The 70,507-nt window shown below is 41.8% G+C and overlaps 4 protein-coding genes across 6 annotated transcripts; 3 read left to right on the top strand and 1 right to left on the bottom strand.

The window, feature by feature from the left end:
* Positions 1-13,274: 13,274 nt before the first annotated feature.
* On the top strand, positions 13,275-31,061 carry myo1ha (myosin IHa). The gene is made up of 31 exons (XM_017684186.2): positions 13,275-13,451; positions 13,635-13,750; positions 14,246-14,444; positions 15,135-15,215; positions 15,524-15,703; positions 15,912-16,010; positions 16,739-16,852; positions 17,040-17,111; positions 17,539-17,658; positions 17,883-17,950; positions 18,413-18,518; positions 19,625-19,705; positions 20,003-20,094; positions 22,019-22,113; positions 22,611-22,657; positions 22,853-22,933; positions 23,579-23,684; positions 23,807-23,924; positions 24,178-24,291; positions 24,404-24,480; positions 24,720-24,788; positions 24,898-24,982; positions 25,373-25,535; positions 25,816-25,899; positions 27,213-27,306; positions 27,505-27,560; positions 27,734-27,869; positions 28,836-28,906; positions 29,078-29,175; positions 30,374-30,473; positions 30,854-31,061. The coding sequence occupies exons 1-31, from the start codon at positions 13,275-13,277 to the stop codon at positions 30,878-30,880; spliced, it is 3,126 nt and encodes a 1,041-aa protein (XP_017539675.2). The 3' UTR covers positions 30,881-31,061.
* A 1,063-nt stretch (positions 31,062-32,124) lies between these two features.
* kctd10 (potassium channel tetramerization domain containing 10) lies at positions 32,125-37,987 on the bottom strand. Its single transcript, XM_017684204.2, has 7 exons — positions 37,898-37,987; positions 36,395-36,608; positions 35,605-35,774; positions 35,185-35,271; positions 34,957-35,009; positions 34,507-34,702; positions 32,125-34,043 (listed from the first exon to the last, which is right to left on the bottom strand). The coding sequence occupies exons 1-7, from the start codon at positions 37,898-37,900 to the stop codon at positions 33,819-33,821; spliced, it is 948 nt and encodes a 315-aa protein (XP_017539693.1). The 5' UTR covers positions 37,901-37,987; the 3' UTR covers positions 32,125-33,818.
* A 1,010-nt stretch (positions 37,988-38,997) lies between these two features.
* Positions 38,998-59,396, top strand: ube3b (ubiquitin protein ligase E3B). The gene is made up of 27 exons (XM_017684206.2): positions 38,998-39,091; positions 39,742-39,871; positions 40,310-40,512; positions 42,120-42,237; positions 42,748-42,807; positions 42,899-43,003; positions 43,163-43,259; positions 44,064-44,149; positions 44,242-44,324; positions 44,438-44,543; positions 45,738-45,858; positions 46,324-46,501; positions 47,173-47,345; positions 48,232-48,399; positions 49,024-49,195; positions 49,481-49,599; positions 49,958-50,072; positions 50,268-50,367; positions 50,529-50,648; positions 50,897-51,073; positions 51,268-51,516; positions 52,965-53,030; positions 53,119-53,177; positions 53,601-53,783; positions 54,398-54,509; positions 54,761-54,853; positions 55,476-59,396. The coding sequence occupies exons 3-27, from the start codon at positions 40,352-40,354 to the stop codon at positions 55,665-55,667; spliced, it is 3,213 nt and encodes a 1,070-aa protein (XP_017539695.1). The 5' UTR covers positions 38,998-39,091; positions 39,742-39,871; positions 40,310-40,351; the 3' UTR covers positions 55,668-59,396.
* Positions 59,397-60,622: 1,226 nt separating this feature from the next.
* aldh3b2 (aldehyde dehydrogenase 3 family, member B2) lies at positions 60,623-68,317 on the top strand. 3 transcript variants are annotated; one of them, XM_017684190.2, is made up of 10 exons: positions 60,623-60,763; positions 63,124-63,319; positions 63,704-63,814; positions 65,308-65,428; positions 65,628-65,713; positions 65,928-66,009; positions 66,474-66,740; positions 67,076-67,242; positions 67,343-67,442; positions 67,539-68,317. In XM_017684190.2, the coding sequence occupies exons 1-10, from the start codon at positions 60,711-60,713 to the stop codon at positions 67,736-67,738; spliced, it is 1,383 nt and encodes a 460-aa protein (XP_017539679.2). In that variant the 5' UTR covers positions 60,623-60,710; the 3' UTR covers positions 67,739-68,317. The 3 variants fall into 3 exon arrangements, with proteins under 3 accessions (XP_017539679.2, XP_017539678.2, XP_017539680.2); XM_017684189.2 differs by having other exon boundaries at positions 66,474-66,863; XM_017684191.2 differs by lacking the exons at positions 65,628-65,713; positions 65,928-66,009 and having other exon boundaries at positions 66,474-66,863.
* Positions 68,318-70,507: the final 2,190 nt, after the last annotated feature.

Here is a 70,507-nt window from a genome sequence, read left to right as displayed (position 1 = left end):
TAGTCTCACTCCTGTTTAAAGACACGCTGACAGGCTTTCTGAAGCCGACTCCAGGCTGTTACTGCACTTATAGAGAAATGCTCTGCAATACGGCAGAAATGACCCAGAGGGCTAAAGTCCTGTGTTTGAGGACTAATCAGTACACATATGAAAAGATAAGTGAGACAAATTGGGCTTTTAATAGTGTTTTGTGAATAAAAGCACTACAGAAATAGAATATTTAAAAAAAATTGAATTTTAATATTTAACGCTGTGTAAAATTGTGTTTGTACTCTCACTGGGCGAAGAGGTGGGGGGGGGGGGGGGTTGTGGGCACTTTCAGGCCAAATCAAATGGCTCAATGTTGCAAAAGCTCTGTAAGAGTCAACCTACCCTGAATAATCTAGACATTATCAACTTGCACCACATTTTGATCACATTTAGCTTAATTCATATATTATGATATGTCCAAAAGTATCCAAATAGCCCTTCCAGCCAGAGGATTCAGCCACTTTAAAGGGCCCCTACACAGGGGACTGAATTTTCTCTCTTTTTGAAGTAAAACATTTTTGATATCGATATGATTAACATGCTGTACACGCCATATAATTAATTCAATTCATTTCAAATTCACTGTTTTTGTGATGTCGCAATAAAACTACACATTTATTCAGCCTCTAGCAATTTAGCCCCACCCATTCACACTGAACTGAGGAGGTGTGTTTTAGCCTGGACTGCATTTTAAATAGAGCCCAATCGGAACAGAGCTCATTTACATATATTACTCTTAAAGGTACAGTAACGAAAACAGCCTGTTTAATTGTAAAGACTAAAAAGAAGGTGGAATGGATGAAGACGGCTGGTATGTAAAGCCACACAGATGTCATTAGAGGATCTCAGAAGAAAAAAGTAAATTGTAAGAAGAATGTAGGATATGGGCTCTTTAAGGCTGGAGCAGCCACACATTAGCCTAAGGTAAACATGCTTAATGCCAAGTGTGGGCTAGAGGGGTATAAAGCCACCCAGCACTGGGCAGTGGAGCAGTGAGGCTGTGTCCTCTGGAGTGATGGAGCTCCACACAGAACCTTTGGGATGAGTTGGAGTGATCGATCACTGACCATCCAACATCTTTACCTGACCTCACCAGAAGAGTAGAAGCTGTTCCTGCAGCAAAGGGGGACAAACTCACCATTAACGCCCCTCACTTCAGAAGAAACTGGACACAGTGTATTTTACTCTAGCAGCTGTAGTTTGATTAATACTGGACCATATGTGGGCATGTTGATGTAGTCCCGGGTGTGGGCTGTGAGGCTGGAGTGGTCTACTAGTGCCTGTCCCTCTAAGTGTTAATCCCCTCCTTGTGTTTTTGTTTACAGAGCATTCAGAGGAGCCGTCCTCATTCAGGGCTCCCTGTAGCTTAAGAAAGCTCTTCAATGGCCTCGTCCTCCAGATAATCCCAAATAATTACCTACAATCGCAAAATCGCAGCGCTCTTGTTTTTATTCCCAGGCCCAAACACAAGCACAGGCAGAAAGAGGTAATCTCCCTCCGTCTTTCCCGTCGCTGGACGAAGGATCAGTGTTGCCCAGGCTAGAGCATGACCTCCTGCCCACAGGAAGGAAGCAGCGGCTGCCCGGGCCAGGCAGGCATGGCAGAGACGCTTTGAATTGTTTTCTGTGTAAATGTGGCTCAGTGGGTTAGAGGACCCAGACTGATTGCCTGGCAGACCATGGAGAGGTGAAAAGGTCAGTGACAGGCCGGTTGGTCTCTGAGTGCCATTATAGTAGTGAATAATTGGGCCTGTTTCCACTGGACAAACAGCAGGACGTGTGGCCGTGTAGTTATGATTTAGTAAATGATTGAACTCTTATTGGCTGACATGGATCTCCTGGCATCTGATCATGCACAGATGTGCAGCTGAGTGACCCCTTAAATGGCCAGGAGTCACTAGCCGGTCCAGTCTTCATGGGGTGTCCACCGATTTCTCTAATTTTCCACTTGATGTAAACGAAAGTCATTTAGAGCGGATCGGTGTGAAATGCTCTGTTCTACAAAAACTTACTGAAGTTATTACATCAAATGGTGATGATTTCACTGCCGGATGCCTGAGACACTGTTTTCCGTTAGTTTTGAGAAGATTTTGGTGGAGGGATGCATGGAGGGTGTTGTGAGGCAAAATATTCCCCAAAGAAAACGTATTAATTCAAATTCTCTACTATTTTACCATCATTAACATTCCATATAAAAACTGAGAAGACACATGCAGGTCCACTGGCGCTTTTGGATGGACCTTGTTCATATTTTAATAATTGAATTATGAAGAAATTGAAGAAAACTGATGGAATTTTCCTGTAAGAGTAACTCAGTTCACACTGTTTTCTAAGTATTTACTGACCAATAAAGACTGGAAATTGACGGGGTCGGCCATTAGAAGCACTATTATTCTTATTTTGGTATTTTATTTAAATATAATTACATAGTTACGTAATTAATTATACATTTCACAAAAAATCTGATATATATTCTATACACACAGCTTTGAGTCTGTACTTCTGATTTTTTTGTTTTGATGTTCAAAATGACCAAAATGTGTCTAATTAAACACAATCATAAAAAAATCTCTCCTACATACAAACACAAATGTTGAAAGCTTCAAATCTGCACTTTCCACACATTTTCTCCACTGGTTTCAATAAACTAGTAGTCAGTAAACATGTATATAATGTATATAATATTAACATATGATTTATCAGTAATCATCAGTGATAACGGCATCTTATAAGGCATGGTTGCCCAAACTTTTGGCCTTGGGGGGACAAAGTATACTTTATTGCCGGGGGGTGGGGGGTGCTAGGGTTAGGGTTGGGGGGGTGCCAAAATGCAGAACTGTAAATGTTTAAAAATTGAATTTTACCAGCACTAAAAATATAAATGTTTTGAGAATTTAATGAACTAAAAAGTGATCAAAAACAGTGTCAATTAACATATTTATTCACCATGTTTAGAATAATATATGCTCAACTGTGCTTATATTTGTATATATATATATATATTGCCCTTTCTTAAATTTCAGTTGCTATGTGGTACAGCTCAATATTGACCTCAGAGAAATTTGCTGTGTAATTTATCTTCACTTATCCTAAAAATATTGTTAAAATATAGTGAATGTAGGTGAAATCCTGACAGTCAAAATACGTTGTGTTATTATTTGGGGGGAGTTCTGATAGTGGGGGTGAGGTTGGGCCAAATCAAACATCCTTTGCATAGTGGCTTTGGCCCACAGGCCTCTGTTTTGGGGCTTTACAGAGGAACCTGAGATGCACAATGTTCATATCGGACTATCTCAGCGAATATTGCTTGGTTTGGTCAGTGTATATTCACAAGTTGTTCAAATTGCAGTGGCCATGAACTGAACAAGAGTGAATATCTCATTACATCAGCAGTGAGTGGACGAGTGAGTAAAGCCTCTTGTGCTTTCCTCCTCTTGCAGGGTCTTTAGATTCACATTCTGTGATCCCTTTAGAGACATCACAACAAGAGGTCATCAGTAGGGTCACCCCCCGGCCACAGTCATGACCTTGGGTCACGTCCACAGGTCACAGTGAACGTCACACTCTGCCAGCGAGGGTCTGTCACCAGTTCCATCATTCATTCAGCACGGCCTGCCGTGTGTCTTTGACCCATGTCAGAGCTGCTGACCTTGATTTCTTTGAAGATGACACAACACACACGCATACACTTATGTTCAAGAGTGTGATTTCAAAGAGACCCAAACGCTCTTACAGAGAACCAGCATCAGAAATCTCCTCCGAAATCTCCACCAGACGCTTAATGAACAAAAGAAAGTGAAAAATAAGGAGTTTGCAAAACTGAAAAAGTGATTAAAAGCTACAGAGAAAATGAGGTGCCTAACAACCACCTGGACGACCTGGTGGACACCAAAACTGCCCTCATCAGATAAACAGCACTTAAAGCTTTCATCTCTGAGAGAGAGGAGAAAATCAAGCTGCTTCAGATCTGAGAACATCCACAGGTGTTTCTGTCCATCCTTCCACTGTGAGAAGACCACTCAGCGCTGTGGGTCTGAAAGGACGTGTAGCTGATCAAGAAGAACCTCAGTCCAGACCTCAATATCAATGAATGGGTTTGATTACTTTGGAAAACGATCAACCAGCTTCTAAGACTGAGCTTTGGAGGTGGGAAGCTTCTGTTAAATAGATTTTCTTTTCTGTTTTTAATGAGTTTAAAAATTAAAACTCTATAAATAGCAATGCCCCTTTTGACTGGACATTGTGTAAACGAACGGTGGTCTGATTTTGGACAGTACTGTACATTTTGCAGTTATGAGGGTGAGAAATAAGTGTAGCACCTTCTCACGAGAAAGTGCGGCGATAAAAGACAGCCAAACACAGCAGAGATTTGAGACGAGGAGCAGATCTGAAAACGTAGGAGCGAGCGAGAGGGAGAGGTGGTTGGATGTTTTGGTGGGAACGCAGTAAAGCCTGTGTAATAATACGCCCTTATTCTCTCTTTGGAATCTTTAATGAGAGAATCAAGTGCTGTGACTCATGTGTAATGGGATTTGCCGAGTCTCGTGCGGTACCGGGGCCCAGCGGGCGGCACAAAGCCTGTTAAGGTTGGACAAGCATTACAGGCCCGGGGGGGTGGGGCGGGAGCGGTATAAGAGGTGTGAGGTAGCCCTGACAACGCAGTTTGGCAGTGGGACAACTGTGAATGAGGAAAGCTGTCAAGAGTCTCACTGAAGAAGAAGAAGACCTTCTTTGCAGTTTTGCTCATCTGTATGCATGATAACTGTACTTCAGGAGATGATGTTTTCATGAAGGGGAGGAATATTACCATCCAAAAAGACCTCACGCCCAATGAAAATGTAAAATTACAGCCAGGATAGAAGGAATAGAGGCTAATTTGGTACAGCACTGTAACGTAGTGTTTATTTTCCAGTCAAAATGGCCATTAAATATAAAAATTGCACACAACATATATTTAACAGAAAATTACTCAGAAGCCACAACTAAATTATTATTACTAAGAGTTCAATTCCGCCTCCTGGCAACCATAATGGATAGTGTTTCTTTAGTATGTCCAGTCTTCTGTTTGGGTCTTCAGGATTCTGACTGGCAGGTTCAGGATTCCTGTGAGTGTCTCCATCCATTTTACAGCTGGTTGTCCTCTTTTATCTTCAGTTCTTTCAGGCATAATGGACTTTTCCAATGAATCGGTTCTTCTTATTGGTTGGATAGTGTAGTGGGTAACACCTTTGTTTTCTATGCCATAGACTTGGGTACCTGTGTAAAAGTGATAAAACTGTAAGTCTGCTAAATACCATGAATGCTCTCAGAATATGTCCAAAATAGGAGCTTCGGCTTGAAGCGAAGAAGAGCCTTGATTTGGTTGATCAACCATTTGGTCATTATCATTGCCATCCTCTCAAAAGTGAGGTTTTTCCTTCTCACTTGTTTATTGTCCAGTTTTCTTTGTCCAAAAAAATGCCAATCTATCAAATAACAGAGCGTCTGTTGAGTAAGGGTAAACCATACACTCCCTGAAGATTTTACTCATGATAATGATTAATACAATCTGTTATATAGTACAGAGTCTTTGTGTGATATGTTTATTAGCGCTGTACCAAGTTGATTTGATGGGAGATTCAATATCCGATCCAGACTGAGGTCAAGATTTCAATGTGGAAAGATTTCAATGTGCATAACACCATAGGTTAGCCTCAGTGGCTAATTAGCCATGTAAACTTTATAATGCAAAAAGTATTGATGTTTGATGTGAAGTACATGATTTGAGCATAACATGCATAATTTCTGTGCATCACTGTTTAGTCTGGTTTCATGCTTTGCTTTAAAATGATCTTAAGTTTTGTTGTTGTCAACTGTGTAGTCTTTAGGTTGCTAACTAGCAAACTAGCAGAGTAATGAAGTCGTCTCAGCCATCATGTATAACAGTAATAGTAAGAGTAAGTGTAGTTTGTGACTTAACACCCAGACTGAACACAGGAAATCAAACGGTGTGGTTTTGAAATATTAGACACTTAAGTAGTTTAGCTGCTATAGCTTATAAACAGCTTGTCCGCCATTGTTTCAGGTTTGAAAAGCTGATTTCTGGCCAAGTTTTTGCTGCTGAAGATGACACTTAGGCTCACAATCCCCTGTTAATCTGTTTCATCCAATAAGCTTCATTCAAGCTTTAAAAGTAATAGAATAGCCCTTAAGGTGGCAAAGCCAGTGGACAAAGGTGTGTTAAAGCATGTTTTGGAACAGGCAGGCTGTGCTGAGACTGGACACTGGACACTAGGTCTGAAATCTCTACAGCGTTTGCCTCCCTCCAGTCATGCAAGCCTGGAGCTTTAAATAGAGAAGTTCAATATTTCTTCATTCTAAATGCTATAAAAGGGACAACAGGCAACTGCAGTCATGTGGTTCATTTAAACTGGGTGATGAGAGAAGGTAGGTTGCATCTGTTACAACCTGAAGAGCCATTTCAGTCTCCAAAACCCTCCTTCTGAAACCATTCTGGTGAAGAATCACTCCCCTAGCAGGGTGAAGCGTCCCCAAACCTAAGCCCTGGTGTTAGCACACTTGAGGGTAGCATACTTGATGTTTGCACACATGATTCATTGGCCTCTGAGAGGGTGGTGGTACGGAGGAGTGGCGTTTGTCATGGTGACAGCTTGATTCACCATCAGACTCCAACCTAAAGAATGGGTGAGCCGGAGCAGTGAGTGATTAGGCATCATTGTATTTCACTAATCAAAGATCAGTAACGGGACCGGCATCGTAGCAGAGCGGCGCTCTGAGAGGAGAGGCCGAGGGAGCGGAGGACTGCTAACCCCGGTTTGGTCGGATTGTGTTTCTGTATCTTTGTGTTACACACCCAGTAGTGTAGGAGACACCCAGTTAAGCACTGAATAAGATCTGGTTGCCTGCACCCCCCTGACCAGGCCATGAATGATTTAGCATAGCTTCTAGGGCTGCTAGTGCAAGGAGCCTGAATCCAAACCAACTCTGCAGATGCTGGAAGAGGGTAGCGTGAAGTAAGGCCATCTTCTAGAACTCCGGAAGATCTTAGGATTCCTTTTTAGAACCTGTGTGGAATTCCAAGGCCGTTCTGTGGAACAAGCTAGCATGGGAGGACTTGCTTGTATCTAGATGTTGAACTCTCTGAGGGAAATACAGGCCTGGATGTCATCTGCTGGAAGATTCTGAGCCAACTTCAGTGAAGATGCAGGTATGATGAGTGTCTGTAGTCGTCCTGGGATCTGGGAGGTACATGCCAAGGGCACGCACATGGGACCCAGATAATGGTGAACAAATTTTGGTTTCAAACCTTATAAAGGCTTGGCATGCGTGTTGAAGGAAGCAGTAGTTTCATTTGAGCTACACAACAAAAGATTCAAGAATATTTATTGCAGCATATACAATACAGTCTAAGAGTTCTTACTGATGGTTTTATACTTGATTTTCTCCTCTCTCCCAGAGGTGAACGCATTAAGTGCTGTTTATCTGATTGGGGCAGTTTTGATTGACCACCAGGTCTTCTAGGTGGTTGTTAGGAGTCCCACTTGCTCTGTAGCTTTTAATAGTTTTTTTAAATTCTAGATTTAGAAACTCACCTTCTCTTTCCTTATACCAGTAGATCATCTTATATCTATATCTCTTCAGAATTCTTGAGAAATGAAGAACTTCGAAATATACTATATACTATTTTAAAATATAGAATTTAAATTAATGAAGGGTGTCCTCTGACTTTTGCATGGTACTGCACGTAGCTACTATGTTTTCCATTTAAAGGCCTTTGAATTATGCCCGCTCAGGTCTTCTACTGGTCTGATGCACTACAGTTTTCTCACCCAAATCTCCCATCAATGTCATTGCTAACTGATAAGAAGCAACCTACAGTGAGGCTCACCGCCCTCTTTCTACGAGAGGAGCGTAACAGGATCTCACAGGTCATTTCAAGAGATCCTGTCATGGATAGTCTTTCTTCTTCTTGGCCTAACCAGCTTGAGGAGTAGAGTATCCTCCCTCTCTCTCTGTGTTTCATTCTCCCTCTCTCTCCTTCCCTCCCTCCCTCCCTCTTTCTTTCCCTCAGATGAGGTCATCTCCACTCAGCCATGACGGACACACTACACTGGGCAGAGGGACCATCTCTTAATTAAAAGACAATGACTTCACTGCTGAGGACACTTGGTAACGCACCTGGTCTGACAATGAGGTGGATGGGTTCATAGTAGAACTTTCTTTGGGTTCTTCCGGCCGTTTTCTTCACACAGTTCTACAGCCACTTCAAAACTGCATAGCTCGTGAACTAGGCCTTGAACAACAGCTTCCAGCGAGGTGGTCTTTGTACAGATTAGGTGTCCTAATTCTTTATAATCATTGCAAGAATTGAGAGCACAAGTGAAAGAAAACTAGACCCACTTTTTTCATGAGGTCCACCAAGCAGGAACATTGTGCTTCTTGAATGACTATTCGACATCTTGAGATACTTCAACGCAAAGTTCTGAAAATAGAGGTTTCGTTTTAGATCTTAACTTTATTTAAGGCACATTTCTCTAAGGAGGAGCTGGACTTCCTTGCACTGTCATCCATACATCTTGAACCATGAACAGGTTAACAGTTCCAGAGCTATAAGAAAACTTTGGAGTTCATAAGAGCAAGCTAAAGAATACTAACGCCACTTTTTCAAGCATGATTGCTGTGTTTCTTGTAGATTCAACATCTTGAGGTGCTTAAACAGCAATGTGTTGTCTTGGTCTTGTTTTGGATCCCAACCTAATTTACAACCGTTTCTCAAGGTAGGATCTTACTTTAAGATGTCATCCAATGGTCCATGGACAATTTAGCTGTTTCAGAAGCACAACAAACCTATTCTGTCTATGTATTTTGCTCCTTGAAGGACTTCAACATCTTGAAATGCCTAAATGCAATGCACTGTTGTTTTGATCTTGCCTTGGGACTCTAATTTATTGCTGCAGGAACTCCCTTCAGGAGGTCACTTTATGGTCCATGGATAGAAACCTTTACAGTCTATACTCAGGGTTCACAGGATTTGAAGGTGCAAACTAACACCACTTTTCCACCAAATAGGAACATTTTGCTCCTTGAAAGACTCACCAACGAACTGAGATCCTCAAAAGCAAAGAACTGTCTTGATCTTGATTTGGATCTTAACCTAGTTTATGGCACTTTTCTCAAGGGAGGAACTCATTTTATGGTCCATGAATGGTTAGGGAGAAGGAAGCATGAGAAACCTTTACAGTCACTGCGCAGACATCATAAGAATGAAAAGCGCAACACTTTTTTCAGGAGTTCCACCAAAATGAACATTGTGCTTCTTGAACGATGCTTAAAAGAAAAGCACTACTTCGGTCTTGTTGTGGATCTCTTAACCTAATTTACGGCGCCTTTCTCAGGGGAGGAACCGGCCTTTCCTGCGCCGACGTCCGTACGTCTTATCGTGCCCGATGTGTCACACTCTGAAGTATTAGCATCCCTTCTGTCTCTGCGTCCATTGTTCTGGCCGTTCGGCTCCAAGTTCAGCCTGTTCCCATGTAGGAGCGAAGGAAAATAAGAGAGAGTGGAGATGGGGGGTGGAGGGGCAGTTCCACCCTCTTCACAATGCCCCCCGAGACTCAGATTGGTTCTGACATCTCAAATGGGGGACCTTCAATGATATTGTTCACCTGCCTCTTTGGCTTAGAGCGAGGGGTGAGAGTGGGGTGGGGGGTGTTATAGGGTCGGTGGTTGGTGGGGGTGTTATGAAGTGATGGTGGTGAAGTTGTGTTTTTTTTTCTTTGAACAGGCCTGAAAATGTTCTTAGTGGACAGGTGGGAGAAACCCACCCATCCCGAGTGAACTCCACACTCCAATGGACAGACGTACACGCACCCCACCCTTCCTGAACTTTGGGGTTCAGTAGTCCATATTACTGCTCATAACAAGCCCCTATTGTCTGGCTGGAGGGCGTTCTAATTGAGGGATCCCGAGAGCAGCAGGACACGGACCGTTACAGCACTATTTAGTCTGCTCCGTTGTCTCAAGAAGGCCCCATTTTCAGATCAGACAAACATAGAGAACCCTCCCTCCTCCTCTCTCTCTCTCTCTTTCTCTCTCTCTCTCTCTCTCTCTCTCTCTGTCCCCCACTCCTCTGCCCTCTCCTCTTTCTCCATCCCTCCATCCCTCCTCCTGCAGCCCAAATAGGCCAAATCTCCCCCATTGTCTGCGGACTGGCCAGTGTGAAATTCGGGGTGACGTTAAATGTTTTCTAATGAATAAATTTTGAAAGGATATGCAGAGGGAATATATGTAATGGAATGTAGACTGCATTTTAAAAGCTTTTTCATTGTCCCCCGTCTTTTTTCAAAGGAATTTACAGGACAAAAAAAGAAAGGGAAAAAAGTGGCCTCTTTCAGGAGAGGGCTAACGAGGATTGTGTGCGTGAAGGGGGAGATTTCTGGAGGCTTTGGGTCATTAGATTAGATTTAATGTTTCTTTTTTTTCATTGTAATTTGAAAGTCAAATAACTGCTGCTTCTCAGCAATGGAGGGAAAAGAAGACATGAAAACAGAACGGAAAGAAAAGGGATGTGAAGATATGCATTTATATTTATTTTGAAGAATGTCACTTTAAAAAAATATATTTTTTAATTTTATTTATTTTGAATCAGAATCTGTCAATTCAGCAGGTGCTTCCAAGTAACCAACCAACTCACTCACTAACTAACTAAATAACTAAACAACTAACTAATTAAATAACTAACTAACTAAATAAATCAACAAACAAATAAATACATACATACTTTTAAAAATAAAAATCAGTCAGTTTTATTCATTGTATTGTTTTTTTCATCAGGGAGGCACAAAGTTAAATTTAGATTAATATATATAATAAAGTAACTATTATTTTTCCTTTTTTGGGGATAGCTACCTATGGATTGTACACAGATGTTCAAAATATTAATACTCTGGAAAAACTCAGTTGAAAACAAATAAATAAATAAATATTTGAAAAAGTTTCTATTTTTTCCTCCAAGGAAGCACAAAGTTACACTGAAATTCCATAACTGAAACTTTTAAAAGTTTTATCTATTAATTATTATTAATTTTGTTTAGACAGCCCTCTCTTTAGTATCTACAGATATTAAAATTATTAATAAACTATCTTGAGAAACTTGATACTAACTAACTAACTGAACACACAAACAAACAAAGAAACTAATAATTAAACACATAAAAAAATGTCTACTTTTCAACTTATATTGATTTTTTTTCCTCAAGGAAGAACAAAATTAGACAATTTAATTAATGAATTCCTTCATTTATTTTTACTTCTATAAAAACATAACCAAAGAAAATGCTCTCAAATATAGCCAAGCTTATTTCTAAAAATCAGTCCTATTTTTTTATTGAGATTGCCCTCTGTAGATTTTCTAAAGATGTTCAAATTATTAAGAAACTCAACTGAAGTCCACTCTCCTCTGGGTGTAGGATTAGTACCAGGATAGAATTAGGTTTAGGTTTTGAGTCGAGGAACGTGGAAACTTAAATGTAAGCTGAATTCAAGCCATCTACACAGCATCTACAGTAGGTTATCCACATACAGCATTACTGAAACTCTACTTTTAAACTAGGCTAATGTGAGTCTCTCTGTGCTTAAAACCAACATAAACCTCATTATGATCCCACTCACCCCTGAGTGCCTGGAAGCACTGGAACTGAAAGAGGTCTCATGAGATAACAGGTAATATAGCATTTATAAATAGCAAGTATAGAGCCCCGTTCTGCAGCGCATGTCTCAGGCCAGTGAAGGCCCAAGCCGACGTGAGAGTGTGTTTAAAGGGCACTGGAGTGGAGGTGATGTGACACGATCTGCGGGCACACGTCCAGCCGCCCAGAGCTGCTCAGATGGGCTCCAGGGAAGGAGTTATGCTGTCAGTCATACAAGCAGACGATATCTAATTACACCACGCAGAGCTCCAGGAGAGAGGAGAGCTCCATAAAGACCCTTAGTTAAACATCAGCAGGAGATTATGCGCTTGGATGAGTGCGGCTCAATTATGCGTCTGTAAGAGTCCTGCGCTCGATCTGAGTATGATTATCACAAGTGTGTCCGAGGGGAAACGGGTCACCTTCTCTGTGTGACGTTCTCCGAGGAGTGATTTGAGTTTATTCTAGCATTTCAGCTGATTCAGTTCAGGTCTGCAGAAATGCTGGTGGAAAGCTGGTGGGCCTGTTCATTTACTCTTCACTGTTTCCTGCTGGTGAGGGTTCTTTTGCCACTTTTGGTTCTCTAAAGAACCTTTCAGTGGATGGTCCTTTAAAGAACTTGGTTTTATGAGATGTTGGGTGTGAGGTTTCACATAATGTACAATGCATTCTCAGAAAAAAGGGTTCTATGTATTAGCAAAAAAGGTTCTATGAGAATCCAGACCTCAACACCACTGAATGTGTTTGAGAAGCAGAAAATGCTAAACCAGCTTCTAAGACCGGATTTTAAGTTAGTTAAGTGACCCTTATTAACCCCACAATGGGAAACACCACATACACACTACTGAACACGCACACTAGGGGGCGGTGAACGCACCTATCCGGAGCAGTGGGCAGTCCTATCCACAGCAGTTGGGGGTTAGGTGTCCTGCTCAAGGGCACTTCAGTCATCAATCCATCAGAAAAACAAACATACAAATAAGCAATTGTGCATTCAAATGGTTCTTCAGGCGTTCATGCTTTTATATACGACCACTGCCTTGACTGCAGAACCCTTGAAGAACCAGAATGTATGCCAATTAATGGTTTTCCCTGGAATCATCACTCCTAAAAAAAGATGGCTCTTCAAGGATTCTTTAGTAAAGACAGTGGCTCTATATAGAACCACAAACACGCCAAGAACCATTTGCATGCTTAAATGGTTCTTTGCATGGTGAAACGGTTCTTTGGATTGTTGGAGAATGTGTTGTATGTGGTTCTGCTATTGTTATGATCTCAAGCTTTTAACAATAGGAGAAAAACTTTTGGTGCTATCTAGAACCATTTTGTGCTATCTAGAACCATTTTATGAATTGTAACCAAGGGTTCTCCAATTATGTCACATTTTGTTTGATGTTCTTGAGCCTGTCAGATGACTACAGTTCCATTTGTGAAAGGACATGCTGGTGTCAGGCCCATATTAGGTAATCTAAGCTGGTTCAGTGGTAGAATCCTGGTGTGAACCAATCACATTCAGGCACACAACGCATGAGCCAATCATCTTCAGTCTTGCTAAGCAATGTCCTTCTCTACTTGGCAGAAAGGAAAAGGTAAGCTGGGTCACCTGGACCTGGAGGGGGCGCTGACTGCCAGAGACAGAGTCGGCATCCAGGACTTCGTGCTGCTGGACGCCCACAACAGTGAAACAGCCTTCCTGGACAATCTGAAGAAGCGCTTCTCAGAGGACCTGATATATGTGAGTGAGGTCCTGACGTCCCTAAGCAGATACTGATGGTGAACAGGAGAGGCAGATTGACTTAGATTTGCATGACGGGGAATAAATATAAATCAGCCACCCAATCTGTTAAATAACTGAGATAGAACAGGCTGAAGAACAGCTTGATGGTAATCTTTTCATTGTATTCACATCTCATTGAAGACCTATATTGGGACCCTTCTGATCTCAGTCAACCCCTACAAAGAGCTGGATATCTACAACAAGAAACACATGGACCTTTACATGGGGGTCAATTTCTATGAGCTTCCACCTCACATGTGAGTCTATTTGTGTTTGTTTGCGGTCATTGACACTTACGGTATTTAGCAGACACTTTTATCCAGAGCAACTTATAATTTGATTATTGTTACACTGGTAGGTGAAGGTGGTGTTGGGAGTCTTGCCCAAGGACTCTTATTGGTATAGTGTAGAGTGTTTGTCCAGGTGGGGATTGAACCCCAGTCTACAGTGTAGAAGGCAGAGGTGTTACCCACTACACTTTCTTTCATTGTTATGATGACAAGCTTGTAACAGAACCCTTTTCAGTGCTATATAGGACAAAAAGGTTCTATGTAGAACCATGTACAGCACATTCTCAATCAATCTGAAGAACCATTTCACCGTGCGAAGAGCCATTTAATCACGAAGTGGTTCTATATAGAACTCATGGACCTCATGGTGCCTTTAATAAAGAACCCTTTGGTGCTTGAGAACCGAAAAAACATTCCTTGACTCCTCAGATCTGTGATGTGTGTGTTTTCCTTACACTCCAGTTATGCACTGGCTGATAATGCCTACCACACCATGCTAACAGAGGGTAACAACCACTTCATCCTGATCTCTGGAGAGAGCGGGGCGGGGAAAACCGAGGCCTCTAAGAAGATCCTGCAGTATTACGCTGTTAGCTGCCCCAGCAGCGCCCTGCTGGACACCGTCCGAGACCGCATGCTCATGTCCAACCCTGTCCTGGAGGTCAGAAGTTAATTATGTTTTCATTTTAGAGGATAATTTCACTGATTTTTCAAAATGTCTGCGTAGTTCAGTGTTTGAGATGTAAACACAGTCATTCAGGGCAGTTTGGTGTGAGATGGTTGATTGTGACATGACTACAAGTCTTCTGAGTTTTATATAGAACGTTGATGATGGAAAATAACGTAGTTTTACGTATTTTTATATCATTTTAGTATTTACGAAAATATTATTTTAACACACTGCATGTGTCCTTCCACCATTTATGGATTTAAAATAATTCTTAGGTCAAAATAATCTCATCTCAAACTATCGTAAACCAGTGTCTCAGTCATCAGGCAGTGTCATTTACTATCTTTTCATGTTAGAACTGTCTGTGAGGGAGCTTAGAGGTGGACGTCTGGTTCCTATCACCGCCACTGTGAACAACCCTGACTCTGCATTTCACACAAAACCACTCTGAACAACTAATATTATGCAGACATTTAGAAAAAAAATTGTGCGCCCCCTTCGCTGCTGTACTTTGACAGACTTGTACAGTAAATGATGAGTTAAATATATGATAAATGAGTTGTTGACGAGTTGAATTTGCTGTGTTAGTGCAGGAAAAAGACCTGAAAGACAAACCCCTTGACCAGCATTTGTGGATAATTCATGAGATGAGTGATAAAGGTGACTTTGTTTTCCGATCAGGCCTTTGGAAATGCCAAAACACTGAAGAATGACAACTCCAGCCGCTTCGGAAAGTACATGGACATCCAGTTTGACAGACAGGTTAGAACGGTTTTTAATGTGCTGTTTTAACTGTTTTTTAAAAATGACATCAATTTCACCATTTTTATGTTCCGTCTTTATTTTTTGTTAAAATCGTCTTAAGACCTGTTTCTAAATAGAGGTTTTCTGGTGGCTAAGCACTGCTGATTAGCTCTTTTAATCAAGACCTTAGTGTAGCAAACATTGCACTTCTAGGACTTTTACTTTTAGCCTGATTATTGCTGAGGGTGATGTTTTATGCAGTGCTCGATATTGTTGGACCATTTTTGGCCAGCTTTAAGTTCCAGCTCCGCCATTCTGTCTCATAGGGAGATGCTGTTGGGGGCCACATCCTCAGCTATCTGCTGGAGAAGTCCCGGGTGGTCCATCAGAACCATGGCGAGAGGAACTTTCACATCTTCTATCAGCTGGTGGAGGGAGGAGAGGAGGACCTGCTGAGGCAGCTGGGCCTGGAGAGAGACACGCAGCACTATAATTACCTGGTGGGGGTACGGCGGCCAGATCTTATTTCAACTTCAGCTGGCCACGAGGGAACGTGCTAGAACGTGTTGGGGCCAGTTTTTAGTTAGTCTTCCAGATTGCAGCAGATCGTGTTAATATAGTACTATGGAAATAAAAAGGCAGGTTTATATATGAGATGGAAGCTTCGCAGTCTGTCATGTTTCTGAGGTTTGTGTTCTTGCTGTACCTCTGCAGGGTGAATGTGCCAATGTGAGCTCCATCAATGACAAGAACGACTGGAAAACGGTCAAAAACGCCCTCTCAGTCATCCACTTTGATGAGAGTGACATTGAGGTCAGCACACAGAAACAGTAAGATCAGACTTGCAGTATTAGGAAGGTTCTCCTTTTGAGTCTTGGTTCCTCTCAGTGGTTCTTCCTTTGGCGATGCTGTCACACAAATGAAAATGAATTGATTTCAGTTAAATTGTATGGATCTCCTGAGGTGATTGGCGATTATTTTGAATAGGCTGCAAATTAATATATTGAGGCCACATGTTAAGTTACCTATAACTTGTGGCCTCAATGTATTGATGTTTAGCCTCAATATATTAATTTGTGGCCTCAATATAGTAATTTGTAGCTTTAATATAGTAATTTGTGGCTTCATTATAGGAATATAAGGTGTCAGTATATTCATTTGTGGCCTCAATATATTTATTTGTGGCCTCAATATAGTAATGCATATCCTCACTAAAGTAATTTGTGGCCTTAATATAGTAATTTATTACCTCAGTATATTAATTTGTGGCCTTGGTATAGAAATTAGTGGCCTCATTACAATTATTTGTAACCTCAATATATTCATTTGTGGTCATGATATATAACTGTGGCTTCAACAGATTAATTAATGCCCTCAATATATTAATTTGTGGCCTCAATATATTAATCCATTGCCTTAATGCATTGATATGTGGCCTCTATATTATTTATTTGTGGCCACATCACCCTATGGAGATGAGCACTTTTGTGTAGTTATTTAACGGTGACGCTTAACTGATCACTCACCTGCTTTTTCCGTAGCACCTGTTTGGGGTCATTGCGAGTGTACTGCACCTGGGGAATGTCCATTTTGACGGAGATACGAAAGGCTACGCTGTCCTGAACTCCAATGCAGAACTGCGCTGGGTATCAAAGGTGTGACATCACATACTCTGCCATCCCACCAGCCTGACAGTCATGATCTCCAAAACTAGTTTGCCTGTGAAAGTAGCCCTTCTAAATTTTACACCTGTGATCTTGTAGGTTGTTCAGCTAGAGGTGTTTTTAAGGGAGTTATCACACACATTGTCACTCAAACTCAATGACTCTGCTTCCTGTGCAGCTGATTGGGGTCCATGTTCAGGTTCTTCAGGAGGCTCTGAGCTACAGGAAGATCGAGGCCAAGACAGATGAGGTAACACAGGCAAACAAGGCTGATGAAACATCTTTGAGACATTCATTGTAAGCTGATGGCAAACACAGAGGAAGTGATCAAGATCAGAGTTCTTGCTTCCACAGGCAGGTTGCAAAATTATTGGCACCCTTAAAAAAAGTGAGCAAAGCAGATGATGTCATTTTTCACACCGCTGACCATTTTACAATGAACAGACCCAAATTACGCCAAAGCCTAGACTAAAGGGAATTTACAGTGGTTTTCAGTGGCAGTTCAATTTAGTCGAAGACCACATTTAATCAGGTCCATGTAACCAGGCTCAAGGTGTTAGGATTTGAAGCTGCTTCAAGTGCTTCCATTCACATGACTGCATCTTATTAAAACAAAACAATGGTGAACAGAGCACAGCAGCAGTTTAATGTTGTCTAACTCTGACCTGGGCTTTCAGGTGATGTGCCCCTTCATGGTGGACCATGCCGTCTATGTCAGAGATGCATTGGCCAAAGCCATTTATGGACGCACCTTCACCTGGCTGGTCAACCGCATCAACGAGTCGCTGGAGAATCAGGTCAGGAAATAAAAGAGAAACTACCATCATAGGAAAATGAGCTTTGATAGAAAATAGAAATAAAAAAAGAGAAAATGAGCTCTTGAGGACCCGGTGCTCACACCCAGGTTGAATTTATTTCATTCAATTTTCATCGTGGATTTAGTCTGACACAGTCGGAGAAACTACTGCAGTAATATACGACGCATTAAATCTTATCACTGTGCTTCATTTCTGATTTTTAGGACTCCACCAGAAAGACAGTCATTGGGCTGCTTGACATCTATGGGTTCGAGGTCTTCTATGTGAACAGGTACATGTTTGAGGCAAGGTGTCCACTCTCTGTGTGTCCTTTGGTCATGTTAAACAACAAAACTGATCTATGGGTCATCGTGGAAATATAGGCTGTCACCATAGCTACCTCAGAAGACCTCCGTTCTAAGCTATGAACCTGAGGAACATTTTCCACAGCGCTGTACATTATTAACTCCTAACGTACTAATTCAGGAGCCGTGCGTTCCAATTAGCGCCTCGCTCTGATAGCTGATACAGGGATGCACGCCTAATGAAGTATGTGATCCTTGCACCCTCGTAACTGAGGACACTGTTGCTCAACGTGTATATAGTGCAGTAGATATTGCTTTACATCGTGTCAGATAAGATCTCGTGGATAAACGATAAGGCGTGTGAGGATGTGCGCTGAGCAGATACCCATATTTGCTGTGTCTCTGTGATTTTGACTGCCTGATTCATTGCTGTGTTTGTTGGTGTTCAGTTTTGAGCAGTTTTGCATTAATTACTGCAACGAGAAGCTCCAGCAGCTGTTTATCCAGCTCACTCTCAAGGCGGAGCAGGAGGAGTATGAGGCTGAGGGCATTGAGGTGAGGCACACAACTACTTATCACACCTTTAATACAGAGGGAATTGGGGGCCTATGTGCCTAATACAAGGCCCAAGGGCCAAGTCAGGCCCGTGACACAATCTTAATTGGCTTTCAAAAGTGCTTTAATTGTCTAAACATCAGCCAAATTTCACCATGAGCTGCACTACAGTTCCCAGCATGCACTGCTATGCAATGTGTGCTCCCACACCCACAAAAAAAAAAGTCAGATGTGCAGTTTAAGCGAATGGGCAGTTTTAAAAAAATACTGGGAGCATTCAAAGAGGTTTAAAAGTTATCTGCAGCAAGTGCAGTTTATTCTTTTATATAGAGCAGTTTGATTTATTAAAAATTATTTTATAATTGTTAAAGTATTCATTGCCTATTTTTCCCTCTTTTTTGGACGCCTGGGGTCGTGGCAAAATGTAAAGTAAAAATAAAATAAACACAGCTGGCCCACAGATTTGTTGAGATTTTATAATATGGCCCTTGTAGTGTTTGAGTTTGACACGCCTGGGGAAAGGCATGCAACCTCTTATTCTGTGTTTAATGTAGAGGGCACTGGGGTTAGCTACACAACTCTTTATCGTACCTTTAATTCAGAAGGCATTGGGGTAAGACATGCAAACTCTTGTTCTAAGTTTATATATACAGAGCATTTGGGTTAAACTTACAACTCTTTGTTGTACCTTTAATTCAGAAGGCACTGGGGTATGACATGCAACCTCTAATTCGGCCTTAAATGTAAAAGCCATTGGGGTTAGGCACATAACTCTTTATTGCACCTTTAATTGCAAAGGCATTGGTTAAGACACACAACTCCTAATTGTCCCTTCGCTGCACAGGACTTTGGATAAAATGCACAACTCCATATTGTACCTTTAATGCAGAGGCCAACTCCTTATTGTACCTTTAATATAGAAAGCACTGGGGTAAGCCATATGATGACTTGTCTTCATATTTGGGGTGGAAGTTTAGGCCTAGTGTGTCTTCACTTTATATTATCACCATACTTTGACCTGAAAAGTTACTCTTATAATGATGCTGTGATGATAAAGCAAATCTACATAGTAATCTGAGACTATTTGTTCACCTTCTGTGTGTCAGTGGGAACCAGTGCAGTTCTTCAATAACAAGATCATCTGTGACCTGGTGGAGGAGAAATACAGAGGCATCATCTCAGTGCTGGTATGCAAACTTCTGATTTCTCTTCATTGTTAGCTGTCACTAAACTGTGGCCACCTTTATCTGAAGCTACTGATGTGCCATTTCAGTTCAGTGATCTGATCTCTCTGCCTGCCAAAAAGCCACTTTAAGAACTTACTGTGGCCATGTGATAGCACTACTGTGGTCCTCAGACTGTGTATGAGTTGTATCGGGTGCACACAATGCCGAAAACGTCTTGGCCGAGGACAGAAAGACATTGCTGAATATGCTGTAACAGGGCCACTGTTCAGGTGTTTAATCTAGCGTATGTGTGGTTAGGATGAGGAGTGCTTGAGACCAGGTGATGCCACCGATCTCACATTTCTGGAGAAACTGGAGGAGAAAATGGGGAACCATCCTCACTTTGTCACGTGAGTTTAAAAACAAAGAACACAGAACCACAACTTTCTCCCTACAACTTCATTTTAACAAACTCAACTACAAAAAGGCAGAACTGGTCAAAACATCTGATGCTTTTATAATTAATGTTATTAATAGTCTAGATGTTAGAACATTACTGTCATTTGAGAGAGTTAGTGGGGTCAGGTACTGGTGTTGGATGGTCAGTTCTGGACTGCTCCACCTCATCCCAAAGGAATTGGCTCCATCACTCCAGAGAACGCAGCTCCACAGCTCCACAGCCCAATGCTCAACGGTTGACATTGACCTTAGACTTCAGAGCATCCCACTTTATTGATTTATGCTTTTCTGTGGAGATTATATGGACATCTGGACACATTTGGACATGAACATCAAACCATCTGTTGATGTACAGTTTGAGTTAGTCATCCACTAGTATTTCATCTGTGGTCAGTTTCTGAAAACAGAGCGGTGATACTGATGTGTGTAAGTACCAGCTGATGAATGAAATGAAACTTTCATGATTCATGATGAATGAGGTAAATGGTTTTGATAAACTGCAGCAACAGATGAACTACAGTCTGTAACTGTACACCTACATAATGGAGCTATTTTGTAAGGATTTCTAATAATGTGACCTATGAGTGGAAGTACAAGGCAGGTGTTTCTAATAAAGTGGCCAGTTAGTGGAAGTTCAAGGTAGGTGTTTCTAATAAAGTGGCCAGTAAGTGGAAGCAGAAAGCAGGTGTTTCTAATAAAGTGGCCAGTTAGTAGAAGTACAAGGTAGGTGTTTCTAATAAAGTGGCCAGTTAGTAGAAGTACAAGGTAGGTGTTTCTAATAAAGTGGCCAGTTAGTAGAAGTAAAAGGTAGGTGTTTCTAATAAAGTGGCCAGTGAATAGAAGTACAGGGAAGTAAAGTTTCTAGTAAAATGGACAGCATATGTGTATCTGGAAGCATTGAAATTTGGGAATAATTGATCTAATTTCCCTTGGTTGGCTTAGGATTTATCTCAGGAGCAGCTGAAGTAGCACTGTGTGACGTGCAACCTGAGCATTTGCCAAGTCCTGCTGTTTCTGAAACTGAAGCATTCACCCCCCAGTCAGTCTCTGTTATCCCTGTTAAAGCTCCTGCTGACTGACACCCTGTTAGGTCTGAAAGACTGGCAGGCTGTGATACTGCCTTGCTCACCCTTTATCCAGGCTCAGCACGTATTTAAAGTTACCTGGTGACTGGCTGTGTCCCAGAACACATGGGCACTAGGTGGGTACATTTCCAGATGAAGAGACAGCGTCCATGATTTGAATCAGCAGCAACCCTGCTGCCCTGCAGAGGCCTGATCTACCCTAATAGAGTTAATGTTGTTTTGCTAAACTATGTAATTGCATAATTAATTGCATAGTGCTTTAGTCATATTCGGGTTACATTCTATACCAACGGATTGAAATCTGCACTTTAGACCTTCTTCTGTTAAATTGATGTTAAACAGTGACAGAAATCGCACTGTGATGTTTTTTCCTGGAGACTTCAAGTCTTTTCATCAAATTTAGATCATAATAAAATATCCTCTTTATCACTTACAGACACAAATATGGTATTAAATTGAAAGTATAGATGGAATATTTGCACTCATTTCCTTGAGCTATGAGTAAAATATGATTATATAAAGTGAAAACATGCTTTTTGTTGCTTCTGATATTTGCAGTGTATTATAGTTAACCCCCTAAATGTCCAGGACCTGTTAGTCAGTCCAGGCTTTCATTCATCTCTCCTGCACATCAGTTTATTCGTATTGTAGTCCAGGTGGTTACTAATAAATAGCCTTAGGATGTAATTTTAATCTGTGATTTTAAGGGGTTAAATATCATTGTTAGATTAGAGTTATAAACACTGATGTGATGCATGTCTAACACCTGTAATTCTCAAACTGAATGCAGACACAAACTGGCTGACAAGAAGACCCGTAAGACTCTGGACCGGGGCGACTTCCGACTGCTCCATTACGCCGGCGAGGTGACCTACTGTGTTGTGGGTGAGGAACGTTATAGTAAATATTAATAAACACCACAGTAAACACTTGGCTATTAGCCCTAGACTTGAATACATATCTTCTAGTTGTAAACATGAGCACCACTCACATTTCTGCTGCTAAACTATTTTGTTTGTTTGTTTTGGTGTTTTGCTCCTGTGGTTGGCACTCAGATAAACATATGACTTAATATTAATATATTAATATATTAAATTCACAAGACTAAACTGGATTTGTTGACATAAGGAAGCGTAATATATGAATTTATCTCATGGTCTACGTGTTGTAACTTGCAAGTACTGCTTACAAAGGCACCCTGACTTAATCCTGCTGCGTAAATCTTTAAGGAAGAGCTGATCTGAGAACATCTTTTGTCAGTAATGAGTGGATGAATATATTTGTATGAAGTGGAGAAGCTGATCATAGGTCAGCGCTCTCACCCTGGGACGCTTTGACCGCTTTAGCCCTAAACAGCTTTGTCTCTTCTCACTTTTTGGCAGGCTTCATTGACAAAAACAATGACCTATTGTACAGGCACATCAAAGAGGTGAGTGGACTGAAGCTGAGGGATTACGCCGAGGCCGGGAGAAAGCAGGACGACTCGGCCCAGAGCGGTCCTTAATTATTTACCCTGCGGTGGACTTAGTGTAAATTATACAGGAGCCGAGAGCATCGAATCGGACTGACAAGATCATCTCTATATGTGTGTGTGTGTGTGTGTGTGTGTGTGTGTGTCCACCAGGCGATGCGGCAGTCTAAGAACTCTATAATACGGCAGTGTTTCTTGTGTGATGAGGTGGACAGCAGGAGAAGGCCAGAGACGGTGAGGCTCTGATTGGTGTGATGAAGGAGAAATGACCAATCACAAACCTGTAATTGACACACATACAGTAGCAATCAGTAAGGATGAGGCTTTGCTCTGACACATCACTACCACTGATTACTGCATGATGTAAGCTTGTAAATTGTAAACTTAGATTATTAGATATTAGAGGATTCGATTTTAGCTGCATTTTAAAGGCCTGAGGGAAATTTCAGTTGTGGAGATGTGAATAAATTAATGTGATATACAGTGGTTAATTTTAGAGACATAATGACTCACGATTTCTTTACAGTGGTGATAGGAACCAGGGGTCTACATGGACTTTTGATGATGGGGAGATGGGGGGTGATAAATCTGAGAAAAAAAAAAGGAGATATTTTGTCTCACAACACCCTGCATGCATCCCTCCACCATGAATGGCTTTTAAAAATAGCTTTTCTCAGACCCATCATAAAATAAAGGGACAGTCATCAGGCCGTGAATTCATAAGCGTTCCGTGTAATAACTTTCTGTGAGGGAGCTTTTAGAGGTGGAGGTCTGGTTCCCTCTGTAGCTAGACACCACTGAGCTAAGCCAACCTGAGGCCAACTGAACTGGAGCAAAGTGACCTGGGTCAATCTGCTGTCTATCCGAATGGTCATTCAGGTGGCGACTCAGTTTAAGAACAGTCTGCTGGAGCTGACGGAGATCCTCATGGCTAAGGAGGCCTGGTACGTGCGCTGCCTCAAGTCCAACGACAACAAGCAGTCAGGTAAGACAGACCTAAAAGGGTTTTTCCCTTTCTAAATGCTTTTATATTTTCCTAAAGGATGGAAATGTAAGACGTACATTCACCTCTGATTAGCACTAGTGTTCTCCATGTCTCTCCTTTAGGCAAGTTTGATGATGTCCTAGTGAGGCACCAGGTGAAGTACTTGGGCCTGATAGAACATCTGAGGGTTCGACGGGCTGGTTTTGCATATCGGAGGAGATACGAGGAGTTTCTGAAGAGGTAGTCTGACTCTGGAGAACCTCGGACACTCTAAAGTACTTTCGTTCTCACATCATGTTTATGTAGTATCATGCCAATTTTATACCCACTTGGCAACAACACAGTGGTTCCGTACATAGTTCCAGTCAAAAGTTTGGACATAGCCGTTTTTCCCATTATTTTGACTATTTTCACATTTTAGAGTAATAGTGAATACTGTGGATTAGTCCAGTCACAACTAACTCTCCTGCATAAACCCTGCGATGTCGGTCAGGTACAAGCCTTTGTGTCCTGATACGTGGCCTCACTGGCGAGGGGTGGCTGCGGACGGGGTGGAGACACTGGTGAAGCACCTGGGCTACCAGCCTGATGAGTACAAAATGGGCAGGTAACACGCACTCATGTTTCTTAATGGAAAATGATGGTGGGTGTTTTTGTGCACATCGTGAGTTTCTAATTAACCTTTTTAGTAACTTTATTCCTCTTGGTCTTGTTTGCAGGACAAAGATATTCATTCGCTATGCCAGGACGCTGTTCGCCACCGAGGACGCCTTTGAGATCTGTAAACATGAGTTGGGTCAGTAAAGAAAAGCCGCTTGACTAATTATTTGATTACTTTACTGATTGCTTTTATTTGGTATATATTAGACGTCCTGTTCAGATCTTTAAATATAGTCCAGATATTCTTTACGTACTCCTGAAATACAAGCGTTAAAAGAAAGCCTTGGATATTTTACAGGTCTGTTCATTTCCTTTATTAAGGGTTTGAGTTAGTCTGAACTGCATGTCAGTAACATAGTGACACCTGTGTTGCAGCTACGAGGATACAAGCCAAGTACAAGGGCTATCGAGCTAAAGGAGAGTTTAAAAAGCAGAAGGAAGCAGGTGAGTCGCAGATCGTTTGGATCCACACTTCATCTAAATGTTTGAAGTAAAAACTCTGTAAGGAGGGTGTAGCTGTAGCTCAGAATGGGCTGAATCTTCTTCCTGCCAGCTACTAAAATCGAGACGTGCTGGAGAGGAGTTCAGGCTCGGAAGGAGAGAGAGAGGCGAGCCTGGGCCGTCAAAGTCATCAAAAAGTAAGTGGACTAAGGCCTTGAGGACAGAGAAGCCCACAGGAATAAACATTAAGGAAAGTCTGTTTACATGGAGGGACCCAAACGAGACACTGCACCAAAAGCATGGAAGCAAATGATTCGTTTCAGGATTATTTTAAGGCAGTCAACTAGTTGGAGCATCTAGATTAGCAGTTTTTCCCAAAGTATTCCACTGATGTTCACACTTTTATATCATGTTTATAACAGTATATTCATTCAGTTATTAGTCTTTGATTACATACTATTGCTCTGTATTGTATCTTCAATCATAGTCAGACTCATCTGTGAGTATCAGGCTCCAGGATCAAAGTGTGGCACATCTAATAGGAGTGTGAAATAAGTTGAATGTGCTTTCATTTCTGTTGTTCGCAGATTTATTAAAGGGTATATGACGCGAGGTCAGGCGAAAACTACCGACAACTCTGAATACCTGGCCTTCGTCAGACAGAGCTACCTCAACAGGCTGAAAGGCAATCTACCCAAGACGGTTTTAGACAAAACGACGTGGCTCACCCCTCCACCAGTGATGAAAGAGGTACTGACATATTTACAGGAGCTGTTTCTAAATCGAGTCTCTGACAGATGCTGTTTAGTTGAGTCTAGCTGGTTTAAAACGGAACAGATTTTGCACACAAGCTGATATTTATGATACTCCTGGTCTTCTGTTCTGCACAGCTTAGTGTTTTCCCTGCTCTCACACACCTCACCGTCTGATAAGAGCTTTAGGACCTGTTGAGTTGAATCAGACACTGAGCTACTCTAAACTGCCCTCTGAGATCGGAGAACTTTAGAGAACTTGGCTCTTTTTCTCACAGACGTCGGAGATTCTGAGGCAGCTGCATTCGCGGTGGTTGGTGAGGAAGTACGTACGAGGCATCACACCCCAGAAGAAAGCTCAGGTACCATCACCTCATCTCCACCCGCTCTCTGGATTCTGTGCGGATGCTGTACTTGATGTGCTTTAAAGGGCATCACGTTAACATGTCTTTTGGATGAGGTATCCCTTCAAGGTGTTTACATACAGATTAAACCCGACTCGAGGCTAAACGTTATGCCAAGACTCGGCACTCAGAACTGAGTCTTAGAGACTGATATGAGATTAAGTCACGGTCTCAGAGCTAATTTAGCACAGACAGATTATTTGGAAATGTCATTCAGCACTGATGGAAGTCCAGAGAAGCCATGAGATAGTTATGACTTTCTGGATTATTACCTTGACATCACAACTTAATTTTCTTGTGGTCTCAATATAACAGAAGTTGTTTTCTTCAGATCACAGCTTTTTTCTTTTGTAAACTCAAGATGATCAATATTATCAAGCTATTTTAAGAAAACAACTTGAGAGCCCAACTTACAACATTTGGAATCTTGAGACCAAGAGACAAATTTGTTGTCTTGACATCGCAAGACAAATAAGTAGTGATCTTGAGAAAAAAAGCATTTATTGTCTTGAGATCACAAGCCAAATAAGTGGTGATCTCGAGAAAACATTTGTTATCTTGAGATCACCAGACAAATAAGTTGTGATCTTAAGAAAACATTTGTTGTCTTGACATTGAGAGACAGATAAGTGGTGATTTTGAGAAAAAAACATGTTGAGTTGTGATCTTGAGAAGACATTTATCTTGATTACAAGTTAATTCATTGTTATTTCAAGAAAACATTTGCCATCTTGAGACCACAAGATAAATGAGTAGTGATCTCAAGACAACAGTCCAGAAAATAATAACTACCTCATGTCCTCTCGAGACGTCCATCGATTACTAATAACGCAACTAACAATTTAAGATCATTATTCTAAAATGACTCTTTGGCACTGATTCTGATTTAACTGGCTAATCTGGGCTCTTAATTGATTAATTTGCATATAAAGAAGGAACAGCCTGACTTACTGAAGTTGCCTAATCAAAAATGCAATCTTTAAATAGTGATTTTAAAAAACATAAGATTATTTCTAAAGGTGTTCTACTCATTCTGATCAGTACATCCTGATACCTAGTCTAGATTACATGTAGTCCATGACCACCCAGAAAAACCATGAAGGTCTCAGACTGAACTGAACGTTGTCCAGAAAACCAGCGCATGGCGTCATCACACACTATTACCCCCCCTGCTCTGCTTCTTGTTAATTGTTTTCAGGCACACATCTTGATGAGGTGTTTAATGTTAATATAATAATAATATAATAACGTTGAGACGACTCTGTCTGTAGATGCAGATGAAGGTCATCACCAGTGCCATCTTTAAGGGGAAGAAGGACAGCTACCCTCAGAGTGTCGCTGTGCCTTTCCAGGACACCAGAATCAGTCAGTGCACTATATCCTCTCCGTCTTCTCCACCATTACTAACACCATCTGTAGTAGAACTCCAGTCCATTGTTTGGCCCACTGTGCAGATGATCATGAGCTTTATTTCTGGGCACTTTGGTTTCTAATGCCTCCATCACTACTAACTCCACTGTTCTCTTTGAATACTGTGTTGTGTCCACTCTGTGCGCTGAGCAGGTGAGCAGGACATTAACGTGCGCGTCCTGCAGACGATACGCCACGAGCGCATCAAGGTACGTCACAAAGACGAGTCCAGCTCACGATAACGTCGCCTTCGGCATCACTTCAGATCAATGACACAGAAGTGCTTAAAGACGAATCCCAGCTTCTCCTATCTGGTCTGTCTCTTTATCACCGTTTGCCTGGCGTTCTCTCACCCTCTCTCTCTGACTCTCTCTCTCTCTAGTACAGTGTTCCTGTGGTGAAGTATGATCGGAACGGGTTTAAGCCTAGACCAAGGCAGCTGATCCTGACCCAGTCTGCAGCCTATCTTGTAGAAGAGGCCAAGATCAAACAGAGAGCGGACTACGTCTCACTCAAAGGTGGCTACCGGACACTTTGCCTCGTCTAAGCTGAAGTGCGTGTTTAATATATTCAGGCCTGGTTTTCTGGGCTGAGATTAAAGCTGGTCTAGAGAGTCTAAAGAGGCCGAATCTATGGTACTTGGCTTTGGACAGCTTAAAGAAACATTTTAAAGGGCCCATATCCTGCTTTTTTTTGTTTATTCTGTTGCTGTCGGAACAAAACCTCTCCAAATGGTAACTTTATAGGAGAGGAAAACAATCTTCATTTATAATAGAAGTTAATGTAACTTGATTTTTTCAGTCATTTTGGACCATTTCTGTTGGTCCATTCATCGTGAAGTAAATGGATTGTGTAAAAAAGCAAAAACAGCAAAAATGGACATTCATATGTTTTTGTGTAACAGCAATGATTTATTTATATTTTTTCCTTGAGGCTCATTTTTAATGTTTTTTACATACCAAAACTGGCCATAATTAAATTTTTTAGTTTTTTTTACTGCACCTTTAAGTCTAAATGAACTCTGATTGGCTACCTTGTATTGCGCCTCATTCAGAAAGCATCCAGACTGAAACACTCCTTATAGCTTCAATGTGAGTGGGCGTGGCTAAACCGATGTAGACCGAATGGATGAAAATATGTAAATATGTTGGTTTTTAATGACATTACAAAAACAATAAGTTAAAAAGGGGGATGCTTTGGCAGTTTAGCATCTATATAAAGTCTGAATGGCCTGAGTGAACGGGAGGTTTCAAACTTTTGCAATGGTTTCATAATACATCAAATTATTTTAGTCCACAAAAGAGAGGAATATTTGGTTTTCCACCATTTGGGCCCTTTAAAGCAACAGGCTGGTGGTCAGCTAGCCTATCTCCATTATTACTGAAGGACATATTTTGACAGGGTTGAATATTTTTGCTGACGTGTCCAGATTGTATCACTGTTTTCTGCTGTAAGAGGCTGAAGCTGTTCTGTTGTATCCGCAGGTGTTTCTGTCAGTAATCTGGGCGACACTATGATGATCCTCCACGTCGCTAATGATGACCACAAACAAAAGGTCCTGACGGCTTCAAGGCCACAAGAGACGTTTAGTCTAAAGGACAAAAATTAGATTCGTTTTGAATTTACTGGTTGAGATTTTAAAGGACATGAAATGTTATTGATTGTCAGTCATTTGGAAACGAATGATGCTGGAACTGATACCAGTGAATGAATCCTCCTTCATCAGGGGGACCTCCTGCTCCAGTGTGACCACCTCTATGAGTTTTTGACCAAACTGAGCGTTCTCGCAAACAAGCAGAACGCCATCAAAGTGCTTCAGGGAAGGTAAGAGCCTGACATCACTCCCTGTCTGATGTGAAACGGCTGGTGTACCTGAACAGTGCAGCTGTTGTGCAGATTAGCAGAGCTTCAGAAGATCATTCAGAAGATAGTGGCCATTAACCCATTCATTCCCAACAACCACCCGCAGTGAGATGAGGAGCAGCTTCACAGAACACGTGATCCGTTTAAAGTGGTACCGTTCTGTACAGCTATACACTGAAAGAACAACAGGCAGAAACGTGATCACCTGAAATTAAGATGCATCAAAAACGGAATTCTGGGTTTTCAGGTGTTTTATTAGAAATCAATCGTGACCAAAAGACTGAAACTGTGATAAATATCTGGTATAATAACTCACTTTTTAGCCATTTGGTTCGATCAGCTTGTAAAATCAGAACATGAAACATTTCAAATGTGCCGTCTTTTGGGTTAATTAGGCTTTCTAGACTAAAAGTTCTTGTGTTTTTAAGCAAAGACCTCAAATATAAAAAAAATGAATAATGGGGCAAAAAGATTCGTCTGCAAATCTGTTTTTGCTCTAAACATAGCCAAGAGCATTTGACTTATGATTTATGATGGGATAATAATAATAATAATACTAATAATAATGATAATTATGTAGTTCACATGATTGACAGATGTGCTGAATACCTAAAAACAGTGAGGTTTAAGGAGTTTAAGTGATGTCGCTTTATAGTTTTCGACCTCTAGTAATCTTAGCAGGCGATAGTTACACTAGCTATACTGTGAACTCTCAGCTTCGAGTGGAAATCCACCGGTTTTTCATGTTTTCTTTACAGTCAAATGGCTGAGATGTAAAGAAAGTTGTTCAGAGAGCTTTGATGTGAAGGACTTTATTCTAGAAGAACGGACTCAGTTGGCTTCTTCCAGTTTTATGTGGAATGTTGATGATGGTGAAATAGTGTGAAACCATCTGATGGTGCACAAATGTAGGAAAATCAGTGGAATTGATGCAGTTTTTCCATTTTTTACAGAAGCAGTGTGTAAGTTTTAGTGGCATCTAGTGGTGAAGTTGCAGATCACAGCCAACCGAATGGTTTTATATACTATATTACTTTTCTGCTAATAGATCCCTCCTCTAAGTTTCAGTGGTGTTAGTTTGGATACCCTGGTTTGTATTATGATATGATGATGACTATATGGCCTGTAATTAACGGATTACTGTCTGATCTTCTTCAAGTATAAAGTTTGAAATCCAGGGAGGAAAGGAGAACTTTGTGGACTTCAGCACTGGGCAGGAACCCCTGGTGTACAAGGGCAAGAACGGCCATCTGACGGTGGTGAGTCAAAAACTACATCCTTACAAGAATATCCAGAATTACATAGACCGGGCACAGAACCCTTGGGGGTGATCGCACATCTTAGAGGTTCATTTCAAAACCAAGAAGGTCTATGAGATAAAGAAACAGTCAGGACCCCTCATAGCACAGTCAATACCATCAAGCAGAACATTTTAAAAGTATACAGTGGTTTTATACCTAGCCCCGACGTTTATCCGTCATCCAGGCTTCATATTTATTCTGGCCCAGCTGGTGCTGAGCTCGTCCGCCCGGCTCTCGTGTGCCGGGAGCTGAAGCAGACGAGTAACGTGGACTGATCTAATGTTGCGGCTGCTCTGTTTGCTGTGCCAGTCATAAGTCATCGGTCATCTGATTCCCAGGTCACACCGCGGACGAGGACCCGATGAACTGAGCCAGGAGGAAGATGTGACCGCTGACCTCTCACCCACACAGAGCTGACCACCTCCACATCCATACCTACTCGCCTCTGATAGGTCTTGACAGGCAAGCCTTCAGTCCAGTCATTTCAGATTCAAAGAATAGTTCAGTGATAAAAACCGAATTTACACAATTTCCCCTTCACATCAAACCAGCAAAGGCTGCACCGGCGCTGGAACCGAGCGCTGCTGCTGCTGCTGCTGCACCAGAACGCTGTAGCACTGCTTTCAGCCCAGCACTTCCCTTGAGTCGTGTTATTCAACAAGAGATCATTTAATAACGATAAAGTCGAGTATTATTAATTATTAGAAAGCCAGTAACATTGTTTCTATCCCGAATCAGACCAGGGGTGGGCAATACGACAATTTCTCACTGGTATCGTCATCAATTCTGTCACAACACACTTTCCTGACCACCGTGGATGTGGTCAGTACTTAGAAAACTGACTGACCTCATTTCAGGACGAAATGAGGATAATTAAGCAGGTTTAAGTGCATTTAGTGCAGTATGTAAAACAAAACGAACACCAATAAAAATCGCTGTAGTTGTTTATAGAAGTTATTTGAGTGTTTTTATAAGTGGCGCTGCTGGTTCTGTTAACTTATTAAATCTCAGAAAAATTACATATCATCATGCACGTCACGTATTGTGAAAGTCTCATGAAGTACTGCGAAGTTTTTGCCCACCCCCACCGACGCAGACCCCCAGAACATTCTAGAAATGGGCTCATTCAGCCCAAAATCAGCCTTCAGCTAATTTGGCTGTAAAGATTTTTAAAATCCATGATCGGGGCTCCCCCTGCTCGCTAGCTCCATCAGCCGCGTAGCTCCATCAGCCGCGTAGCTCCAGTGCTGAAACTTCAGCGTCTGGCTGATCAACTACAGCTGGGTTAAGTGGGGAGAACCTTCACTTCCCTTCACTTCAGCCTGAAACGCCTCTGCTCCACTCAGCACTGCCTTACCCCGACTAACGTAGCTCACCTGCCTGGACGATGCTTTTACTCTCATTCTCGCACACCGTGAACACAAGGGGACGCGCAGCTGCCCACCATGCCGAGCACATCTGATATCAGATTAAAGCTAAACATAATCAGCAACTTTCCATTTTATTTTCATATTTGTATCTGTTCTATTTGCTGAACCTGTAATAAAAGGCCATATGTACAATAAAGTTTTATACTGAAAAACACAGAAATAAAGGACAGAAAACAGCAACGTTTGATCTACGAAATCTGTAGAAATCTTTATTTAGGTGTGTATAAATATAAGAGTATGTAAAACTTTTAATCAAGTGCACATCTGTACAGATTGTATTACTCGTTTCTAAATATGTCTTTAATAAAACTAGTGACAAAAAGTGACAGTATGTGATGAAGAGGAGCTAAATTTGCATTTACTGAACTGCGCGGAGTGAAAGTGCTGGTCTGAATCAGCTTCGCTCGTCTCGTCTCGCTGTAATGACTGGAATTACAGATGGAGCACGGGCTGGTTCTGGATCAGCGCCTTTACTCTGATCCGCCTGATCCGCGAGGAATGTGGATCTGTCAACGCATCACAGGCCTGCGCTCTAAACGTGGCAGACGAACCTCCTCCCTGCCTCCTGCTCTGAGGAAGCGCTCCTTCAGCACAGCCTGCAGTATCTGGTTCCCTCCTAATCCTTTACCTTTGTTACTAAATCAGCCACGTACAAGCCGCCGTCTCAGTTTCCACCCCCAACATAATCACCAGGCAGACCCGCGGAGCGACAGCGTTACCCGCCTGCGATTAATTAAACATCATGTGGTGAAACGCGACGCGTCTTCATCTCGTAATCTTGCAGCTCTGCGTCCGAGAGACACTGCGCTGACATCTCTGATATGAGCCATTTCTCATGTAGAGGAGCGCAACGCTGCCCTCTGGTGGCTGAAGCAGGAACGCCACTCAAATCGCTTTTCTCAAAAACCATAAACCAGGTAAACTTTCCATCCAAGTAAACCAAATCTCTCAACAACTGTCCATCGGTATGAGCAAGACGCACAAACACAGTGAGACTCCTAATAAACATGACAAACAAACCAGCTTTCAGTCTGAGCAGTTAAGACAACACCAACAAACGAAGGCGCGCGCGCACACACACACACACACACACCACACACACACACACACTCTATTGGCCCTACAGTCTTTTCACACATACCCCAAACCTCACACAAGATCCTGTCATTAGACACAACACAGAACATGCCAAAACCTGCCAAATGATAACACTGTCCACTTTAAAGCCCCAGTGAGGAGCCCAAATCAGCAGCTCGCCAGCTTTTGATACGGCGTCAACAACCTTTAAACAACAAAGCGGCTTCCCATGTTCAGAAACAGCCAACAAGCCCAAAAGTGCTCACAGCTCTGTTTCTGGGGAGCCTTAAGGCTCAGGTACTAATCTTTCTGTATGGAAATGAGCTACATTCACTGAACAAAGCACAAGATTGGGGCCAAACACAAAGGGAATGTCTCTGGTCAAGCACTAAATAGATCAGGTCCACATTTTTGAGACTGAATGTTCGATTATTGAGAGAATCCTAAACGTTCTCTTTCTGAATTCCCGAAACCTCAGTTAGAGAACCTGGCAACTTCTTCCCAAACCTAAGATAAGAGATCATCTCCATCTTAAACAACAATGATCCCTAAAGAAAATATGGAGGAAGCACTGACAAAGGACGCTAAAGAGGAGCCCAAAGGATTTGGCGTTACAGCCACGTATAGCTTGAGGGCGAGACTTGGAGTATTTTTGAACTTGTGTCCTCCTGTCACTCTCCAGCGCCGCGTGTACGGTTGTAGTTTGTGGATGTGGATGGATGGGAGGAATAACTGAAGCGCTGGTGGTCTTTAAGGCACAGGGTCAGGGGCTGAAGTTTAAACAGGGTAGTCGAGGTCACTGGTGGTGGTGCGTGCGGTCGTCGGGTCCACATCGTTTGATGTGGATTCGGCGAACTCTCTCGATGCGCTCGCGCTCTTCGTCCTCGTCCAGGTGGTGCGAGCGTCCCGCGGCGCCCCCGGTGGCCTCCAGCAGCGCGTTGTCTGGACCGCGGCCGTCCTGAGACTCGTACAGCAGGATGTTCAGCGTCTCCTCATAGATGCGCGCCTCAGGGAACTCAACCTGAGAAAACAGGGATCAACACTTGGACACTTGGCAAGAATTTAGTTAATTTAGTAGTAACTCTACTTTTATGTTGTGTCATGATGAATGGAGCTAAAATGACCTGCTTACATCAACAGACATTAAAGTTTAGAACATTTTTTTCCTTCTCCTGTAAAACTGCTATTTCTGAGATATAAGAGCAACAATGTGCTTGAATGCTTCATATTCTGAAGCCCAGTACTTCCTCTTTACCCCTAGTCCTGGAGCCCCCCTGCCCTGAAAACTCTGGAAAGGTTTGCTCATCAGCTTATTGGCTGGACTGGTTGTCTCAGAGCAAGTGAAACATAAAACCATGCAGAGTACCTGAATTAAGCCTCTCAGAGCCGCTGATTTTCAGAAAATATTTTTGTGAGGATCCAGATTTCGGCATCTATTAGACTGAAGTGTGGATCATGTCAGTGTAGGATTTTCTGCTGGTTACCTTAGTTTGTTTCTTCTCAGTAGCGTAGACGATGGAGGTGCAGCACACCTCGGCTATCTTCCGGCCCTGGCCGTAAAAGGACCAGCAGCAGATCTCGTCGCCGATAACATCTTTGATGAAGAGGACGCGTCCGTTAAATCGCAGAGACAGCTTGTCGAACAGCTCAATGTTCTTCAGCATGTTGTCATCGGAGTTACTGTACAGAGAGAGGTTTAAAGAGAGGTTGTGGTTTAATGTTAGATTGATGCTGAGCTTCCACAGAAAACCCAGCCTGCATTTAAGACTTTAGGGCAGATTTAGGACGTGCAAAACGCAGTGGCACGTTTTTATTATAATAGGAGAGCTGACCTAGGAACCCCTTTTTAAAGGGTTCACCACACTAAATTACTGCTCTTGCTCTAATAATCACTGACGAATCCTCGTTCAAATGTAGATCTAGATCGTGCTCACCTGGTATAGGAGTATTTATTGTTGCTTCTGTTGTACAGTAGTTTGACAGTAGGCTGTGGAGAGAGAGAGATCAATTTTATAAAGGCTTATAGGTTGTGTGCATGAAGCTACAATATATGTTGCAATCGCAAGCATTAAACATCAACTAAAAATCACTCGAAATGACTAAAATGACTCCAAGACTTGACAAAAGTACTCCTAATACAGTGGTTTACAATGCTGCGCTACCTTATTGGACGTGGCAATAAGTCTCTGCTCTTCCTTAGACGATGTCACCAAGGGCACTTTACAGAAGGGTTCATAGGCATCTTTGTTCTGGTGGGGAAAAAAGATTTAACATTTTTCAATAAGCACATAAACGAGTAAGAAACACTGACACACCTAAACTGACAGATGTGTTACTGTGCCTGTGTTACTGCACAGTAAGCTGTACACAATAGACATCAGCGGTCATCAACTCAAGCCCTGGAGGGCCCAGATTGGGGAACGTCCTCTCGCAATTCACCGATTAGTCGAATCAGGTGTGTTAATAAATCAGAAGACAAATTGTGCTGGACTGTGTCGCTTTCTAGGAGTGGAACTGACGACCCCTGGTACATGCAGGTGATCTCTAGCTGTGCTGGACAGATATTTACAGGTGAGTAGTACCTGCAGAGCAGCCTGGCACTCGTCCACCAGGCCCTGCACCAGGTAGTACTTTGCTTCGGCCAGCAGCTCCTCTGTCTCACGCCGGCTCTCTGGAAGAGGCACCACGCCGTCCCGCAGGTAGTTGAGGATGGTCCCGAAGTGCTTCCCACACCTGTCGATCAGGATCCAGCCTACAGGAGGCAATACAGCAAATGCTGTGACTTTGTAGTGACAAAGTAATGACAGGTATCATTTTTTAACACGCCGAGCTCCATATCTGCAGGCAAAGTGCTGATTGGTAAGCATTATTAACATATCATAGTAGAGGTGGGAGTATAAACTCTTTCTGTATGCGTTTAACTAAGTGATCAATTTATAAACTGCATTTAGGGTCAGTTTCATGTTCCAGACTAGACCTATGCCCAGATTAAGAAGGATTTCCAGTGATCAATCACCACTAGCATTGCAGTCCAGTTAAATGAACCTCCAATTTGCCAATCACAACCTCCAGGCAGTGTTAAAAGGCAGTTGGCCTGTTTAAACTGATCAGGCCAAGGGCCTCGATTACTGGAGCACAGTGTGGTGATTTCCCTGTTCAAACACCACTACTAAACCTAAAGCTACTAAAAAGTATATTTATGTGTATCGGAGCTGGAAAAAACGCAAACTGTGCTGAATTCTGGCCCTACCGACCCCTGATCTAGACATTTTGCTATACTGGAACTCGGCCTGAAAATACGGGACGTAATAAGAAAGCAAGTTCAGATCCAGAGTCAGATGCCAAAAGTGGTTATGAGTCACAGGTTCTCACCTTCGCTGTCTGTGAGGACCTCCATGCGGCCGCTGAACATGGCCTTCAGCATGGTGTCCTGCTTGGTGAGCGTCTGCATGGTAGTGTAGTAGAGAGCCCCTCCTACGTTCAGCTTCACATACTTCGAGCTGGGGCTGGAACCCTTGAAGGAGGTGGTCCTTGTTGTAGCCGCCGGCACGGCTGAGCTCACCACGCTTTCTCCTGACATCTCTTCCTGCCACACAAAGCAAGGCGAGTGAGATGGAAAAGTCATGACTAATAAGAAAAGCCCAGCTATAAACTTAGCTCACAATGGGTGATCAGACTGTATCTAAAAACATCAGACACCGAGATGGGCGGACAACACAAACACAGAAAAAACCTCAGGAAGACCTCAGACCTTTAAAAGACTGTGTTACTTGGATTATTATCATTATGATTAAGTTGGTTTCAACTCCTCATGACCATTTGGTTACTGTTCCTCCAGAACATTGTGTCTTACATTTGGGTCTTCAGGCTTTTTAAATGGCTTGTTCATGATTCCTCTGGTTGTGTCTTCCCATCTCGTTTCTGCCTGTCCTCTGTTCCAAGTCTAATCCTTTCCAATTAAATGGTTCTTCCAATATGTGCAAAAGAAGCGCTTCAGTTTGGTCATCTGGGCTTCGGTCAAGAATCTGCTGGTTTGTAAGCATTCAAGGTTCTCTCAAACATCTACACCAGCACCAAAGTTTAAAGGCACATATTATTCAGCCTTCACATTTTCATGGAGAACCACAGAAAACAGCACATCTCTGATCTTTCTTTGTAGAGACATGGTTATATAACACATATCGTCAAGCTTTTCCTGCTGAGTGTCATACGTCTTCATTGCTGGATCCTTAGTTGTTGACAGCTGATCAAAGTACTATTATTATCCATGTCCCACGTTTAGAGCAGGTAATTATACCTTATTAGGAAAACTGGCCAAAAGCAATAAAGCCTTACAGGGACTAAACACAGATGCAGAGAAGGCGTGGAAAACCACCAGCTCACTCAACTAACCGTGTTAAAATCTCTTACGCATTTAAAAAGAGTTCAGCCCAGTTAATGTATGTATTCCTCGATGATCTACAGATCTGACTCTACATCTCCCCACCCAGCTACACACTGAAGTCAGGAGCTCCACTCGGGCTAACCCACTTAAGCTCTTAGCTAAGCTCGGTTAACTGACTGACTGCGCAGCACGAAAATCCCACTCGTCGCATTTGGTCGGACTGTAGTGAACTAAGTTAGATGTGTGATTTGAATGTTTAACACCTGAAATCTACAGAGTCACTGAGCGACTTCTCTGTTTATAACCCACCCTTAGCGCTCACTTACCGACTATGCTAAGCTAACTACAGACTGACGGCAAACTACCTTTTCTCAAGGCCGAACTATCGAAAAGATGATCGTATTCAAATACAGCGCGCTTAAAAGTGATGAAAAGATCTCTCTAGATGCGAAGCAAAGCTGTTATATTCAGTAAAAAACCGAGTTATTTACCATAGAAATCCCCGACGAGTTCGGGCCCACAGACCTGAGAGGAATCGCGCACTTCCGCTCGGAGAGGTGCGCGTTCTGCTGATGAGTCGGCTCGTGAATCGGCTCTTTGAATTATCTTTCTGGGTCGGCGCTTTAGGTTAACGTAAGGAGCCGACTCGCGTTAAGGAGCCGAATCTTTTATTTCTTTTCTTGTCTTTAATTTTCTTTCTTTCTTTCTTTTTGGCATTAGATAACTTAATTGAAAACTAGACCACTGTTTTATTGAAAATGACAACGGTTGTGACTGAAGAGCCGTCTTCAAGCTGAAAGAGTCGGTTCTTATCAGTGAGCTAAGCCGATCGGACTCGCTGAGAAAGCCGTAATATCCATCACCACCGCGTTCACGAGGAGAGATGATTTTATTTATTTGTCTCTTTATTTATTTATTTATTTATTTATTGACACTCCCACGAAGCCTAACTGTTTGGAACTAGTATTCATTTAAAATGAAAATATATATTTAAAAAAATAAAAATATACAAACGCAGCTAAATTTCAAAGTATATGTAATATTTGGATTAAATGATGATAAAATAATTAAATTAATAACAATTGTTATATTAACTAAACATGTGTGCAATATGTGCCTGTCTGATGAAATGATGGTGACGTTTTAAATGTAAGAGTGTGGTATTACACATTTATTACAATGTTACTATCACATGAAACCACAAACATGCAGCGCAGTCTGTTCTGAAAAACAGAGTTGGATATAATCTAAACCCGAGCGTAAAGAAAAGGTGTTTTACTGCCATAAAATAACGACTGGTGTATAAATAAAACCAGCTGAAGTAAGAGGAACCGAGTACTGAGCGATGTAAAGACCTGCAGTGGAGCTTCTGAGAAGACCAAGCATTTGTCAGCATAGGAGCTGAAGTTGGTTAGACTTTATTATTCTCCTTCTGAAACATTTTTGTCTAAAAGCCCATATAAACTACTTACACATTTCAACACACGACACCTTAAACCCCACTTTTATTATGATTTGAATAGAAATTGTGCTTCTTCGAGCTGCCGCGCTGTAGGAACGCTTATTCAGCGCTCCGGTTTCTGTCCAGCGGGTTTTCCGCGCTGCACCCGCGCAGGATTACAGCCAGCAGTTTTTGGAGAGACTCTTTAATATTTATCTTCGTGAAGAAGCTTCCAGGCGCTGCGGTGCGTCCTTTATCCGCCGCGCTGCACTTCACACTCACCTCAGCTCTTATACGTGGCTGTTTTCGACGCATGACACCCGTTTTTAGTCCGAACGAAAAGCGTCCAAAGTCGTTAGCTCCTCAGGCTAGCTGGCTAGCCAGGCTGTTTACTTGTTTACTTGTTTATTCGGAGTTGTTTACAGGCAGCCGCGCGCGCGGTGTGGACGCGGCGAGGGGTGGACGCTTATTCTGCTCAACACAAACACTTCTCACTCCGTTAAAATGAAGACGGGGTCTTGTTTAAAGTGGCTGTGGTGTTTTTAGCCGTTAGCCAGTGTCAGTCAGAAAGAGCCTCTAACGTTGTTGTGAGGCTGATTTTCAGCTGTTTACCTGTTCACAGGGTTCCTGTCTGTATTTGTGAATTTTCTCAGTAAAGAGATCATTTTAATAGCTAGAAACGCAAAGATGGAGCATTTAAACTCTAAAAGATGAGAATATTGTTACTAATTAAAGTTAAATGTTTTCTAACGGCACAAGGTCACTTTCCAGCTGACCGTCTAACCAGCAGGGCAGAGTAGCTGTGTCTTCTAAACTGTGTCTTTTTCTGCCGTTGACAGATATTTTATGGTATTTCATTAATTAGAAAATACTATTTTGTTTGTTTTGATACAGAAATATCAGCAACCCTTTGTTGACCCTGATGGACCTCAAGACATCCATTGGTGAAGCAGTGGACATTCAGTAGCTGCTCTTATGAGCTTCAAAGCTGGAGAGGGACTGCACATCACTGCTGGAAGGGAAGGTGAGGGTCAGCACCAAGCTTTGGTTTATGACCTTTCATGGGTGATAACGCAAAAAGTTCTTTATCTGTAAAATAAATAAATAAATAAACCACCCTGGAAAAGTCGGTTATGAATGACGCTAGAGCTGGGATGTGGGAGGAGCGCTGGAGTGAGGTGGTAACTGGTGCTGATCATTTGCAAACTCTGGTTTTCAATCAGTGCAACTGCATTTAATGGCGTAGTTGAGAGGATGCCGGGTCTCCACGATGCAGTTTCACATATCACAGCGCATCGTCACATCCCTGCTGATTATAATGTATTCCAACAGTCCAAATTCATATATCATACATTTTATAACCCAAATGTAAAGTTATTATTCATTCACTGAGTTTCACACTTAACTGTACTGTTCAGTGTCGTGTTTACGTGACTCCTCACTTCAACATCTTTCATCTTAGCTCCTGACCTTTAACCCGTGGAGCCACTGTCTGGAGTGAAAGATGTTCAGCGCCACGCAGACGTCCAAGTCCCAGTTCCTGGACAAGGCTCGGCTGGCGCGGGAGGAGAGGAGGGGGCATAAAGAGAAAGAGCGAGCGGCCACGCAGATCCAGGCTCTGATCCGCAGGTTCCTCTGCCGCTGTAGACTGCAGAGAGAAATCAGGTGAGCTCTCAGCGGCTCTTCATCAAAAACGGACCGTCATCTCATCAGCATGTGCAAGACAGTAAGGAGGCGTGTTCCAAAATCTAGCCTGCTGATTGGCTGTCTAAAGGACATTCCACATGCACTGATTTCTGGTTTAAGCCACTCCCACTGTTGGTTTATAATATAAAAGCAGGTATTGATCAGTAGTCGGTATCAAAATTGAGGAATATTGAGCAGTTTCCAGTCCTAGTTGTGACGTGTGGTCTCTGAATTTTGCTACAAGGCTAATGTAGCTAAGAAGTAATGCTGGTGGAAACCCCACTAATTGGCTTGATACTAACTGCTAAGGGTGTGTGATATAATCCCTATAATTGAACCCCTGCTACCTGCATGTCTAAGTCATTATATACTTGCCTCACACCACGTGGAGTTGTTCAGTGATCTATATTAGACTTGATTACCGTAATTTCCGGACAGTAAGACACTACTTTTTTCACACACTTTGAAAACTGAGGCTTAAACAATGGTGCGGTTAATTCATGGATTTCTAACGAATAGAATTGAGAATCATTTGTCACTGTGTTTGCACACTGTGAAATTAGGCCTCCGCATTTAACCCAACCATGCAGTGAAACACCCACATACATGCACATTAGTAAACACACACTAGGAAGCAGTGAGCACACTTGGCCACAGCAGTGGGCAGCCCTATCCACGGCGCCCGGGGAGCAATTGGGGGTTAGGTGTCTTGCTCAAGGGCACTTCAGTCATGGACTGTCTGCACTGGGGATCGAACCAGCAGTCTTCCGGTCACAGGGCTGGTTCCCTGACCTCCAGCCCACGAGCTTCATGCTGCCAAAACGTTTAGCCTCGTCACATCAGACCAGTGAAACTACCGAACAGATCACAGTGGACCAGTGAAACTGTTCGAATGAAATCAGATGCACTCACACTAAATTCTTCAGATCAGTCACTTTCATGCACACACCTTCATCATGGAAATCACACCAAGAAATGCATATGATGCAGCTTTCAAGTTAAAGGCGATTGATCTGGATGTTGAAGAAGATCCGACTGAAAGCCAAAACGATCGCCACCGAACAGAAGATTGAAGACTTTAGAGGTGGACCTTCATGGTGTCTGATTTATGAGACGAAAAGGCCTGTCCATCAGGGCACGGACGTCTCTGTGTCAGCAACTCCCTCCTGACTACGAGGAAAAAGTGACAAACTTCCGCAAACTCACTCAAACAAGGACAGCCGAGAATTCCGTCGGACCAGACGACATCATAAATATGGATGAAGTGGCTTTGACGTTTGACCTGCCCTTCACTAGGTTAAAAAAATCTTTGTGTAAATATCTCATGTTACAACGTGGACACCTGTGGCTTAGAGACAAGTGCGGCTTATATATGTACATTTTTTTCTTTTTAAAGTGGGTGCGGCTTATTTTCAGGTGTGCTCAATAGTCCGAAAATTACGGTATGTGGTTTCTGACACTGTAAACCACTACATCATTCGGGTTTTTTATTTTTATTTTTATTTCTTTGTCCGTTTTAAAGATAACAGTGTTTATTTCTTGATGTTACTTTTATTTTCTCAGTGTTTCTCTTCTCAATATTTCAGGAAAGAGGTCGATGACTTCTTCGCAACGACTGAATCGGGAACCACAAAAAGAAATGCATTGTCCATCTTTAAAATCGCAAGAAAGTTATTATTCATATTCGACAAAGATGATAAGTTGGTACGTGTAATAACTTTAATAGCAGTGTGCATCTTTTGCATGAACGCACTGATATGGGGATTCTGGGCTTGTGCTGAAATCTAATCATTTTTATGTAAACAACTCCTGATGCATTTATTACATGTAGAAATTTGCAAAAGCTTTTACTGGATTATTGTCATTGCAGAGACACATTTATTTATTCTAGACGTTTATGTAACATTTATTTCTGTAGGGCTACAAATGCAGTAAAAATATGCTGATGTTTAAGTACAGCATCACCTAAACATTGTGCACTTCAGTACAATGAATATGTAATCCAGTATCCGTTTAAGCATTAGTCAAATCTAGAGATCTTTTTGAAGCCAATTTTAAAGTATCTGGTAACTTCAGCCTGATTCTGATTTTATTGTGCATTCCTAATAATTTAAGATGGACTGTATGTAAATCCTCGATCACAGTATGTGTGTAACACATGCCACATTATTTGCTTTGAAACTGGAGGCATTGAGTCTTTGCTTCCTTCTGCAGAGATTTGAGAAGCTCTGTCGGACGATTTTAAGTAGCATGGAAGTTGAAAATGAGCCGAAAGTAAGTGTTTCTCATTGCTAAGTAGATCCAGTGGTGGCTGCATCAGATCCATTACCGATGTAGGTGTCATTGTATGTCTGCTCTTTTGTAGGTGTGGTATGTTTCTCTGGCTCTTTCCAAAGACCTCACCATCCCCTGGCTCAAACAGATCAAAGATGTTCTCTGGGTCTCCTGTGAGTTCCTGAAAAAACTGAAGGTACTTATACAAATTTAATGTTATGCTGACAGAAATGCGGCTGCTTTCTATCTAGAACTCAAGCCACATTATGGTCATTCTGTGAGTCTGGCAGTTATGTAGGTCAGACTTTCTGGTCATTGACTTTCTATCTGCTTGTTTTTTTCTCTTCATCTGTAGCCGGACATCATGCAGGACAACAAATTGGTGACCCTCTACCTGACGATGCTCGTCACCTTCACCGATACATCCACGTGGAAAATTATCAGAGGGAAAGGTTAGTTCCTCAGGGTGGAGGTCTGACAGTTCCAGTCCTGCGGGGATATTCAAGTTTCACAAAGCAGGCATTTCTCAGCCAGGAGGTCTAAAAGCCAGGGCCCTGTCCATAGGAGAAGAGTTAGGCCACAGCCCTCAGTATTGGCTTAAACAATTTACAGTTTTTACCTCTTAACCAATATTTAGTCGACCAGCCAAGACATGCTTTGTAACTTAAGTTAAAGAGACGTTGGTTCAGGAGTTTTTCTGACCATCTTTACATATTGACATCACACGCACAGGCTCAGAAGGTCTGGCTCGATGTTTAAGTCTCAAATGCAAGTTATAATACTGCGCGTATTCATAATACTGATGAAGATATGAGGACAGTAGTGGATAATTCACGTACATCCCTGGAATGACTCGACCGTCACCGAGTTTTGCCTGAGTTCTCTTTGAATTCTTTTTCAATCTTCCGATTCATCCTCTCAGGGACGAGGTCCAGAGCACAACCCACCTCACAAAATGTTCATCCATGTGTGATTTTACGCTGCCCAGAGAGGATAAGGGGACATTTTTTGTTATTTATTTATTTATTTATACCTAAATATTGCTGTATGGTGCCTACTGAGAAATCCTGCACAGTTCCCTGTACTAACGCCCTTGATGTTATTAATCCGCACGATCCCCCATGAGCTAAATGTGTGGCAGTTCTGCAGCCCTAAAGACTTAATCTGAAGTTCACATCCACTGCTTTGAAACAAATGTCTGCTGGTAAATAGGGATAATAAGGAAATGTCGCTCTTTTTTCTCTGTCTCTATGAAGGAGAGGCCCTGAAACCTGCTTTACACAGGATATGTGAGAACATCATGGGCCACCTGAACCAGAAGGGATTCTACTCTGTCCTACAGGTACAGGTCACGTTAAATATGTTTCAGGGTTATTTATTTCTGAACTGTGAGCTGTACTTTTTATTTCCTCTGCTTTCTGAATTTCAATGCAGATTTTATTGACCAATGGGCTGGCGCGGTCCAGGCCCTCGCTCTCCAAAGGCACACTCACAGCCATTTTCACACTGTCGCTCAGGTCAGTTACCATGGAAACCTCATTTTTTCATGTCCAGTTAGTGATATGCATCTGTTCTGGACAAAACTATATTGGATCAGCCTTTTTAATCTTGTTGGGTGTGTGTGTTGCAGACCTGTAGTAGCAGCTAATTTCTCCGATAACCTGCTGAGGTCGTTCCTGATCCACATCATGTCTGTCCCCGCCATCATCTCCCACCTCAACACACTCACTCCAGATGTAAGGACACACACACATCACAGAGAGAACACAACGTACATAAATATTTGAGACTTTCTCATGTAATGAAGGTGCATTGTGAGTTTGATCCCTGGTGATGCCTCAGTCACCTGTGGCCAGGTGTCCAAGACAGCATAACTGTCCTCTGTCCCTCTCTCTGGGTGGGTTGGGTGGTCCTCCCTCTCCTGTTGTATTTCAAGCTACATGTCACTTTGGATTTGTGGTCTGGGTTTATTGTAGTACAGTAATTGTAAGATTGTTATTTCAGTGTTTCAGGTTATTTTCAATTATGTTGAAACATTTCAAATAATGTCTTTACAAATTCAAATATCAAATTTGCTGAAATGCCCGTTGTCCTATCCAGTGACACATTTGCAGCTGTTTGTAAAGAGGTGCTGGAGCTTAACGTACAAAACAGGAGACCTGGCTAGTGGGGAGAATTGTGCTCTCATTGCTGCAAACATTGAAGGCCTGTAGCGCTGATCAATGTCGCTGAGCACCACTCATCATCTTTTATGACTGCATTGTGTTACACCCAGGACCAGACCTCATAAAGACATAATAGGAAGAAAGTGAATTTGTAAGCTATTGTTATTATTCAAGTAGAATAGTTTAACTTAATCCCTTTGAAGGCTAGAGCGTGCTGAAAATTTGAACATTTTTTTAAAGTTATGAATAACAGGGTTTGCATTGTAGTCAATTTAAGTGCTAGATAATAAGCCTTAAGATGTAATAAGCCTGGGATTTTAAAGCCTCTGTATGAAAAAGTATGTAGTACCAAACATGAGCTAAAGAGGTGGAAAGTTCCTCGGCGCTCTCACTCGGACTTCTTGTGTGGTATTGAGAGTTCTGTCCTATCTTGTGCTTCACTGGGCAGCACTTCTTGATCAGCTTTAAGCCTGAAAAAGGTTCTCATGTGTGAGGATGTGTAGGTACCAATATAAATATGACACACATAAACAAATAATTCCAGCTTAGACTGTTAGTGGGGGAGCTTTTCAGAAAGCAGGATTTTTCAGCCAGATAACTTCAGCTCTCCTTCCACTGGACAGACCTGAGCTTGGGCTTGAGTTACCTGGCCGAACTGAGAAACGTTGGTTTGTAAAATGCAAGTTGTGAATCGTTTAAAGGAAGATTTAAGGAATTTTGTGTGTGTGTGTGTGTGTGTGTGTGTGTGTGTGTGTGTGTGTGCAGTGTATGATCACCATCCAGACTCATGACCTCATGCGTAAGTTTATTTTGTTCGTGAGTCGTGAGGAGCAGTGCTCGGACATCTGTGTGTGTCTGGAGGGAAGCCATACACTCTGCTTACTCGGTAAGACTGCGTTTGTATGTGTATGTGATCTTTTTTTGAATATCGATGTGGATTTGTGTACCTGTTGATGTGAAATTGGAAAAGTGCAAGGCACATTCTGTAATGCAGATGCGTCGACGTGTAGAGGCAAGAACCTCTCAGACCGACAGTTTTCAGATAAATTCACTGATACCTGTAAAGCACATAACTACCATTAAAGTCAACAGCAGTTCATCTGTGTTTAATCTTCTTTACTGATTTATATAATCGTTTGACAGTCATACTGATTGTTTAATACTAATAAAAGAAGAAGTTTATTTTTACTTCATTAGTAAAAATTTAGTTAAACAGCTAAACAGTTTCTCGCACGGTTAATACGTGTATAACTATAATCAGGAAAGAAGAGAGTCAGGTTGTTCTGAGATGGGCTGACAGCTGGCATGCAGACCCAGATGTGTGTGTGTGTGTGTGTGTGTGTGTGTGCAGGTAACCTGATTCAGCTGGGCTACCTGAACGTGAAGGTGCTGGAACAGGAGGCTGGACACTTTGTGAAGGATCTGACGGACATGCTGTCCTACTGTCAGAGATACGTCTCTCAGAAGAAGTCTAACCTCACTCACTGGCACCCAGTGCTAGGCTGGTTCTCCCAGACTGTGCACTACGGGTACGGCCTGTTTACACAACACACACACTCCTTTTCTCCTTTGTCCTATTTCTTCTGTTTTTAGCTACAGTACTGAACAAAAACATCAACAGTTAGGCCTGTAATATTGTAATACTTTAAGAAGCAAACTATAATATTTACCAAGTCATAATCTGTATTTGTCTGACATCTGATAAGGTAGATTGATTTGTCCAGTTGATTTGTGACCAGTCCAGTTAAAGAGGACTAATTATGCTCTCTTTGTAATAAAACATGCAGTTTGTAAGTGTTAAGTACTGATAATATCCCCAGTGTTCTCAGAGCAGCATATTCTGACATAATTTATCACAATAACAATAATTATTGTCATATTGCCCGTCTCTATTAGCACTACTTTTACTCCAAGTAATAGTAATTGCAACGCTTTTTCTTCCGGTTCCTGACTCTAAAGAGGATGAGGCGGAAAACAGTGATAGCGTGTGAACTGACACTAATATTTGTCCAATAAAAGATCACAGATCAGTAAAAGTGGTTCTAGTGCACTGTATTTATACATCTGTAGGATGCATCTCTCATTTGGCCACGAAACGGAAAGAAAGTAATTGCGAATGTCACAAACTTTACCATCTGACGTAATCTTACCTGTGGGCTCTTAGACTTTCTGTCCTCAGTATAAATCTCATCTCTTCCAGGCTGAATGATTCCATGCCGTTGGTGACGAAGCAGCTGCAGTGTTTATGGGGAGTTCCTGTGATCTGCACGCTCTTCTGTGATGTCCTCAGTAAAAAACTTGAGGTCCAGGAACCGACACCCGCTCCCCCTCCTCCTCAGCCCAACACACTACAGAACAACCTGCCTGTTAAAAGTGAGTCAGAGCCTCATTCTTTTTCCGTGCTACTGCACTAGAGCTCAGCACTTATTGTTTGAATGTTAGAAGTGAACGTGTTGTTGGCACTGTTAGACGTAATTGTTGAGCGTAGTGTCAACCCTAAGCCTCCCTGTATTGGTACACATGGGTTGTACTGTGCCCAGGTGTGTAAACTCTGGAGGAACAGTATCATCAGGAATTGGTTTCTTATGCTAGCTGCTGTGTTGAGACACTCACTGAAGTGTTTACCCTGCATGCCTAGGTTAGCGCATAGTGATATCAACTTCTATCAACTATCAATTATCAGCAAGGTTTTTAAGGATATCAGTTAAGGCCTGTGTGACCTTGTCACAGCAAGTCCAATTACAGTTAGGATAATAATCTTTTCACATTTCTTTTTCACATTAACTGAATATCTGTTTATGCTTATAAAGATGAAAATCAATACATCAGTTATTGTTTACCATTGGACCACTGTACTGTATGCTCTGTGAATTATGTGTATATGGAGTGGAGGAGCAAAATCTTCTTGCTTGTAAGAAATGGGCAAAAAAAAATTCACTAGTATGTAGAAAAAGACAAAAAGATCTAGAAGCTGAATATATACGCCTTATTTAAAGGGCCCCTGGTGTGGAAAATACTTTTTCCAATCAGTCTTAATGACACAGTAGCAAAAAACAGCCTGTTTAATACTATAGAATAAAGGGAACTTAGAAAATGATCCTGTTAAAAAAAAAAGACTTTTGGTACATAAAGCAAAAGCACATTTTATAAATGCACCTCAGGAAAAAAATGTAATGGGAAAGAATATCAATGTAAGTATATTAGTTTATTCTGCATGTTAGATTTGAACGCTTGCTCTCTCTCCTGTTTTCTGATGCAGATCTGTTTAAGCGGGCGTTCCAGAAGTCGGCGTCGGTGCGGAACATCCTGAAGCCAGTGGGGGGGCGGAGGGTGGACTCAGCGGAGGTGCAGAAAGTGTGCAGTGTGTGTGTGCTGTATCAAACAGCCCTTACTACACTCACACAGATCCGCCTGCAGATACTCACAGGTCAGCCTCGCAACACCAGTCAAATCAGTACGACTACGCAAACTCACATTTTTATTTAATGAGAGATTTTTAAACACTAGCAGTGCCTGTGTGAATAACAATGGGTCTAGTCTTAAAGAGCCCTTGTCTTTCTGTTGTGTTGTATTTGTTTTTATTCCCTTGAGATCCACTTGTAACATTTGTGAGGTTTTCTGGGCCAAAAACAGTCAGAATTCATTGTTACATTACATTTTTCCAGCCTCTCTTTATTCCTTACTTAACTTGAACACTGTTTTCATGTGACGTCAAACCATAAAAGTAAGGAAAATTCATACAGGCCCTTAAAGTGAAAGTGGTTGACAAGATATAAGCTCCACTTTGCTTTTTGTGTCTCATTTTTGTTGCTTTAGCACAGATTTGTCAAACTTTTGAAGTTACAGTTCATTCCTGCCCCTAACGTGATTTGTTGTGTATTAACCACTTAACAGACCTGGATTTGTCGTCCAGACTCTCATTGTTCACTTATGAATAGCTCTTTGCATTATTTTCCATATAATTACTGAATAATGAGCCTCATTATGTAATAATCCTGCAGGTTTAAGGTGAAAAAGTGTAATGTTTTGTATGTGCGCATGTCCTGTGCAGGTTTGACATATCTGGACGATCTTCTGCCAAAGCTGTGGGCGTTCATCTGTGAGCTCGGACCTCAGGGGGGGCTCAAACTCTTCCTGGAGTGTCTGAATAATGACACGGACGAGTCCAAGCAGCTGCTGGCCATGCTCATGCTCTTCTGTGACTGCTCCAGACACCTCATAACGTCAGTGTTACACATGAACAGACAAAAAAAAACGACTATTTAAATCGCTTTGAGCGTTTGTTGCTTACAGAAACGTTAACTTACATATGTTGTCATGACTGAAGAAACTGACAACAATGAAAAACTACCAAGCGTGAAGATCGGGAGGGTCCTCCTTTTCATCCTCCCAATAACCCGTCTTCTGTTTAATTTCCTTGTGCATTGATCCAGTGAAATCAGCCACTGTCCTCCTGCCCCAGCAGAGCAGTCTCTTCATGTTTAACGTTGATGTGTGTCTGATTACAGAATCCTGGACGATATTGAGGTTTACGAGGAGCAGATTTCCTTTAAGATGGAGGAGCTCATCACCATCTCGTCTTTCCTAAACACGTTTGTGTACAAAATGATCTGGGACGGCATTCTGGGTGAGTCCTACACACAAAACTGGCTTCAGAAAAGCAGCTAGAGAAGGAAATGATTCACAGACATTGATGTAATTACTGTTGGCATTCAGACAATATTAAAGGTACAAGGGGGGAAATCCTCTTTTACAGGTGCTGTTCTATGATTATTTCCATCCACATCGGCTCTTTCAGTTTTTTTCTCCTGTTTCGTCTTTTTCCTTTTTTCTTGTGGTGGTCTGAACTTTTTAGTGCCGTCCAGATACGCATCTCTCAGGTTTTCCTGGCAGATGTTTTCTCGCGTTGAGAAAAATGGTTTCATTCAGATCAATGAACCACTCAGATTTCTGAAATCAAATCTATTTACTATGTGTTATTGTAGAGAATGCGAATGGGGAGAAGTTGGAGCTGTTCCACAGCGTTCATGGCTGGCTGATGGTGCTATATGAGAGAGACTGCCGCAGGAGGTTCACCCCCGACGAGCACTGGCTCCGCAAGTCAGTAACATCCTCTCACACCCACACTGCAGCTTCAGAATTCTAATATCAAACAACACAAATGTCATTGGATCTCCAAAAAAATAAAATAGAATAAAATACAAGAAAAACGTAAACATGACTAGATTTTTTTTTTGTTCTCAAACGGCTGAATTAGAAATGTAAGTGCTCTTTTCGGTATTTCTGTTGAATTAGGGACCTGAAGCCCAGTCTGCTTTTCCAAGAGCTGGAGAAAGGCAAGAAGAGAGCCCAGCTGCTGCTCCAGTACATCCCCCACGTCATCCCGCACAAGAACGTCAGTCACACATCTCAGAACTGGACCTCAATATAATGGAGAATTAATTTAAAATTCTGGACTGAACTTCAGTTTTGTCAGGAAAACGGTTAATTGAACTTGATTAAATAGTCGAGTATGTACATATTTATTCATGCATGTTTTTATTTGTGTCCAATCAGAGGGTTCTGCTGTTCCGGAACATTGTTACGAAGGAGAAGGAGACGCTGGGATTGGTGGAGACGAGCTCCGCCTCCCCACATGTTACTCACATAACCATCCGGCGCTCGCGCATGCTGGAGGTCAGTTTATTTGTTTTAGATCCAAAACACATCAAAGACATTATTTACTGTAAGTCCCTCCCTTTCTCACATTTAGCAAGCAGATGATTCGTCACAAGGGGGAGCTGTTAGTGGTCAGGGAGCCGTGATGCTTCATAAGTGTTGCTTTTTTTTTTTTTTTTTAAACAAACAGCGTCTGAAATATGTTTGCAGGTAAACACAAGCACTTATTTGTTTCTTTCTGCCTTTATTTCCTTCTCTTTCTCCAGGATGGCTATGATCAGTTGCGTAGACTGCCTGTGAACTCCATTAAGGGTGTGATCCGGGTGAAGTTTGTGAATGATCTGGGAGTGGACGAGGCTGGAATCGATCAGGATGGAGTGTTTAAGGAGTTTCTGGAGGAGATCATTAAGAAGGTCTTCAACCCAGCACTCAACCTGTTCAAGGTACTTAGCATTCCCTCATTTCACACCAGACATGTTCTGATGGGTTTGGGTCTGGGCTTCAGGCTCTTTTCCATTTATTTTAATGTCAACACAGGATAACTTTTTTATAATTAATTAATTGTGTGTGTAACCTTTAAATGAGTGTCGTCACGCTGCCGTAGTCAGAGTCCCTTATCTGCCCTTTCCTCTTCCAGACGACCAACGGGAACGAGCGCCTCTACCCCTCGCCCACATCCAACATCCATGAAAACCACCTGCAGCTGTTTGAGTTTGTGGGGAAGATGCTGGGGAAGGCGCTGTACGAGGGTATCGTGGTGGACGTGCCCTTCGCCTCCTTCTTCCTCAGCCAGGTTCTGGGACACCATCACAGCTCCTTCTACAGCTACATCGACGAGCTGCCCTCACTCGACTCCGAGTTCTACAAGAACCTCACCTCCATAAAGGTCAGAGTCTGATATGTTCAGAAACACTCCCAAAGCTGTGTGTGAGCACTGCTGACCAACAGCAAGGAATTTTAAAGTTTTAAACACGTTTATCGACCGCTACTTTAATCTCTTGAGGTCAATGTGCAATAACACAAAGAGATAAAGAGGAGGTGTAGGACCTCACTGGCGTAACCAAATCAGTCTCTGAATATTCTGGTTTGTCCTCTTACTGTAGTGTATTCTGTGGGAAAAGTCTTTTTTACAGCATAAACCAATAAAGACAGTAACAGAGCACTGAGCAGTGAGCGATATATCATTTCAGGCTAATCATTTCCTAGATTACTTTTCTCTGCATAACTTCCTTCAGCTTCTCTGACATGAACATGGATGCCACGCACATCCATATATCCAATCAGCACAGATGTGATTAGCCACCATCTCGTTGTTTAGTTTTCGACTACTATGCTTTAGATTGGGCCTGGTTTACTGTGAAAAACAAATTCAGCTACATTTACACAACAGCCATACAGATTATGTGCTTGGGTGATTGGACATTGTTGTGACTGTATGTCACAGCAATATGTGCCTCGCCCATATTGAAACTCCTGTTGTTAACTTGCTAATATCATTAAATGCGGGTAGAGGGCGCAGTCAGTCTACTTTTGAAGCATTGATTGGGTCTATCAGGCTACTTGACACTCTTTTACACTTTTAAACTTATACAGCTCTGCCTTCAGTCTGTCTTGGTCCAGCTAAGCTTGAGAGCTTATTTAGAGAGATATTTGATATTCGCTCCTTATTTAACACTAAAAGCCTGTTATAACATTTAGCGGATTCTTAGATTAAATTTTTTTTCTTAAATTGTCCCTTCTGGACTTTTAGTGGATTAGACTGTGCTTATTAGGGCTGAATGGTGTGGGCTTACAGTGAGATATTAATAAATGTGTTGCATATCACAATGACAATATGAGAAATGGATGAAATGATTAAATCCAGTGTGTCTTTGAGAGTGCAGCAAGTACAGGTAAAAGTACAAGTAAATAAAAGCAATTTTATATTCATATATTACTATTAATATGAATAGCTGCTTGCATCAGAACTGCAAGCACATATTTAATTTTTTTTCCATTAAAGCTGACAAAAAGTAATATATATATATATATATATATATATATATATATATATATATATATATATATATATATATATATATATATATATATATGCTCTTTATGGTGATGCAGATTTCTTGTGAATGTTGCGGTTACTGCTTCACATATTTTTACTGTGCAGCCTTTGTGTTTATTCTTAGGATATTCAGAGAATTGAGAATCGGTGTTGAAGTGTACACTGGTGCTTTACTTTGCTGCTGTCCAGAGATGTTTTCAGTGGCTTATGAATGTCGCTGTGTTATATAATCTCCTGCGGCATGTAAAGGTGGTGATATCTGTGTGATTGACTTTCAGCGCTACGATGGAGATGTGAGCGATTTAGGGCTGACTCTGTCGTACGATGAGGACGTCATGGGTCAGGTAAAGAACATCAGCTCCATGTTCTCCAGTCCTGTGATAGACATGCGGCTCTTTCATGTCACATTGTTACTGTTTCTCTCCCCCACAGTTAGTGTGCCATGAGCTGATTCCTGGTGGGAAGACCATGCCCGTCACTAATGAGAACAAGTGAGTTTTCAATGCTCTCTCCAAAACACAGTAGATTTCAGCACCTCATTAAACACACCTGATTCAGCTCATCAGCTCATTATCAAGGCCTTCATGAACTGAATTCAGAGCATTAGATGAGGGTAAACACTGATCTCTGCAGCAGTTTGGCCCAGAAAGTCACGAGTTTGACATGCCGGTGTTAAATTATTATGAAGATTTAGTAATTAAACTGCTTTTTTCTCGTTCCGTTTTCTGTTCTGATGTCAGGCCCTTTGGGAATGTAGATTTTTATGAATGTTGTGGGGTTTTTTTTTTTTATATTTTAGATTATCTTATTAAACCACCAGAACTGAGTAAAAAAAAAAAAACATATTTTGTCTCAGATTGTTGCCTTACGTATGTGCTTTGTTACCCGTGTATCTGAATCTTCTATCTCTGCAGGATCAGCTACATCCACCTGATGGCTCACTTCCGGATGCATACGCAGATAAAGGACCAGACGGTGGCGTTTATCAGGGGCTTCCGGAGCATCATTAACCCCGAGTGGCTGCATATGTTCTCCACACCGGAGGTGCAGAGACTTATCTCCGGAGACAACGCCGAGATCGACCTGGATGACCTCAAGTACGTGCTGTACAATATATCAGTTGACTGATGTAAACATTTTCTGATACTCATGTCAAGCAGCTAAAATTTGGTGATATTAATGGATATTTCATTTGGTAAAAATGACACCATTTTTATTTATTTGTTTAATTATTTTTAGTTTAAATTATTTTTGTTTTTAGATTTTTAAAACTTTACAGCTGAAGGGAACACACAGGAGGTGTACAGTCATAGGGTGATTTAGTTCTCCGGTTTGTAAATAGTTTTTGTGAATGTTTGGATAAAATTCTAATCTTATGGCTTAGTGCTGCTCAAAGGTCCAACATTTGGACTTTCAGCAATCCTGTAGTGCTTCATGTGTGCTGTATTTACAGCTCAGCTGTTAGTACACTGTGTTTAGTTTAGTTAGTTAAATGCATGTAGTGCTTTAAACATGCTTCATTCACAGTACAGCTGTTGTAATGTACTTGTCCCATTCAACTGAAAGTTCTTCTGAACAACAGGAAAAAAGAATAGAGGGGGGCTTTTGATATGTCATTATAATCTTGCATTACAACCAGCACTATGAGTACCCGTAATAAAGAGCTGCTGTTTGTGGATGAAGATGTTTTGTGTTCCTCTCTGTCCACCAGGAAGCACACGGTGTACTATGGAGGCTTCCACAGCAGCCACAGGGTGATCATCTGGCTGTGGGACATCCTGTCCAGTGACTTCACTCCTGAAGAGAGGGCTATGTTCCTCAAGGTGATTTCTCTACAGCACAGACTAAACTCTGGCCCAGTCTTAACAGGGTTTACATGGCAAATAACCTCCTGAAAATGATTCTTTACATGTATATAGATAAAGAAAGAACTGATTTTGATGGCTAGGCTTAATCTGCGACTTCATGTACAGCTAAAGTCTGCAATAACTCGGCATTACTAAACCTGTTTTGTACGTCTTCTGTAAAGCTGTACGATTCACACTGGTGTTGTTTTTGTGGTGGTGTGTTTTAGTTTGTAACCAGCTGTTCCCGACCTCCTCTGCTGGGTTTCGCATACCTCAAACCGCCCTTCTCCATCCGCTGTGTGGAAGTCTCTGATGATCAGGTCAGATCTGCATATACAACAATTCTCCTTGATGGGATGCCTGCACTCAAAGTCCCAGGGAATACAGAGCAAATTATTAAAATGTTTGTATGACACTAAAATTAAGTGTTAATTTAAACATCCAACAAAGTTTGAATGAATGCATTTATTGTGCATTCAGGGAGTGCAGGTGTGACCTTATGATTGCTAGTGTTTGTTAGTGCTTTCGCTTGGTGGTTTGCTTTCTCTGGGTGAGTTTATCCGACATGAAGCGAGAGAGACACAATAGTTTTGCTAGAGTTGGTGAGGCTGACATACGCAGCACACAAAATTAGGACCGTCCAGGTTACATTCAGGGAGGAGAATTTTGTGAAACACTTTTTGGCCATTTATTGTTCTGTGTATCTTGTGCCCACAAGAGCAAGATTAACCTACTTAAAAGGTAAAAGATTCAGGCCTCCTTTGGCTTTAAGGTTCCCAGGAGCTTTTACGATTAAGCATACCAGTGTTTGTCTGGATATCTGTCTGTATTTGAATAACTCACCCATCATACATGTGAAGCACATTGAACTGTGTTTTCAGGCTGCCTTTTGATCCTTGTTCATTTTAATAACTCGTAATATGCTTGTTTTTATGCATGTAGGACACAGGGGACACCTTGGGCAGCGTGCTGAGGGGTTTCTTCACCATCCGGAAGAAGGAGCCTGGGGGTCGCCTGCCCACATCGTCCACCTGTTTCAATCTGCTCAAATTGCCCAACTACAGCAAGAAGAGCATCCTCAGAGACAAGCTCCGCTACGCCATCAGCATGAACACGGGCTTCGAGCTCTCCTAACACACAATCACTCGCTCACAAACTGGCGAGAGTTTGTGTCCAAGATCTTACACACAGACAGCGTGTCCATTACTCTCATAATACACACTCTTTACTGTTCCACATCACTCTGAAAGGGATCTTCTAATCTTGTCCTCAGCATCTGAAGCCAAAGGAGCTCCACAGGCCTTAGCCTCTTCATCCAGGAGACTCAAACTTAACCTGTCTGGGCAAGAAGTCCATCCATCCACATCGTTAGACCTTCTATCTGTATAAAGTACATTCAGCTTGAAGATGCCTGCACAGATCAGTCACAAAACAACTGCAGATCCAGACACCTCAGTGGTTCAAAAGGCAGTTTTGAAAATGCTTTGTCCCTTCTGTCCTCGGCGCTAGCACTCCTGGACCTTTACTCATTGTGAGGAAATGTATAAAACTGCTGAAAGTCTATGCCAGTCTTTCTCAGGCCTGCAGGCGGAGACGTGTTCTCTCACTCTCTCTGCATTGGAAAGCAATACACATACAACACAAGCCATGCAACCACAGGACACCGAAGAAACTTGGCCTTCTGTCACACACACAAACTTTCTTACTGAAGCTTCTCTGAAGCTTGCTGAGACTTTTGTATAGTAAAAAAAAATGTGCAAATAAATTGCACAAATGTAGAACTTTGATGATGTTATTCATAGTGTGGCCCCACATTGAAATAGCTAGAATAACAAATTTTCAATTTTCTGTCCAATATTTTCCCTCAAACACTACAGATAGAGAAGCGACTATTGAAGAGGCTTTTGCACAATATTTAAAAAGTTCAACTCTTACGTCCATTTGAACTTTTGTTTAACAGATTTCATTGCTCCAAAACGTAAATATGGAAATGCACAATGATCAGACTGTTTTGAACATGTAGAAAGAAAATAAATAGTTCAGTATTTCCTCTTAGTGTTAGAATAAAGTAGTTTGCACTGAATATTTCCAGCACAGTGCTGTTTAACAATCAGTCTGTTAAACAAGTTGAATTTGTGTAGAGGAGCGTTCTTTTGCTGGTAAAATGAATTATTTTAGTAAAATGATTGTTTTCTTATTATTTTGTGTTTTTTTTTTTTTCCCAAAAACTGAAGGATGCTAAGACAGTAATCATCATTTTGTTTTTATTTCTTAACACACTTCTTTATTTTCCACTTCCTTCTGCAGTCGGGGCTGTTTGTTCTTGTCAGTGTTTTTGTCTGTCACTAGTGCTGTTTCATTATTTCAGCATCTAGTCAACTCTTATTTCCTTCCCATATGGGTCCTATCTGACTATGCTAAATTATGACATGGTAAATCCTGTGATAACCCAATCTGACCTGTCCTGCTTCTCATGTTCCCTAAAAACTAACAATCTGAGCATTGGATGGTCCTTGATGTCATCATGTCTGTCTCCGAGATGATGTAAGGATGGAAGATCTGCAGTATCTGATTATGGAGGACTGTGAATGTGGCCTATATCTTGGAACTCACCCAACTATAATCTCCCCAGAAACCAGTCAAAGTGATGATAAAGAGAGACTTTGTATCAAACCTGCCTTCTGTATTACTCAACCCCACCCAGATTATCTGTGTAATGCCACCCCCACCTTGTCCATGCTCTCCAGCTCGTCTTTAAAGAGTGTTACACTGGAAACAAGCCATATGCGTTTCAGACCAGCTACCAGCTTTTTTCAGTGTTTCTTGAAAAGGAGGACGCTGAAAAGACTGGACCAAATGATGGAGGCTCCGTCCGCGGTTTTGATGAGAGCATTTTGATTGTGTTTTGATGGACGTCCTTGCAAACAGACTGGACGAAGCATGCCTTAGAGCCTGGAACTGGACAGTGCCTCCTCTAGCATGATGTCAACAGATGAATCAAACCTGTGAACTTATAAGGCTGTTACTGAATTTGAAAACGAGGGTTTTCTTTCTCCTCCTGTTTCAATACCAGATTTAACAAGCCCTCGTCCGCATGGCCCTCTGGAGAATCTCAAAGAAGGTCACGTGAAGTTTACTGGATTAGGCCTTGGAGGGGTGAAGGGGTGAAGCTAAAGTGTTGACTTTAGCTTTAGGGCACATTTCCCATTTCATACCTGAAAGGGATGGTGGACGAAGCTGTTTATACTGCGGTAAACCCCTTTAAAGTGAATAACATTGTAAAACTACAGTGGCTTTAGGTGGAAAACCATTAAAGCTCTTAAATATGACTGCTAATTCAACTTTGCTAGATATCTAGTTAGCATGCTAAAGGCTAAACTACTGCTTTACACCAAAATGTATAGTCATATAAAGCAGTTATTCACATATATATTATGTTTAAGCTTCATAAAAACACAGCTAATTGGCACATTAAGGCTGATCTAGCTGAGGCCGAGTGCGTTTCTCTCAGTCCTCTTCTGCGCTTGTGTAATGTGGATGCGACGTACCTCCGAGTGGTGGGTCGAAGTTGGCGAGCGTGTGTTAAAATCAGTGTTGAAACTGGACCTGTCTCTTTCAGCTCTGTCAGTACTGTAAAAGACGACTGGTCACACAGAAAAAGCTTAATTTTCTTTTAAACAGGGTTCCTCAAACTCCATGAGCATCAATTGGTGAATTAGCTTGCCAGAACTCTGATGAGACTTACTAGTTTTTTTTAAAGGGTCTGAAGAGCAATAGTTATTTTTCAGAAGCGCCGATGAATGCAAACCTTTCCCTCGGCCAGTGGCCAGTATGTGCAGTACTGGACATGTATACCTAAATATGTATAAACATTTGTACAGCATGTTGTACAGTTGTACCCCTTTAACCACAAGGTTGCCATCTGTCATTTAACTATGAGCTGTTACAAGTGGCAGGTTCCCAAACCCAGTCGTTGGAAACCTTTGCACTGCCTGTGTATCCACTTCAGATCTACAGTTTTCTCTTAATCAGCCAAGACATATTTGGTGTCTGAAGATTCATTCTTTAGTTTTAGCACTACAAAACCAATGAAGGTAACAAGTAGTGGAAGCTTACAGCCCAACAGTCCGGTTGATGGACTGAACGTGGCGTTGTAGATGAAGGTCACTAAAACATGCAGTGCAGAGGTACCTGAAGGTGGGTTTGAGGGCCCCAGCTGTAAACCTGGTGGCTTTAACTGCATCTGCATTTTGCCCTCTTACCTCGATCCAGTCTGTGACAGTCAAAAGTTTGGATACACCAGATTGAGTGTATTTTCTTCATAATCTTATGCATAATTCTGTAGTTAAGATGTTCAGTGATTCAGAGTGGAAGAGGATCTATGGTGGCTCCTCATGAAGCTGCTTAAGAGCGCATAAAGCCACACCAAACCAAATGGGGGGCTACTGAACAACTTAAAATAGAAGATTTGAGATGTGTTTTTTTGTGTGGCTAAGTGAACAGTGCTGCTCCTAATGAGCTGACCCCAAGGGCTTTGGATGGAGGGCTTTGTAGCTTGTGTGATGAGGTCACTCCTCTGAATTTAATGATGTCATTAAGTCTTTGCTATTTTTGTCCCCTTTTCGGAGTGAGAAGTCCAGGAAGCTTCTCAGTCTCTGTTTCTTGTGTGAAGAAAAGGACGTGTTTTTGAGCTCGGTTGCACTACATGAACTGCAGGACGTTATGAAAATGAAAACGTTCGTTGGTTCATTGTAAACTTCTCCATGTGTACAGTAATATTTCTTCTGTAAAGTGTAAACCTAACGTCGATCCAGTCAATCCTGTCAACATTTGAATATTCTAAAATCTTTACTAAACAACCAACGTGTGTCTGTTTCATTTCTCACTTGTTTTAAGCAACATTACATCATGGCGAATGTGAGGTGTCTGAATGTGTGTGTGAACATGAAAATATTATATGTGATGTTTTCAATCCTTTCCAGCCATTCTGACGAGAATAAGGCTCTGAGGACTTTATCCATGTCCTAAACTGCATTTGTTTTTTATTGGTAGTTATATTTGCAAGAACAGAGGCAAAGATATGTTCAAAAATATGTTCACCACCTGTATCCCAACAATGAAACAAAATAAGCCATATTATCAATATAAGGTTTTTTAGTTTGTCCTTTATTACAGCTTCCATTCTTTTCTAAGATGGCTGAAGGAGATACTTCTGAGGAAATACGATTAGTGAAAAACAGAAGTTTCCAAAACTGGAGCTCAAAAAACAAAAACTACAGAGAAAATGAGGCTCCTGACAACTGCCTGGGAGACCTGAAAACTGCCCCCATCAGATAAACAGCACTTAAAGCTTTGATCTTTGAGAAAGGAGAAAATCAAGCTGCTTCAGATGCTCAGCTGCTTCTGAAAACATCCACAGGTGTTTCTGTCCATCCTTCCACTGTGAGAAGACCACTCAGCGCTGTGGGTATGAAAGGATGTGTAGCTGATCAAGGAGAACCTCACTGAGAAAAGGAGACGGACACATCAAACAAAGAAGCTGAACGATGGACTGACCACCCCAGAGTCCAGACCTCAACACCACTGAATGGGTTTGATCACTTCAGAAAATCCTCAACCAGCTTCTAAGACTGAACTTTGGAGGCGTGTCTGCAGACTCTGATGAACTGAAAGTGAGTCTCCTGAAAAGATTTGAGGCTGTAATAAAGGTAAAGAGCGAAACACTAAATACCCGCACAGCTGATATTAGATTTAGTTGTTGAAACTTCTGTGTCATTTTCTATTCAGTAGATATTTTCTGCTGTTTTTCTTTTGTTTTGACTGGAAACTTAATAATTAAATGGTGTCTGACTCAGGTACAGTAATGCTGCATACTGTCACCCTGGACCGTACGGATGACAGCTTTTGTGAGATCTCCTCAGAGCTGTGCTGGAGAATGTAGGGAATGCATTGAAACTGGTGTGAAATGTCCTTAAAGGCCATGTAACAGAATCACATGTGTACAGTGTGCTAGTGTTCCAGGTAAAGCTGTTTATGTAACGTCTGCTGCTCATTTCACAATGTTTCAGTGCTGCAGGCCTGCAGTGCACTTCTGTCTGGATGAAGCTCAGATCTCTGTGAGCTCCTCTGTGGTTCTTCTGCTGTGAGTTCTGATGTTCACTGAGTACCTGAGTAGTGATGAATTCTCCACCGAGCCCGTCTCCCACCCGCTGGTTTAAAGCCTTACGGAGGTGAGTGAGTGTCTAATCTTCTCTGCCTGTTTCACTGGGGTCTTCATATTATAACACAGGTAATGATGAAATATCAACGTTGGGCAATTTGGCAGAAATCATGATATTCAATGTGCATCAGACCACCAAGTGAGAAAATTGGGGCAAATAAAATTCACCAGCAAAACAGTAGTGCTAAAAAGTATTTATGTGTTTTAAAGTGTTATTAAAGTGTTTATGATGGTCTTAATTTGTATTTTCATGACATGCGCAGTTTGCAATGTTCTAGAAATACTAATTATAATCAAGATATACTCTGAAAATTGGGACATAATTTATCCCAACGGTGACATCATCATGTTGACCATTCCTGTAATGCAACATCATGTATAATAATAGTTATTAGCACTTTTCATACATAAGTGCTCAATATTACAGTGTATGTAAATATACAATACAGTGTAAACATACAATACAACTAAAAGAGTGTGGCAAAAAATGATAAAACAAAACTTGCCATGTTTTAAAAAAAAAGCTCAAAAGAAAAGGCTAGAAAGAAAAATAAGGGTAGAAGAACAATCAAGAAAAACAGAGAAAAATGTAAAATATATATATTAAAAAATGAACAAAGTAGAATTTTATTATATATTGTCATTGTAAAAAAATCAATTTTTATTGATTTTTATTGTTTTATATCATGTGGACATGAGAGCTGTCCTTAACACTGTCAATATTCATGATGAATGGAGCAGGAGAAATGCTCCCAAATCATTTGGACAAAGGCGATCACTTGGAATAAACCTTATTTGTTTTTTTTAGTATCTGACATTAAAAAGTTAAGGTTTTTTTTCCCGGTACTGATTGGTTCTTCTAGAGGGCCGTGCTTGGTTTTTAGGACTAATCTCAGTTTGTGGTTTAGTCTTATGTATTAGTCAGTCAGATTAGGAGTTTAAGTATTAATGGAGCCCCGCAGTGCTGGGAATCTGAGCCGGGTGAAGAAAACCAAAGCCTGCCCCGTGTGTCTGAGGAACGGCCGACTAACATGCAGGAGGTAAAAGAGCTTTCAGGAAATTATAAAAAAAAAATCACAAAGGGTCTTAAAAGGAAATTTCACCTATTTTTTAAACTTTCAGCATAATTAAATCACTGATATGTAAGTCATTCAGAGTGGTTTGGTGTGAAAAGGTTGATTGTAGACTCAGATTTACAGTGGTGGTGATATGAACCAGGGGTCACCATGACTACAGCACAAATATAGACATTTTATTTACTATTCAAACCACCAGAGAACCTACATGTCTTCCTAGTTTTATGTGGAATGCTGATGACGATGGAAAATAGTGGAAAATCTGAAATAGTAAGAGTTTTTGCATCGCTCAGCATGTAATCTTCCACCATGAATGGATTTTAAAGCCAACATCTTCTCAAAACTATCATAAAACAGTGTCTCAGACATCAGACAGCACATTTACTACCATTTCATGTGGTAGCTTTCTGTGAGGAGCTTGGTGAACATCTGTTTCCTATCACCACCACTGTGAACAGCTCTGACTCAGAAAGGAGAACTTGACACCAAACTTTGTTTACATGCAAAAATACTGAAAAGGTCTTGCAGAAACACTGAAAATCACCTTTAAACCATAATCATTTTATATGAATGTGCTGCAGGTCTGAAATATTAGTTGTATTTGTAAATAATAATAGTCGGAGGAGATGCGATTTAAACCAACGCATTTATCCGTTAACGGCTGTTTCTGTTCCATCTGATAACTGACAATAACACGGCTTTCATTAAAAATACCAAAGACTAAACGCTTTTTAGGATAAAAAAGACTTTTAAATGATGGTAAAGCAGCAAATGTGTGTATTAAGCCAACATTAACTACGAAAAAGAGAAAATATCCATCGACTTGGTTAACTAGCTAGCTAACGTTAGCTTAGTTAGCTAGTTTATCGAATCTTTAGCACCTTGTAATGCAAATATTGCTGTTTCTCTGCTCTCAGACACTGACTTCCACCTCAGGAAGGCTTTGAGAATGACCTGGAGTTATGAAAGGTGTGGTAGAGCAGTAAAACACTGAAATATAGACACAGAAATAGCCCGAAGGCTTAAGCTAACCATTCCTCAGTTAGCGCTAGCTACTGCTAATCGGCTTCGCTTCGTGAAAGCTAAGTGAAAGGCAGAGGACGGGCGTGTACCAGCCTGCAGTCTCTGATAGTTATTACCCTCAAACATGAACAAATCAGCGTATTTAACTCCTGGAAATGCAGCTAGGCTACTGATTGACATCTTATGTTTCAGTGACTTGTTAGTTCCTCAGTTACAGCGAAGTGCGCTGCGGTTTGAGTGGTGGTGGGTTTAAGCTGTGGTTCTCCTCCAGGACCAGGACTGGAGAACCGTGCCAGAAGTCAGGTTCATCAGCATGTCTCGATGTGCTAAAGAGAGCCAGGGCTGCTTTCCGTGCTGGCCGCATGGCTCCAGAGAGCTTCAGGCTGGCCCAGCTGGAGGCTCTTGAGAGGATGCTGATGGAGCATGAGTCTGACTTTGTGGATGCTCTCGACCGCGACCTCAGAAAGGTGAGAAGTCTGGAGGTGAAGCTTTCTCAGTGATTCAGTGTTTTATTCATCATTTAATAACATGGAGATTATCAGAAGAAGATAGAAAGGACAAAAAAGAGCTTCAGGTGTTGATATGGCTATTTGAATGTTATATTTCTATAATTATATATATATATATGTGTGCTGAGTCTCATGAGCAGTAGTGTATGAAGTAAAGTATAAAGAAAGTGCTTTTACCCTCTAAATGTATGTTTGCTAAATTTTGTAATGTAGTAAAACTTCCCAAGTACATCTCTGTGGGACTGTAAGGGGCTTGACCGATTCTTCTTCTGTCCAGTGTTTTGTCCTTTTAAAAAAGTTGGCTAGAAAAAAAAAAGATTTTTTATCATTCCATTTTTTCAGCCCCGCTTTGAGACTGTAATGTCAGAGCTGATGGTGGTGAAAAACGAGGCCCTTCACGCAGCCAGCAGCCTGAAGAAGTGGATGCAGCCCCAGCGCATGGAGCGCAGCTGGGTAGGGAGGACTTTCTGAGACAGGGTTCCTCAGTCCTGCTCTTGGGAATCTCACTGCATTTCATGTTTTTTCTTGCTGATTCATTTCATGAGCTCATTTCCCAGAGCAAGAAGTCTAAAATGTAGAGATGCTGTAAAACCACAAATAGAAAATGTTAATAAAAGAGAAGAAGATAAAAGGGCGAGAGAAAAGAGAATGAGAGGGAAGATAAAGAAATGTAAAGAGAGAGAGAGACGTATGGGTATATCTTTGTTTGGATTAGGCTTGTGTGACTCAGAGATGCTGTTCTGTATTTCAGCCACAAAGCCCCACATTGTGTTTCCTCCAGCCAGCCAAAGCAGATTACAGCGCAGATTCTCACAGGTGCTCTCTCACACCGGCTTGGCTTGGTGCTGGCATTTTTATTTGTGTTCGCCAGCCTGTGGAATGACGATGCCTGCACCGCTGATGTTTCTAACTAATCTCTGGTTCTCTTGCTTCTCCATGAAAAAGGCCCTGAGATCAGACTGGCAGAGAAGTTGGGATGGGGCGATGTCACTGCTTAATTCTGTCATGTTTCTTCTCTCGTAGCTACATTTGAACATATTTTATTATTAAAAGAGTAAACAAACTTGTAGTCCTGTTTAATTTGACTCATCAGGCCAACCGATAGTTAGCTAAAATTAACACTGTTGTGTGACATTATTGATAGTGTGGATGTATTAAAATATGCATTAACTCAGAGTTCAGCTTACTTTACAGTAGGGTGCTCAGTCCTAGTCCTGGGAATTTAGCTCCAGCTCAGCTCTCGCTTGATCTACACCTGATCCGGGTAATGAAGGCCTTCATGGGCATCTGAATATTAGAGCCTGGCTTGTTGAGTCTGGACTCTCCAGGGTGGAAGATCTCCAGGGCCAGGATTGGGAATCCCTGCCTTAGAGCAAACATTTCTTAGTTGAGTGTTTGTTCAGGGTTGTTTGGAGACTTTAAGACTGCTGCAATGTATTAACCTGTTTAATTGGTCCACACTTCATCTGGTCACTCTCATAACGTGCATGTTAGTTTTCATAGGAGCTAACATATGAATATTGTAATTACTGAATAATAAAGTTTGAAGTGATTTAAACTTGGATTCTCTGGGATTAACCCTGTACTAAACAGTCTTTTAAACACAGATTAGCAATGAAATAATTCCTCAAATTCTTGAACTTTTCTGATCTACCAAATGTGGTGGCAGCTTAATCCGAATATATTTTGTTTAGTCCATATAAAGCTAAATGTGATCTGGGGCTGAAAGCTTCAAGTAAATTTAAATTCTCTCTATATAATTCTGATATTCTAGAAAAGAGCAGTGGAAATGGGACTTTCATTTAGTGTTGCAGCCATCTTATTTGACTTTGTCTCTTCTTACAATGTCGTTTTATGTCTTCCTGTTGTTATGTGATGATTATGGTGGTGTGAAAGTTGCTTAAAGATGCACATTATTTCCCCTGTGGTTTTCCTGTCTGTCTCAGGCCACAGCGTTTGATGACTGCATGGTAGTCAGTGAGCCATTAGGAGTAGTGCTAATTGTAGGAAACTGGACGAGTCCTGTGCAGCTCTGCCTGGTGCCGTTAGTGGGTGCGATTGCAGCAGGTAAGAGTACATCTTCAAAGTGGTGGTTAATACAGCTGCGTCAAACTCAGGAGCTTCATTGTACAGTTTGGTGTCAACTCTCCAGGGCCTGAGATGACTCAAGTGTGCTAAATCAGGAAAAACTGAGCAGGCCTGGAGCTTCACACTCAGTGTTTAACATGAAGCTAAAGTGCTAAGAGTCTCTGGGCTTGTTTTGTAGGAAACTGTGTGATAATCTGCCCATCTGAAGTCTGCTCTCATACTGCTGAGCTTCTGCACCGACTCCTGCCTGCTTACCTGGATAATGTAAGACACCACACTCTACACACGCTTTAGAGGTCTACCCCAATGTTGTGCTCTAAATAGCAGTGTTTCTACATGAGTCTTGCACCAGAAAAAGTATAAGGAAAATCAGAAAATGTGTAAACAGTATATATATATATATTCCTTCAAATGCCGAGATTACAGTTTTTGTAAAGAAAAAATAAACTAATTTGAGGAACTGTCCAATTCTCCTCAGGAATGTTACCACTCCGTGTTAGCTGCAGGCCATGAGGTTCCTGAAATTGTGGATCTAAAATTCGATCATGTTTTCTTCTCAGGTAGGATCTTATAAATTTAAATGAATCAGATATTTTCAGATATGTTCAGGTTAAAACATTAACAGCTTTGTCATATACAGCTTTTATACTCCAAGACCTCTAAGATGATGACCACCAAACCTCACCTGGAGATCTCCAACCTGTATCAACCTGCTGTCCTTCTTTCCTTTGCACCTCCTGCATCTGGTTCAGTCAACTAAGGATTTATGAAGAAGTTAATTACTTAGAGCAGATTGTGGCTGGAGGTAGTTGCTGCAAGAAGGCATATCAGGTCCTGGATTGGTGACCACTATCCTAAAAGCATGAGGAATATATAATCAAGCGTATTCTCCTCTGACATTCGCTGGATAGTAGAATAAGCAAAAGTGCTGTAAATTAAGGCACAGACTACATGTTAAGTTCATTAATGTCTCCACAGTGTTAAATCTGCTTTACTCCACTGTAACTGCATTCTGGTGTTCCAGGCACCAGGGAAGATGGGCTCAAAGCGGCCCAGGCGGCAGCGCGCACTCTCGCCCGCACTACGCTGCTCTTGAGTGGGAAGAACCCCTGCTATGTGGACCGTCAGTGTGACATCAACACCACTGCCCGCCGCATCTCCTGGGCGCGCTTCCAGAATGCCGGCCAGAGCGCTGTGGCCCCAGACTATGTCCTTTGCCACGCAGACACCCATGAGTGCCTTGTGCAGGCCCTGCGCTGTGCCCTGCAGCAGTTCTACGGCTCTGAGCCACGTGAGTCCAAGAGCTTTGGGCGACAAGTGAGCGAGGAGAACTTTAGCAAGGTCAGGGAAGCCCTCTTGAGGTCCGGGAAAGTGGCAGTGGGTGGGCAGGTGAATGAGGCAGAGAAATATATAGGTGAGTGGATGAAAGATAAGTTTGATGAAAACTGTTGGTCATGCCAAATGTACTACACACTGACTGAACACTTCATTAGATACCGCTACATTTATTAGGTACCTGCATTCATAGAACAATTGATCATCTCCAGTTACCATATAGGTGCACTTTGTAGGTCTATTACGACATACAGAAAATAAAATCAGTATTGTCCCATCTTCTATCTAAAGCCCCCACAGTTCTGGTGGATGTGGTAGAGTCTGACCCCATCATGCAGCAGGATGTGTTCGGCCCTGTGCTGCCCATCCTGAGTGTCCAGAGCGCGGATGAGGCCGTAGCCTTCATCAACAGCAGGGAGAATCCACTCTGTGTTTATGTCTATTCCAGCAACAGCAAGGTGAACTGAACACACCTGGATACACATGACCAGCATCACATCACATTTACATACGTGCATAATGAGTTCACAAAGCATTTCTTTTAACCCCTCCCTGCAGGTGATCTCTAAGATAATGGCTGAGACATGCAGTGGTAGTTTCTGCTCTAACGACAGTGCCCTGCAGAGCGTGATGGTGGGGCTGCCTTTTGGAGGAGTGGGTGAGACACATACAGCACTTTTCAAAGATTAGTATAAAGTGCCAAATTGTTTTTTTTGGTTAAAAGCCTAAACTTGACCCTCTTAACAACCATCAGGTGCCAGTGGGCTGGGCTCGTACCACGGTCGCTACAGTTTTGACGCTTTCTCTCACAAGAAGTCGTGTCTGCTGAGGAGCACGTGTATCGAGTGTGTGACGTACCTGCGCTACCCACCGTATGAGGACCGGAACCTGTCCCTGGCTACACTGGCCAGCTCGCTGAGTCTGAGGAGTCAGGGCTGGTGCTCCATACTGTGAGAGGAACTGTAAGGAGCACCACAAACAGAAAGGGTGGTCTTCTTCAGCAATCAAGCACATATACCACATACTAAACGTGAGCCATAAACCCTACATGGCATTATGTTCAAAGCGACACAGGCTTTGTAAAAATATGCATAACATTTTTCATTTTTAGTTATGCTTATTATAACATACAACAGAACGGTTTGATTAAACAGAAGTGGGCAAAACCTGCACTGCACAGTAATAATTGCTATGAGATTATGTAGTTTATCTGCTGCTGATTCTCCTGGAGTTTTACTGCATCTCTAATCAGATCCACTGATTCTCCAATTCAGATGCTGCTGAAGCTTCATCAGCTCAGTCAGCGTTACATTAGGAGTGTGGATGAATTAAAAACTGCAGCACCAGTGGAATATTCTGGAATAATCTGATATCTAGATTAGGCATCACTGAACTCACTGCAGTGTGTTTGCTTGCTTTTATACGTTTGACCTGTAATGTTTTTAACTCAACAATTTAAACTAAACAGTGAGAATATTTTTTTGATGAGGACACCAGCACATGTTGTGTAATCTCAATTCTAGGTGATCTATAATGTTGGAATAAAATATAGATGCACTATGCTTTATCAGAAATTTTATTTACTGTGTTTCACAACAAATCAGGCTGGATTGAAATGCAGAATCTCTTTGTTTTTTCCAGCATGGAGAAGTCAGACAGGTCCATAAACGTGGGGAACCAGTGTAGGACTGTGAGACCAATAGGACAGACAATACACAGGGAGGAATATAGAGGAGAAACTTCCCAGACTTCACTGAGTGAGTCCTGAAAGAAAGATTAGGGGATGGCCAGGTTTTAGGACTTAAGTGCAGATGTTGTTAAGACCCAGTGCAGAGAAACATATTCATGTAGACATTCAGAATCTCAGGCATGCAGTATGATTTCTGTGCTTTGTCCCTCGCAATACTTTGTGAAGATATGACTAAAACCCCACAAAAAACACGGAGGATTGTGCAGCAGAAATCCCACATTAGTGTTTTTTGTGACCACCATTTGCCTGAATAAGCAAAATACTTTTCTAGGGCAAAATTCTCCTGCTGCGAAATGGGAGCCGAACCGAAAGTGTTTTCAGTAAAGGTGGTTTATGGTTTGGTGTGGTCAGCCACCGGATGACTTAGATGACTGTAACTGCAGTGGAGCACTGTGGTTCCAGCAGAGGGAGCTGTTCCCCATCTTCTCAAACCGAAAGCATTTCAGCGATTGTTATGAAACAGCAGGGACTTTCCATCCCCCTCTGGCACACATAGCTCTGGCACACAGGCTGGTTTGGCATGATACCCGCAAAATACCAAACAGCACCAGGAAATTACAGACATTATACTGAACTGGAGAAGATCAGAGAGAGACACACCTTCACCTTATGAGAGTCTGTTATCTTGATAAAGGTGATAAACAGTTAATGTTTGTAAATGCCTCGTGATCTGAGGGCAGATTTCCTCTTTACTCTGTCAGTCTCTGGATTTTCTTTTGCTGTATGAAGCACAAACGAAACAGTCGGTGTGAAGCGTCTCCACTCAGCACGATCTTCATGTCCTCATCTGACCCTGTTTTCCCCTCAGACTTCATTAGTTTGCTCATGAAGGCAGCTCTGTTTATTAACCCAGTCCTACAACATGTTTATTTGGGTGACTGACTCTCAGTTACAGCATTAAAGCTCTAACCGCCGTATGATTTAAAGGAGTGACAAGGAAATTGGAGATAAACACACTGAACACCAGTGAGCCAGACCTTCTCCAACCTGCTCTCTTCATTTCTGCCCAGCAACTCGTGATGCAGAGCATTTTCCTTGGCTTTCCTTCACACAGAGCGGAGAGTCAGGCAGGCCTTGTTTAGGGAGGCACTGACTCTGCAACACTGAATACACTCTTCAAAGTAAATTTGTAAGGTGGATGTAAAGTAAATGACTGTACAACGTTCTGTCTTTTGTTCAGGTTCCTGATAAAGAGAAAAGTATTTCTTCTCCACTGTAAAGAGCATAATTCACTTCATAGTGAATCATAGTCCTTCATGTTCAGTGGGAAAAGTACGGTGTAAAATGAGTCCTTACAAAAAACCACTTAATATCTTAAATATTTGTCTTTGAATAAAAGAATGAATAACAGATCATCTCCTCTCCCAAACTATTTGCGTAAAGCTGTTACCAAAATCACCTCTTATTATTCCAGATTTTCCACTATTTTCCATCATCATCATTTCATATAAACTCAGAAGACTCGTGTAGGTTCTCTGGTGGTTCTGGATGGTAAATAAAGTGTCTATATCGGTGTTGTAGTCATGGTGACCCCTGGTTCCCATCACCACCACTGTAAAGACACCTCTTCAATCAACCGTTTCACATTAAATTACTATAAATGACTCTGTTTACATCAGATGGCGCGGTGGGTAGCGCTGTCGCCTCACAGCGAGGAGGGCCCGGGTTCGATTCCCCGAGCTCAACACTGAATTATACAGAAATAAATGAATAAAATTGTAGAATTCCCTGTTAAACCCTGTTTTAAATGAACAGGACAAAAAAAAACAGATTTTGGTCACATCTAACAACCAAAACCAACTGCGACATTGTTAAAGAGCAAAAACACATGGATGCATTGAGTGGACATAATTGGAGACGTTATACCCTTAAAATATTATTTCTGTCTTTCTTATGAAAAGGCTCTGTAAATAGCTGATGTTGACTACAGTCTTAATGAACTATTCACAATAAAGATTGTCTGAAGACAGTTC

This window comes from Pygocentrus nattereri, chromosome 20 (assembly GCF_015220715.1).
Source record: "Pygocentrus nattereri isolate fPygNat1 chromosome 20, fPygNat1.pri, whole genome shotgun sequence".
Classification (NCBI taxonomy): Eukaryota; Metazoa; Chordata; class Actinopteri; order Characiformes; family Serrasalmidae; genus Pygocentrus; species Pygocentrus nattereri.
Note: the sequence above shows the minus strand (reverse complement) of the source record. Positions and strands in the feature narration are given on the sequence as shown.

Excerpts from the sequence above, each read along its gene's own strand:
- myo1ha (XM_017684186.2), top strand. The coding sequence starts at position 13,275 with ATGTCCTTCTCTACTTGGCAGAAAGGAAAAGGTAAGCTGGGTCACCTG. Across the intron at positions 24,481-24,719 it reads GATCTGTAAACATGAGTTGG|CTACGAGGATACAAGCCAAG; the intron begins GTCAGTAAAGAA and ends CCTGTGTTGCAG. Across the intron at positions 27,307-27,504 it reads TTTCCAGGACACCAGAATCA|GTGAGCAGGACATTAACGTG; the intron begins GTCAGTGCACTA and ends TGCGCTGAGCAG.
- kctd10 (XM_017684204.2), bottom strand. Across the intron at positions 35,272-35,604 it reads AGTGCCAGGCTGCTCTGCAG|AACAAAGATGCCTATGAACC; the intron begins GTACTACTCACC and ends TTTCCCCACCAG. Across the intron at positions 34,044-34,506 it reads CTGAGAAGAAACAAACTAAG|GTTGAGTTCCCTGAGGCGCG; the intron begins GTAACCAGCAGA and ends CTGTTTTCTCAG.
- ube3b (XM_017684206.2), top strand. The coding sequence starts at position 40,352 with ATGTTCAGCGCCACGCAGACGTCCAAGTCCCAGTTCCTGGACAAGGCT. Across the intron at positions 49,600-49,957 it reads GATCTGGGACGGCATTCTGG|AGAATGCGAATGGGGAGAAG; the intron begins GTGAGTCCTACA and ends GTGTTATTGTAG. Across the intron at positions 53,784-54,397 it reads ATCGACCTGGATGACCTCAA|GAAGCACACGGTGTACTATG; the intron begins GTACGTGCTGTA and ends TCTGTCCACCAG.
- aldh3b2 (XM_017684189.2), top strand. The coding sequence starts at position 60,711 with ATGAATTCTCCACCGAGCCCGTCTCCCACCCGCTGGTTTAAAGCCTTA. Across the intron at positions 63,815-65,307 it reads AGCGCATGGAGCGCAGCTGG|GCCACAGCGTTTGATGACTG; the intron begins GTAGGGAGGACT and ends TGTCTGTCTCAG. Across the intron at positions 65,714-65,927 it reads TGCCTGCTTACCTGGATAAT|GAATGTTACCACTCCGTGTT; the intron begins GTAAGACACCAC and ends AATTCTCCTCAG.